This window comes from Borostomias antarcticus (assembly GCF_949987555.1).
Source record: "Borostomias antarcticus genome assembly, contig: scaffold_118, whole genome shotgun sequence".
Taxonomy (NCBI): Eukaryota; Metazoa; Chordata; class Actinopteri; order Stomiiformes; family Stomiidae; genus Borostomias; species Borostomias antarcticus.
In genome coordinates, this window is record NW_028175823.1 from 153,592 (window position 1) to 225,680 (window position 72,089).

Here is a 72,089-nt window from a genome sequence, read left to right on the forward strand (position 1 = left end):
CAACTATGCTACTATCAAACCAATGTGCTAGCTACTGTACATCCCAACTATGCTACTATCAAACCTGTGCTAGCTACTGTACATCCCAACTATGCTACTATCAAACCTATGTGCTAGCTACATCCCAACTATGCTATCGAATCAATGTGCTAGCTACTGTACATCCCAACTATGCTATTGTCAAACCAATGTGCTAGCTACTGTACATCCCAACTATGCTACTATCAAACCTATGTGCTAGCTACTGTCCATCCCAACTATGCTACTATCAAACCTATGTGCTAGCTACATCCCAACTATGCTACTATCAAACCAATGTGCTAGCTACTGTCCATCCCAACTATGCTACTATCAAACCAATGTGCTAGCTACCGTACATCCCAACTATGCTACTATCAAACCAATGTGCTAGCTACTGTCCATCCCAACTATGCTACTATCAAACCAATGTGCTAGCTACTGTACATCCCAACTATGCTACTGTCAAACCAATGTGCTAGCTACTGTACATCCCAACTATGCTACTATCAAACCTATGTGCTAGCTACATCCCAACTATGCTATCGAATCAATGTGCTAGCTACTGTCCATCCCAACTATGCTACTATCAAACCAATGTGCTAGCTACTGTACATCCCAACTATGCTACTGTCAAACCAATGTGCTAGCTACTGTACATCCCAACTATGCTACTATCAAACCTATGTGCTAGCTACATCCCAACTATGCTATCGAATCAATGTGCAAGCTACTGTACATCCCAACTATGCTATTGTCAAACCAATGTGCTAGCTACTGTACATCCCAACTATGCTACTATCAAACCAATGTGCTAGCTACTGTACATCCCAACTATGCTACTATCAAACCAATGTGCTAGCTACTGTCCATCCCAAATATGCTACTATCAAACCAATGTGCTAGCTACTGTACATCCCAACTATGCTACTGTCAAACCAATGTGCTAGCTACTGTACATCCCAACTATGCTACTGTCAAACCAATGTGCTAGCTACTGTACATCCCAACTATGCTACTATCAAACCTATGTGCTAGCTACATCCCAACTATGCTATCGAATCAATGTGCTAGCTATTGTACATCCCAACTATGCTATTGTCAAACCAATGTGCTAGCTACTGTACATCCCAACTATGCTACTATCAAACCAATGTGTTAGCTACTGTACATCCCAACTATGCTACTGTCAAACCAATGTGCTAGCTACTGTACATCCCAACTATGCTACTATCAAACCTATGTGCTAGCTAAATCCCAACTATGCTATCGAATCAATGTGCTAGCTACTGTACATCCCAACTATGCTATTGTCAAACCAATGTGCTAGCTACTGTACATCCCAACTATGCTACTATCAAACCTATGTGCTAGCTACTGTACATCCCAACTATGCTACTATCAAACCTATATGCTAGCTACATCCCAACTATGCTACTATCAAACCAATGTGCTAGCTACTGTCCATCCCAACTATGCTACTATCAAACCAATGTGCTAGCTACTGTACATCCCAACTATGCTACTATCAAACCAATGTGCTAGCTACTGTCCATCCCAACTATGCTACTATCAAACCAATGTGCTAGCTACTGTACATCCCAACTATGCTACTGTCAAACCAATGTGCTAGCTACTGTACATCCCAACTATGCTACTATCAAACCTATGTGCTAGCTACATCCCAACTACAGTATGCTATCGAATCAATGTGCTAGCTACTGTATATCCCAACTATGCTATTGTCAAACCAATGTGCTAGCTACTGTACATCCCAACTATGCTACTATCAAACCAATGTGCTAGCTACAGTACATCCCAACTATGCTACTATCAAACCAATGTGCAAGCTACTGTACCAATGTGCTAGCTACTGTACATCCCAACTATGCTACTATCAAACCTGTGCAAGCTACTGTACATCCCAACTATGCTACTATCAAACCTATGTGCTAGCTACATCCCAACTACAGTATGCTATCGAATCAATGTGCTAGCTACTGTATATCCCAACTATGCTATTGTCAAACCAATGTGCTAGCTACTGTACATCCCAACTATGCTACTATCAAACCAATGTGCTAGCTACTGTACATCCCAACTATGCTACTATAAAACCAATGTGCTAGCTACTGTCCATCCCAACTATGCTACTATCAAACCTATGTGCTAGCTACTGTACATCCCAACTATGCTACTATCAAACCAATGTGCTAGCTACTGTACATCCCAACTATGCTACTATCAAACCAATGTGCTAGCTACTGTCCATCTCAACTTTGCTACTATCAAACCAATGTGCTAGCTACTGTACATCCCAACTATGCTACTATCAAACCAATGTGCTAGTTACTGTACATCCCAACTATGCTACTATCAAACCTATGTGCTAGCTACATCCCAACTATGCTATCGAATCAATGTGCTAGCTACTGTCCATCCCAAATATGCTACTATCAAACCAATGTGCTAGCTACTGTACATCCCAACTATGCTACTGTCAAACCAATGTGCTAGCTACTGTACATCCCAACTATGCTACTATCAAACCTATGTGCTAGCTACATCCCAACTATGCTATCGAATCAATGTGCTAGCTACTGTACATCCCAACTATGCTATTGTCAAACCAATGTGCTAGCTACTCTACATCCCAACTATGCTACTATCAAACCAATGTGCTAGCTACTGTACATCCCAACTATGCTACTATCAAACCAATGTGCTAGCTACTGTCCATCCCAAATATGCTACTATCAAACCAATGTGCTAGCTACTGTACATCCCAACTATGCTACTGTCAAACCAATGTGCTAGCTACTGTACATCCCAACTATGCTACTGTCAAACCAATGCGCTAGCTACTGTACATCCCAACTATGCTACTATCAAACCTATGTGCTAGCTACATCCCAACTATGCTATCGAATCAATGTGCTAGCTATTGTACATCCCAACTAGGCTACTGTCAAACCAATGTGCTAACTACTGTACATCCCAACTATGCTACTATCAAACCTATGTGCTAGCTACATCCCAACTATGCTATCGAATCAATGTGCTAGCTACTGTACATCCCAACTATGATACTATCAAACCTAGGTGCTAGCTACATCCCAAATATGCTACTATCAAATCAATGTGCTAGCTACTGTACATCCCAACTATGCTATCAAACCTATGTGCTAGCTACTGTACATCCCAACTATGCTACTATCAAACCAATGTGCTAGCTACTGTACATCCCAACTATGCTACTATCAAACCTATATGCTAGCTACATCCCAACTATGCTATCGAATCAATGTGCTAGCTACTGTACATCCCAACTATGATACTATCAAACCTAGGTGCTAGCTACATCCCAAATATGCTACTATCAAATCAATGTGCTAGCTACTGTACATCCCAACTATGCTATCAAACCTATGTGCTAGCTACTGTACATCCCAACTATGCTACTATCAAACCAATGTGCTAGCTACTGTACATCCCAACTATGCTACTATCAAACCAATGTGCTAGCTACTGTACATCCCAACTATGCTACTGTCAAACCAATGTGCTAGCTACTGTACATCCCAACTATGCTACTATCAAACCTATGGGCTAGCTACATCCCAACTATGCTATCGAATCAATGTGCTAGCTACTGTACATCCCAACTATGCTACTATCAAACCTATGTGCTAGCTACATCCCAACTATGCTATCGAATCAATGTGCTAGCTACTGTACATCCCAACTATGCTATTGTCAAACCAATGTGCTAGCTACTGTACATCCCAACTATGCTACTATCAAACCAATGTGCTAGCTACTGTCCATCCCAACTTTGCTACTATCAAACCAATGTGCTAGCTACTGTACATCCCAACTATGCTACTATCAAACCAATGTGCTAGTTACTGTACATCCCAACTATGCTACTTTCACACCAATGTGCTAGCTACTGTCCATCCCAACTATGCTACTATCAAACCAATGTGCTAGCTACTGTACATCCCAACTATCCTACTATCAAACCAATGTGCTAGCTACTGTCCATCCCAACTATGCTACTATCAAACCAATGTGTTAGCTACTGTACATCCCAACTATGCTACTGTCAAACCAATATGCAAGCTACTGTACATCCCAACTATGCTACTATCAAACCTGTGCTAGCTACTGTACATCCCAACTATGCTACAATCAAACCTATGTGCTAGCTACATCCCAACTATGCTATCGAATCAATGTGCTAGCTACTGTACATCCCAACTATGCTATTGTCAAACCAATGTGCTAGCTACTGTACATCCCAACTATGCTACTATCAAACCTATGTGCTAGCTACTGTACATCCCAACTATGCTACTATCAAACCTATGTGCTAGCTACATCCCAACTATGCTACTATCAAACCAATGTGCTAGCTACTGTCCATCCCAACTATGCTACTATCAAACCAATGTGCTAGCTACCGCACATCCCAACTATGCTACTATCAAACCAATGTGCTAGCTACTGTCCATCCCAACTATGCTACTATCAAACCAATGTGCTAGCTACTGTCCATCCCAACTATGCTCCTGTCAAACCAATGTGCTAGCTTCCGTACATCCCAACTATGCTACTATCAAACCAATGTGCTAGCTACTGTCCATCCCAACTATGCTACTATCAAACCAATGTGCTAGCTACTGTACATCCCAACTATGCTACTATCAAACCAATGTGCTAGTTACTGTACATCCCAACTATGCTACTATCACACCAATGTGCTAGCTACTGTCCATCCCAACTATGCTACTATCAAACCAATGTGCTAGCTACTGTACATCCCAACTATGCTACTGTCAAACCTGTGCTAGCTACTGTACATCCCAACTATGCTACTATCAAACCTATGTGCTAGCTACATCCCAACTATGCTATCGAATCAATGTGCTAGCTACTGTACATCCCAACTATGCTATTGTCAAACCAATGTGCTAGCTACTGTCCATCCCAACTTTGCTACTATCAAACCAATGTGCTAGCTACTGTACATCCCAACTATGCTACTATCAAACCAATGTGCTAGTTACTGTACATCCCAACTATGCTACTATCAAACCAATGTGCTAGCTACTGTCCATCCCAACTATGCTACTATCAAACCAATGTGCTAGCTACTGTACATCCCAACTATGCTACTGTCAAACCTGTGCTAGCTACTGTACATCCCAACTATGCTACTATCAAACCTATGTGCTAGCTACATCCCAACTATGCTATCGAAGCAATGTGCTAGCTACTGTACATCCCAACTATGCTATTGTCAAACCAATGGGCTAGCTACTGTCCATCCCAACTATGCTACTATCAAACCAATGTGCTAGCTACTGTACATCCCAACTATGCTACTATCAAACCTGTGCTAGCTACTGTACATCCCAACTATGCTACTATCAAACCTATGTGCTAGCTACATCCCAACTATGCTATCGAATCAATGTGCTAGCTACTGTACATCCCAACTATGCTATTGTCAAACCAATGTGCTAGCTACTGTACATCCCAACTATGCTACTATCAAACCTATGTGCTAGCTACTGTCCATCCCAACTATGCTACTATCAAACCTATGTGCTAGCTACATCCCAACTATGCTACTATCAAACCAATGTGCTAGCTACTGTCCATCCCAACTTTGCTACTATCAAACCAATGTGCTAGCTACTGTACATCCCAACTATGCTACTATCAAACCAATGTGCTAGTTACTGTACATCCCAACTATGCTACTTTCACACCAATGTGCTAGCTACTGTCCATCCCAACTATGCTACTATCAAACCAATGTGCTAGCTACTGTACATCCCAACTATCCTACTATCAAACCAATGTGCTAGCTACTGTCCATCCCAACTATGCTACTATCAAACCAATGTGTTAGCTACTGTACATCCCAACTATGCTACTGTCAAACCAATATGCTAGCTACTGTACATCCCAACTATGCTACTATCAAACCTGTGCTAGCTACTGTACATCCCAACTATGCTACAATCAAACCTATGTGCTAGCTACATCCCAACTATGCTATCGAATCAATGTGCTAGCTACTGTACATCCCAACTATGCTATTGTCAAACCAATGTGCTAGCTACTGTACATCCCAACTATGCTACTATCAAACCTATGTGCTAGCTACTGTACATCCCAACTATGCTACTATCAAACCTATGTGCTAGCTACATCCCAACTATGCTACTATCAAACCAATGTGCTAGCTACTGTCCATCCCAACTATGCTACTATCAAACCAATGTGCTAGCTACCGCACATCCCAACTATGCTACTATCAAACCAATGTGCTAGCTACTGTCCATCCCAACTATGCTACTATCAAACCAATGTGCTAGCTACTGTCCATCCCAACTATGCTCCTGTCAAACCAATGTGCTAGCTTCCGTACATCCCAACTATGCTACTATCAAACCAATGTGCTAGCTACTGTCCATCCCAACTATGCTACTATCAAACCAATGTGCTAGCTACTGTACATCCCAACTATGCTACTATCAAACCAATGTGCTAGTTACTGTACATCCCAACTATGCTACTATCACACCAATGTGCTAGCTACTGTCCATCCCAACTATGCTACTATCAAACCAATGTGCTAGCTACTGTACATCCCAACTATGCTACTGTCAAACCTGTGCTAGCTACTGTACATCCCAACTATGCTACTATCAAACCTATGTGCTAGCTACATCCCAACTATGCTATCGAATCAATGTGCTAGCTACTGTACATCCCAACTATGCTATTGTCAAACCAATGTGCTAGCTACTGTCCATCCCAACTTTGCTACTATCAAACCAATGTGCTAGCTACTGTACATCCCAACTATGCTACTATCAAACCAATGTGCTAGTTACTGTACATCCCAACTATGCTACTATCAAACCAATGTGCTAGCTACTGTCCATCCCAACTATGCTACTATCAAACCAATGTGCTAGCTACTGTACATCCCAACTATGCTACTGTCAAACCTGTGCTAGCTACTGTACATCCCAACTATGCTACTATCAAACCTATGTGCTAGCTACATCCCAACTATGCTATCGAATCAATGTGCTAGCTACTGTACATCCCAACTATGCTATTGTCAAACCAATGTGCTAGCTACTGTCCATCCCAACTATGCTACTATCAAACCAATGTGCTAGCTACTGTACATCCCAACTATGCTACTATCAAACCTGTGCTAGCTACTGTACATCCCAACTATGCTACTATCAAACCTATGTGCTAGCTACATCCCAACTATGCTATCGAATCAATGTGCTAGCTACTGTACATCCCAACTATGCTATTGTCAAACCAATGTGCTAGCTACTGTCCATCCCAACTATGCTACTATCAAACCTATGTGCTAGCTACTGTCCATCCCAACTATGCTACTATCAAACCTATGTGCTAGCTACATCCCAACTATGCTACTATCAAACCAATGTGCTAGCTACTGTCCATCCCAACTATGCTACTATCAAACCAATGTGCTAGCTACCGTACATCCCAACTATGCTACTATCAAACCAATGTGCTAGCTACTGTCCATCCCAACTATGCTACTATCAAACCAATGTGCTAGCTACTGTACATCCCAACTATGCTACTGTCAAACCAATGTGCTAGCTACTGTACATCCCAACTATGCTACTATCAAACCAATGTGCTAGCTACTGTACATCCCAACTATGCTACTGTCAAACCTGTGCTAGCTACTGTACATCCCAACTATGATACTATCAAACCTAGGTGCTAGCTACATCCCAAATATGCTACTATCAAATCAATGTGCTAGCTACTGTACATCCCAACTATGCTATCAAACCTATGTGCTAGCTACTGTACATCCCAACTATGCTACTATCAAACCAATGTGCTAGCTACTGTACATCCCAACTATGCTACTATCAAACCAATGTGCTAGCTACTGTACATCCCAACTATGCTACTGTCAAACCAATGTGCTAGCTACTGTACATCCCAACTATGCTACTATCAAACCTATGTGCTAGCTACATCCCAACTATGCTATCGAATCAATGTGCTAGCTACTGTACATCCCAACTATGCTACTATCAAACCTATGTGCTAGCTACATCCCAACTATGCTATCGAATCAATGTGCTAGCTACTGTACATCCCAACTATGCTATTGTCAAACCAATGTGCTAGCTACTGTACATCCCAACTATGCTACTATCAAACCAATGTGCTAGCTACTGTCCATCCCAACTTTGCTACTATCAAACCAATGTGCTAGCTACTGTACATCCCAACTATGCTACTATCAAACCAATGTGCTAGTTACTGTACATCCCAACTATGCTACTTTCACACCAATGTGCTAGCTACTGTCCATCCCAACTATGCTACTATCAAACCAATGTGCTAGCTACTGTACATCCCAACTATCCTACTATCAAACCAATGTGCTAGCTACAGTCCATCCCAACTATGCTACTATCAAACCAATGTGTTAGCTACTGTACATCCCAACTATGCTACTGTCAAACCAATATGCTAGCTACTGTACATCCCAACTATGCTACTATCAAACCTGTGCTAGCTACTGTACATCCCAACTATGCTACTATCAAACCTATGTGCTAGCTACATCCCAACTATGCTATCGAATCAATGTGCTAGCTACTGTACATCCCAACTATGCTATTGTCAAACCAATGTGCTAGCTACTGTACATCCCAACTATGCTACTATCAAACCTATGTGCTAGCTACTGTACATCCCAACTATGCTACTATCAAACCTATGTGCTAGCTACATCCCAACTATGCTACTATCAAACCAATGTGCTAGCTACTGTCCATCCCAACTATGCTACTATCAAACCAATGTGCTAGCTACCGCACATCCCAACTATGCTACTATCAAACCAATGTGCTAGCTACTGTCCATCCCAACTATGCTACTATCAAACCAATGTGCTAGCTACTGTCCATCCCAACTATGCTCCTGTCAAACCAATGTGCTAGCTTCCGTACATCCCAACTATGCTACTATCAAACCAATGTGCTAGCTACTGTCCATCCCAACTATGCTACTATCAAACCAATGTGCTAGCTACTGTACATCCCAACTATGCTACTATCAAACCAATGTGCTAGTTACTGTACATCCCAACTATGCTACTATCACACCAATGTGCTAGCTACTGTCCATCCCAACTATGCTACTATCAAACCAATGTGCTAGCTACTGTACATCCCAACTATGCTACTGTCAAACCTGTGCTAGCTACTGTACATCCCAACTATGCTACTATCAAACCTATGTGCTATCTACATCCCAACTATGCTATCGAATCAATGTGCTAGCTACTGTACATCCCAACTATGCTATTGTCAAACCAATGTGCTAGCTACTGTCCATCCCAACTTTGCTACTATCAAACCAATGTGCTAGCTACTGTACATCCCAACTATGCTATTGTCAAACCAATGTGCTAGCTACTGTCCATCCCAACTTTGCTACTATCAAACCAATGTGCTAGCTACTGTACATCCCAACTATGCTACTATCAAACCAATGTGCTAGTTACTGTACATCCCAACTATGCTACTATCAAACCAATGTGCTAGCTACATCCCAACTATGCTATCGAATCAATGTGCTAGCTACTGTACATCCCAACTATGCTATTGTCAAACCAATGTGCTAGCTACTGTCCATCCCAACTATGCTACTATCAAACCAATGTGCTAGCTACTGTACATCCCAACTATGCTACTATCAAACCTGTGCTAGCTACTGTACATCCCAACTATGCTACTATCAAACCTATGTGCTAGCTACATCCCAACTATGCTATCGAATCAATGTGCTAGCTACTGTACATCCCAACTATGCTATTGTCAAACCAATGTGCTAGCTACTGTACATCCCAACTATGCTACTATCAAACCTATGTGCTAGCTACTGTCCATCCCAACTATGCTACTATCAAACCTATGTGCTAGCTACATCCCAACTATGCTACTATCAAAGCAATGTGCTAGCTACTGTCCATCCCAACTATGCTACTATCAAACCAATGTGCTAGCTACCGTACATCCCAACTATGCTACTATCAAACCAATGTGCTAGCTACTGTCCATCCCAACTATGCTACTATCAAACCAATGTGCTAGCTACTGTACATCCCAACTATGCTACTGTCAAACCAATGTGCTAGCTACTGTACATCCCAACTATGCTACTATCAAACCTATGTGCTAGCTACATCCCAACTATGCTATCGAATCAATGTGCTAGCTACTGTCCATCCCAACTATGCTACTATCAAACCAATGTGCTAGCTACTGTACATCCCAACTATGCTACTGTCAAACCAATGTGCTAGCTACTGTACATCCCAACTATGCTACTATCAAACCTATGTGCTAGCTACATCCCAACTATGCTATCGAATCAATGTGCTAGCTACTGTACATCCCAACTATGCTACTATCAAACCAATGTGCTAGCTACTGTACATCCCAACTATGCTACTATCAAACCAATGTGCTAGCTACTGTACATCCAAACTATGTTATTAAACCAATGTGCTAGCTACTGCACATCCCAACTATGCTACTGTCAAACCAATGTGCTAACTACTGTACATCCCAACTATGCTACTATCAAACCAATGTGCTAGCTACTGTCCATCCCAACTATGCTACTATCAAACCAATGTGCTAGCTACTGTACATCCCAACTCTGTTATTAAACCAATGTGCTAGCTACTGTACATCCCAACTATGCTACTGTCAAACCAATGTGCTAACTACTGTACATCCCAACTATGCTACTATCAAACCTATGTGCTAGCTACATCCCAACTATGCTATCGAATCAATGTGCTAGCTACTGTACATCCCAACTATGATACTATCAAACCTAGGTGCTAGCTACATCCCAAATATGCTACTATCAAATCAATGTGCTAGCTACTGTACATCCCAACTATGCTATCAAACCTATGTGCTAGCTACTGTACATCCCAACTATGCTACTATCAAACCAATGTGCTAGCTACTGTACATCCCAACTATGCTACTATCAAACCTATGTGCTAGCTACTGTACATCCCAACTATGCTACTATCAAACCAATGTGCTAGCTACTGTCCATCCCAACTTTGCTACCATCAAACCAATGTGCTAGCTACTGTACATCCCAACTATGCTACTATCAAACCAATGTGCTAGTTACTGTACATCCCAACTATGCTACTATCAAACCAATGTGCTAGCTACTGTCCATCCCAACTATGCTACTATCAAACCAATGTGCTAGCTACTGTACATCCCAACTATGCTACTATCAAACCAATGTGCTAGTTACTGTACATCCCAACTATGCTACTATCAAACCAATGTGCTAGCTACTGTCCATCCCAACTATGCTACTATCAAACCAATGTGCTAGCTACTGTACATCCCAACTATGCTACTATCAAACCAATGTGCTAGCTACTGTACATCCCAACTATGCTACTGTCAAACCAATGTGCTAGCTACTGTACATCCCAACTATGCTACTATCAAACCTATGTGCTAGCTACATCCCAACTATGCTATCGAATCAATGTGCTAGCTACTGTACATCCCAACTATGCTATTGTCAAACCAATGTGCTAGCTACTGTACATCCCAACTATGCTACTATCAAACCAATGTGCTAGCTACTGTACATCCCAACTATGCTACTATCAAACCAATGTGCTAGCTACTGTCCATCCCAACTTTGCAACTATCAAACCAATGTGCTAGCTACTGTACATCCCAACTATGCTACTATCAAACCTATGTGCTAGCTACATCCCAACTATGCTATCGAATCAATGTGCTAGCTACTGTACATCCCAACTATGATACTATCAAACCTAGGTGCTAGCTACATCCCAAATATGCTACTATCAAATCAATGTGCTAGCTACTGTACATCCCAACTATGCTATCAAACCTATGTGCTAGCTACTGTACATCCCAACTATGCTACTATCAAACCAATGTGCTAGCTACTGTACATCCCAACTATGCTACTATCAAACCTATGTGCTAGCTACTGTACATCCCAACTATGCTACTATCAAACCAATGTGCTAGCTACTGTCCATCCCAACTTTGCTACCATCAAACCAATGTGCTAGCTACTGTACATCCCAACTATGCTACTATCAAACCAATGTGCTAGTTACTGTACATCCCAACTATGCTACTATCAAACCAATGTGCTAGCTACTGTCCATCCCAACTATGCTACTATCAAACCAATGTGCTAGCTACTGTACATCCCAACTATGCTACTATCAAACCAATGTGCTAGTTACTGTACATCCCAACTATGCTACTATCAAACCAATGTGCTAGCTACTGTCCATCCCAACTATGCTACTATCAAACCAATGTGCTAGCTACTGTACATCCCAACTATGCTACTATCAAACCAATGTGCTAGCTACTGTACATCCCAACTATGCTACTGTCAAACCAATGTGCTAGCTACTGTACATCCCAACTATGCTACTATCAAACCTGTGTGCTAGCTACATCCCAACTATGCTATCGAATCAATGTGCTAGCTACTGTACATCCCAACTATGCTATTGTCAAACCAATGTGCTAGCTACTGTACATCCCAACTATGCTACTATCAAACCAATGTGCTAGCTACTGTACATCCCAACTATGCTACTATCAAACCAATGTGCTAGCTACTGTCCATCCCAACTTTGCTACTATCGAACCAATGTGCTAGCTACTGTACATCCCAACTATGCTACTATCAAACCTATGTGCTAGCTACATCCCAACTATGCTATCGAATCAATGTGCTAGCTACTGTACATCCCAACTATGATACTATCAAACCTAGGTGCTAGCTACATCCCAAATATGCTACTATCAAATCAATGTGCTAGCTACTGTACATCCCAACTATGCTATCAAACCTATGTGCTAGCTACTGTACATCCCAACTATGCTACTATCAAACCAATGTGCTAGCTACTGTACATCCCAACTATGCTACTATCAAACCAATGTGCTAGCTACTGTACATCCCAACTATGCTACTGTCAAACCAATGTGCTAGCTACTGTACATCCCAACTATGCTACTATCAAACCTATGTGCTAGCTACATCCCAACTATGCTATCGAATCAATGTGCTAGCTACTGTACATCCCAACTATGCTACTATCAAACCTATGTGCTAGCTACATCCCAACTATGCTATCGAATCAATGTGCTAGCTACTGTACATCCCAACTATGCTATTGTCAAACCAATGTGCTAGCTACTGTACATCCCAACTATGCTACTATCAAACCAATGTGCTAGCTACTGTCCATCCCAACTTTGCTACTATCAAACCAATGTGCTAGCTACTGTACATCCCAACTATGCTACTATCAAACCAATGTGCTAGTTACTGTACATCCCAACTATGCTACTTTCACACCAATGTGCTAGCTACTGTCCATCCCAACTATGCTACTATCAAACCAATGTGCTAGCTACTGTACATCCCAACTATCCTACTATCAAACCAATGTGCTAGCTACTGTCCATCCCAACTATGCTACTATCAAACCAATGTGTTAGCTACTGTACATCCCAACTATGCTACTGTCAAACCAATATGCTAGCTACTGTACATCCCAACTATGCTACTATCAAACCTGTGCTAGCTACTGTACATCCCAACTATGCTACTATCAAACCTATGTGCTAGCTACATCCCAACTATGCTATCGAATCAATGTGCTAGTTACTGTACATCCCAACTATGCTACTATCACACCAATGTGCTAGCTACTGTCCATCCCAACTATGCTACTATCAAACCAATGTGCTAGCTACTGTACATCCCAACTATGCTACTGTCAAACCTGTGCTAGCTACTGTACATCCCAACTATGCTACTATCAAACCTATGTGCTAGCTACATCCCAACTATGCTATCGAATCAATGTGCTAGCTACTGTACATCCCAACTATGCTATTGTCAAACCAATGTGCTAGCTACTGTCCATCCCAACTTTGCTACTATCAAACCAATGTGCTAGCTACTGTACATCCCAACTATGCTACTATCAAACCAATGTGCTAGTTACTGTACATCCCAACTATGCTACTATCAAACCAATGTGCTAGCTACTGTCCATCCCAACTATGCTACTATCAAACCAATGTGCTAGCTACTGTACATCCCAACTATGCTACTGTCAAACCTGTGCTAGCTACTGTACATCCCAACTATGCTACTATCAAACCTATGTGCTAGCTACATCCCAACTATGCTATCGAATCAATGTGCTAGCTACTGTACATCCCAACTATGCTATTGTCAAACCAATGTGCTAGCTACTGTCCATCCCAACTATGCTACTATCAAACCAATGTGCTAGCTACTGTACATCCCAACTATGCTACTATCAAACCTGTGCTAGCTACTGTACATCCCAACTATGCTACTATCAAACCTATGTGCTAGCTACATCCCAACTATGCTATCGAATCAATGTGCTAGCTACTGTACATCCCAACTATGCTATTGTCAAACCAATGTGCTAGCTACTGTACATCCCAACTATGCTACTATCAAACCTATGTGCTAGCTACTGTCCATCCCAACTATGCTACTATCAAACCTATGTGCTAGCTACATCCCAACTATGCTACTATCAAACCAATGTGCTAGCTACTGTCCATCCCAACTATGCTACTATCAAACCAATGTGCTAGCTACCGTACATCCAAACTATGCTACTATCAAACCAATGTGCTAGCTACTGTCCATCCCAACTATGCTACTATCAAACCTATGTGCTAGCTACATCCCAACTATGCTATCGAATCAATGTGCTAGCTACTGTACATCCCAACTATGCTATTGTCAAACCAATGTGCTAGCTACTGTACATCCCAACTATGCTACTATCAAACCTATGTGCTAGCTACTGTCCATCCCAACTATGCTACTATCAAACCTATGTGCTAGCTACATCCCAACTATGCTACTATCAAACCAATGTGCTAGCTACTGTCCATCCCAACTATGCTACTATCAAACCAATGTGCTAGCTACCGTACATCCAAACTATGCTACTATCAAACCAATGTGCTAGCTACTGTCCATCCCAACTATGCTACTATCAAACCAATGTGCTAGCTACTGTACATCCCAACTATGCTACTGTCAAACCAATGTGCTAGCTACTGTACATCCCAACTATGCTACAATCAAACCTATGTGCTAGCTACATCCCAACTATGCTATCGAATCAATGTGCTAGCTACTGTCCATCCCAACTATGCTACTATCAAACCAATGTGCTAGCTACTGTACATCCCAACTATGCTACTGTCAAACCAATGTGCTAGCTACTGTACATCCCAACTATGCTACTATCAAACCTATGTGCTAGCTACATCCCAACTATGCTATCGAATCAATGTGCTAGCTACTGTACATCCCAACTATGCTATTGTCAAACCAATGTGCTAGCTACTGTACATCCCAACTATGCTACTATCAAACCAATGTGCTAGCTACTGTACATCCCAACTATGCTACTATCAAACCAATGTGCTAGCTACTGTCCATCCCAAATATGCTACTATCAAACCAATGTGCTAGCTACTGTACATCCCAACTATGCTACTGTCAAACCAATGTGCTAGCTACTGTACATCCCAACTATGCTACTGTCAAACCAATGTGCTAGCTACTGTACATCCCAACTATGCTACTATCAAACCTATGTGCTAGCTACATCCTAACTATGCTATCGAATCAATGTGCTAGCTATTGTACATCCCAACTATGCTATTGTCAAACCAATGTGCTAGCTACTGTACATCCCAACTATGCTACTATCAAACCAATGTGTTAGCTACTGTACATCCCAACTATGCTACTGTCAAACCAATGTGCTAGCTACTGTACATCCCAACTATGCTACTATCAAACCTATGTGCTAGCTAAATCCCAACTATGCTATCGAATCAATGTGCTAGCTACTGTACATCCCAACTATGCTATTGTCAAACCAATGTGCTAGCTACTGTACATCCCAACTATGCTACTATCAAACCTATGTGCTAGCTACTGTACATCCCAACTATGCTACTATCAAACCTATGTGCTAGCTACATCCCATCCCAACTATGCTACTATCAAACCAATGTGCTAGCTACTGTACATCCCAACTATGCTACTATCAAACCAATGTGCTAGCTACTGTCCATCCCAACTATGCTACTATCAAACCAATGTGCTAGCTACTGTACATCCCAACTATGCTACTGTCAAACCAATGTGCTAGCTACTGTACATCCCAACTATGCTACTATCAAACCTATGTGCTAGCTACATCCCAACTACAGTATGCTATCGAATCAATGTGCTAGCTACTATATATCCCAACTATGCTATTGTCAAACCAATGTGCTAGCTACTGTACATCCCAACTATGCTACTATCAAACCAATGTGCTAGCTACAGTACATCCCAACTATGCTACTATCAAACCAATGTGCAAGCTACTGTACCAATGTGCTAGCTACTGTACATCCCAACTATGCTACTATCAAACCTGTGCAAGCTACTGTACATCCCAACTATGCTACTATCAAACCTATGTGCTAGCTACATCCCAACTACAGTATGCTATCGAATCAATGTGCTAGCTACTGTATATCCCAACTATGCTATTGTCAAACCAATGTGCTAGCTACTGTACATCCCAACTATGCTACTATCAAACCAATGTGCTAGCTACTGTACATCCCAACTATGCTACTATCAAACCAATGTGCTAGCTACTGTCCATCCCAACTATGCTACTATCAAACCTATGTGCTAGCTACTGTACATCCCAACTATGCTACTATCAAACCAATGTGCTAGCTACTGTACATCCCAACTATGCTACTATCAAACCAATGTGCTAGCTACTGTCCATCCCAACTTTGCTACTATCAAACCAATGTGCTAGCTACTGTACATCCCAACTATGCTACTATCAAACCTATGTGCTAGCTACATCCCAACTATGCTATCGAATCAATGTGCTAGCTACTGTCCATCCCAACTATGCTACTATCAAACCAATGTGCTAGCTACTGTACATCCCAACTATGCTACTATCAAACCTATGTGCTAGCTACATCCCAACTATGCTATCGAATCAATGTGCTAGCTACTGTACATCCCAACTATGCTATTGTCAAACCAATGTGCTAGCTACTGTACATCCCAACTATGCTACTATCAAACCAATGTGCTAGCTACTGTACATCCCAACTATGCTACTATCAAACCAATGTGCTAGCTACTGTCCATCCAAAATATGCTACTATCAAACCAATGTGCTAGCTACTGTACATCCCAACTATGCTACTGTCAAACCAATGTGCTAGCTACTGTACATCCCAACTATTCTACTGTCAAACCAATGTGCTAGCTACTGTACATCCCAACTATGCTACTATCAAACCTATGTGCTAGCTACATCCCAACTATGCTATCGAATCAATGTGCTAGCTATTGTACATCCCAACTATGCTATTGTCAAACCAATGTGCTAGCTACTGTACATCCCAACTATGCTACTATCAAACCAATGTGTTAGCTACTGTACATCCCAACTATGCTACTGTCAAACCAATGTGCTAGCTACTGTACATCCCAACTATGCTACTATCAAACCTATGTGCTAGCTAAATCCCAACTATGCTATCGAATCAATGTGCTAGCTACTGTACATCCCAACTATGCTATTGTCAAACCAATGTGCTAGCTACTGTACATCCCAACTATGCTACTATCAAACCTATGTGCTAGCTACTGTACATCCCAACTATGCTACTATCAAACCTATGTGCTAGCTACATCCCAACTATGCTACTATCAAACCAATGTGCTAGCTACTGTCCATCCCAACTATGCTACTATCAAACCAATGTGCTAGCTACTGTACATCCCAACTATGCTACTATCAAACCAATGTGCTAGCTACTGTCCATCCCAACTATGCTACTATCAAACCAATGTGCTAGCTACTGTACATCCCAACTATGCTACTGTCAAACCAATGTGCTAGCTACTGTACATCCCAACTATGCTACTATCAAACCTATGTGCTAGCTACATCCCAACTACAGTATGCTATCGAATCAATGTGCTAGCTACTGTATATCCCAACTATGCTATTGTCAAACCAATGTGCTAGCTACTGTACATCCCAACTATGCTACTATCAAACCAATGTGCTAGCTACAGTACATCCCAACTATGCTACTATCAAACCAATGTGCAAGCTACTGTACCAATGTGCTAGCTACTGTACATCCCAACTATGCTACTATCAAACCTGTGCAAGCTACTGTACATCCCAACTATGCTACTATCAAACCTATGTGCTAGCTACATCCCAACTACAGTATGCTATCGAATCAATGTGCTAGCTACTGTATATCCCAACTATGCTATTGTCAAACCAATGTGCTAGCTACTGTACATCCCAACTATGCTACTATCAAACCAATGTGCTAGCTACTGTCCATCCCAACTATGCTACTATCAAACCTATGTGCTAGCTACTGTACATCCCAACTATGCTACTATCAAACCAATGTGCTAGCTACTGTACATCCCAACTATGCTACTATCAAACCAATGTGCTAGCTACTGTCCATCCCAACTTTGCTACTATCAAACCAATGTGCTAGCTACTGTCCATCCCAACTATGCTACTATCAAACCAATGTGCTAGCTACTGTACATCCCAACTCTGTTATTAAACCAATGTGCTAGCTACTGTACATCCCAACTATGCTACTGTCAAACCAATGTGCTAACTACTGTACATCCCAACTATGCTACTATCAAACCTATGTGCTAGCTACATCCCAACTATGCTATCGAATCAATGTGCTAGCTACTGTCCATCCCAAATATGCTACTATCAAACCAATGTGCTAGCTACTGTACATCCCAACTATGCTACTGTCAAACCAATGTGCTAGCTACTGTACATCCCAACTATGCTACTATCAAACCTATGTGCTAGCTACATCCCAACTATGCTATCGAATCAATGTGCTAGCTACTGTACATCCCAACTATGCTATTGTCAAACCAATGTGCTAGCTACTCTACATCCCAACTATGCTACTATCAAACCAATGTGCTAGCTACTGTACATCCCAACTATGCTACTATCAAACCAATGTGCTAGCTACTGTCCATCCCAAATATGCTACTATCAAACCAATGTGCTAGCTACTGTACATCCCAACTATGCTACTGTCAAACCAATGTGCTAGCTACTGTACATCCCAACTATGCTACTGTCAAACCAATGCGCTAGCTACTGTACATCCCAACTATGCTACTATCAAACCTATGTGCTAGCTACATCCCAACTATGCTATCGAATCAATGTGCTAGCCATTGTACATCCCAACTAGGCTACTGTCAAACCAATGTGCTAACTACTGTACATCCCAACTATGCTACTATCAAACCAATGTGCAAGCTACTGTACCAATGTGCTAGCTACTGTACATCCCAACTATGCTACTATCAAACCTGTGCAAGCTACTGTACATCCCAACTATGCTACTATCAAACCTATGTGCTAGCTACATCCCAACTACAGTATGCTATCGAATCAATGTGCTAGCTACTGTATATCCCAACTATGCTATTGTCAAACCAATGTGCTAGCTACTGTACATCCCAACTATGCTACTATCAAACCAATGTGCTAGCTACTGTACATCCCAACTATGCTACTATCAAACCAATGTGCTAGCTACTGTCCATCCCAACTATGCTACTATCAAACCTATGTGCTAGCTACTGTATATCCCAACTATGCTACTATCAAACCAATGTGCTAGCTACTGTACATCCCAACTATGCTACTATCAAACCAATGTGCTAGCTACTGTCCATCCCAACTTTGCTACTATCAAACCAATGTGCTAGCTACTGTACATCCCAACTATGCTACTATCAAACCAATGTGCTAGTTACTGTACATCCCAACTATGCTACTATCAAACCTATGTGCTAGCTACATCCCAACTATGCTATCGAATCAATGTGCTAGCTACTGTCCATCCCAAATATGCTACTATCAAACCAATGTGCTAGCTACTGTACATCCCAACTATGCTACTGTCAAACCAATGTGCTAGCTACTGTACATCCCAACTATGCTACTATCAAACCTATGTGCTAGCTACATCCCAACTATGCTATCGAATCAATGTGCTAGCTACTGTACATCCCAACTATGCTATTGTCAAACCAATGTGCTAGCTACTCTACATCCCAACTATGCTACTATCAAACCAATGTGCTAGCTACTGTACATCCCAACTATGCTACTATCAAACCAATGTGCTAGCTACTGTCCATCCCAAATATGCTACTATCAAACCAATGTGCTAGCTACTGTACATCCCAACTATGCTACTGTCAAACCAATGTGCTAGCTACTGTACATCCCAACTATGCTACTGTCAAACCAATGCGCTAGCTACTGTACATCCCAACTATGCTACTATCAAACCTATGTGCTAGCTACATCCCAACTATGCTATCGAATCAATGTGCTAGCTATTGTACATCCCAACTAGGCTACTGTCAAACCAATGTGCTAACTACTGTACATCCCAACTATGCTACTATCAAACCTATGTGCTAGCTACATCCCAACTATGCTATCGAATCAATGTGCTAGCTACTGTACATCCCAACTATGATACTATCAAACCTAGGTGCTAGCTACATCCCAAATATGCTACTATCAAATCAATGTGCTAGCTACTGTACATCCCAACTATGCTATCAAACCTATGTGCTAGCTACTGTACATCCCAACTATGCTACTATCAAACCAATGTGCTAGCTACTGTACATCCCAACTATGCTACTATCAAACCTATGTGCTAGCTACATCCCAACTATGCTATCGAATCAATGTGCTAGCTACTGTACATCCCAACTATGATACTATCAAACCTAGGTGCTAGCTACATCCCAAATATGCTACTATCAAATCAATGTGCTAGCTACTGTACATCCCAACTATGCTATCAAACCTATGTGCTAGCTACTGTACATCCCAACTATGCTACTATCAAGCCAATGTGCTAGCTACTGTACATCCCAACTATGCTACTATCAAACCAATGTGCTAGCTACTGTACATCCCAACTATGCTACTGTCAAACCAATGTGCTAGCTACTGTACATCCCAACTATGCTACTATCAAACCTATGTGCTAGCTACATCCCAACTATGCTATCGAATCAATGTGCTAGCTACTGTACATCCCAACTATGCTACTATCAAACCTATGTGCTAGCTACATCCCAACTATGCTATCGAATCAATGTGCTAGCTACTGTACATCCCAACTATGCTATTGTCAAACCAATGTGCTAGCTACTGTACATCCCAACTATGCTACTATCAAACCAATGTGCTAGCTACTGTCCATCCCAACTTTGCTACTATCAAACCAATGTGCTAGCTACTGTACATCCCAACTATGCTACTATCAAACCAATGTGCTAGTTACTGTACATCCCAACTATGCTACTTTCACACCAATGTGCTAGCTACTGTCCATCCCAACTATGCTACTATCAAACCAATGTGCTAGCTACTGTACATCCCAACTATCCTACTATCAAACCAATGTGCTAGCTACTGTCCATCCCAACTATGCTACTATCAAACCAATGTGTTAGCTACTGTACATCCCAACTATGCTACTGTCAAACCAATATGCTAGCTACTGTACATCCCAACTATGCTACTATCAAACCTGTGCTAGCTACTGTACATCCCAACTATGCTACTATCAAACCTATGTGCTAGCTACATCCCAACTATGCTATCGAATCAATGTGCTAGCTACTGTACATCCCAACTATGCTATTGTCAAACCAATGTGCTAGCTACTGTACATCCCAACTATGCTACTATCAAACCTATGTGCTAGCTACTGTACATCCCAACTATGCTACTATCAAACCTATGTGCTAGCTACATCCCAACTATGCTACTATCAAACCAATGTGCTAGCTACTGTCCATCCCAACTATGCTACTATCAAACCAATGTGCTAGCTACCGCACATCCCAACTATGCTACTATCAAACCAATGTGCTAGCTACTGTCCATCCCAACTATGCTACTATCAAACCAATGTGCTAGCTACTGTCCATCCCAACTATGCTCCTGTCAAACCAATGTGCTAGCTTCCGTACATCCCAACTATGCTACTATCAAACCAATGTGCTAGCTACTGTCCATCCCAACTATGCTACTATCAAACCAATGTGCTAGCTACTGTACATCCCAACTATGCTACTATCAAACCAATGTGCTAGCTACTGTACATCCCAACTATGCTACTATCAAACCAATGTGCTAGCTACTGTCCATCCCAACTATGCTACTATCAAACCTATGTGCTAGCTACTGTACATCCCAACTATGCTACTATCAAACCTATGTGCTAGCTACATCCCAACTACAGTATGCTATCAAACCAATGTGCTAGCTACTGTCCATCCCAACTATGCTACTATCAAACCTATGTGCTAGCTACTGTACATCCCAACTATGCTACTATCAAACCAATGTGCTAGCTACTGTACATCCCAACTATGCTACTATCAAACCAATGTGCTAGCTACTGTACATCCAAACTATGTTATTAAACCAATGTGCTAGCTACTGTACATCCAAACTATGTTATTAAACCAATGTGCTAGCTACTGCACATCCCAACTATGCTACTGTCAAACCAATGTGCCAACTACTGTACATCCCAACTATGCTACTATCAAACCTATGTGCTAGCTACATCCCAACTATGCTATCGAATCAATGTGCTAGCTATTGTACATCCCAACTAGGCTACTGTCAAACCAATGTGCTAACTACTGTACATCCCAACTATGCTACTATCAAACCTATGTGCTAGCTACATCCCAACTATGCTATCGAATCAATGTGCTAGCTACTGTACATCCCAACTATGCTATTGTCAAACCAATGTGCTAGCTACTGTACATCCCAACTATGCTACTATCAAACCAATGTGTTAGCTACTGTACATCCCAACTATGCTACTGTCAAACCAATGTGCTAGCTACTGTACATCCCAACTATGCTACTATCAAACCTATGTGCTAGCTAAATCCCAACTATGCTATCGAATCAATGTGCTAGCTACTGTACATCCCAACTATGCTATTGTCAAACCAATGTGCTAGCTACTGTACATCCCAACTATGCTACTATCAAACCTATGTGCTAGCTACTGTACATCCCAACTATGCTACTATCAAACCTATGTGCTAGCTACATCCCATCCCAACTATGCTACTATCAAACCAATGTGCTAGCTACTGTACATCCCAACTATGCTACTATCAAACCAATGTGCTAGCTACTGTCCATCCCAACTATGCTACTATCAAACCAATGTGCTAGCTACTGTACATCCCAACTATGCTACTGTCAAACCAATGTGCTAGCTACTGTACATCCCAACTATGCTACTATCAAACCTATGTGCTAGCTACATCCCAACTACAGTATGCTATCGAATCAATGTGCTAGCTACTATATATCCCAACTATGCTATTGTCAAACCAATGTGCTAGCTACTGTACATCCCAACTATGCTACTATCAAACCAATGTGCTAGCTACAGTACATCCCAACTATGCTACTATCAAACCAATGTGCAAGCTACTGTACCAATGTGCTAGCTACTGTACATCCCAACTATGCTACTATCAAACCTGTGCAAGCTACTGTACATCCCAACTATGCTACTATCAAACCTATGTGCTAGCTACATCCCAACTACAGTATGCTATCGAATCAATGTGCTAGCTACTGTATATCCCAACTATGCTATTGTCAAACCAATGTGCTAGCTACTGTACATCCCAACTATGCTACTATCAAACCAATGTGCTAGCTACTGTACATCCCAACTATGCTACTATCAAACCAATGTGCTAGCTACTGTCCATCCCAACTATGCTACTATCAAACCTATGTGCTAGCTACTGTACATCCCAACTATGCTACTATCAAACCAATGTGCTAGCTACTGTACATCCCAACTATGCTACTATCAAACCAATGTGCTAGCTACTGTCCATCCCAACTTTGCTACTATCAAACCAATGTGCTAGCTACTGTACATCCCAACTATGCTACTATCAAACCTATGTGCTAGCTACATCCCAACTATGCTATCGAATCAATGTGCTAGCTACTGTCCATCCCAACTATGCTACTATCAAACCAATGTGCTAGCTACTGTACATCCCAACTATGCTACTGTCAAACCAATGTGCTAGCTACTGTACATCCCAACTATGCTACTATCAAACCTATGTGCTAGCTACATCCCAACTATGCTATCGAATCAATGTGCTAGCTACTGTACATCCCAACTATGCTATTGTCAAACCAATGTGCTAGCTACTGTACATCCCAACTATGCTACTATCAAACCAATGTGCTAGCTACTGTACATCCCAACTATGCTACTATCAAACCAATGTGCTAGCTACTGTCCATCCCAAATATGCTACTATCAAACCAATGTGCTAGCTACTGTACATCCCAACTATGCTACTGTCAAACCAATGTGCTAGCTACTGTACATCCCAACTATGCTACTGTCAAACCAATGTGCTAGCTACTGTACATCCCAACTATGCTACTATCAAACCTATGTGCTAGCTACATCCCAACTATGCTATCGAATCAATGTGCTAGCTATTGTACATCCCAACTATGCTATTGTCAAACCAATGTGCTAGCTACTGTACATCCCAACTATGCTACTATCAAACCAATGTGTTAGCTACTGTACATCCCAACTATGCTACTGTCAAACCAATGTGCTAGCTACTGTACATCCCAACTATGCTACTATCAAACCTATGTGCTAGCTAAATCCCAACTATGCTATCGAATCAATGTGCTAGCTACTGTACATCCCAACTATGCTATTGTCAAACCAATGTGCTAGCTACTGTACATCCCAACTATGCTACTATCAAACCTATGTGCTAGCTACTGTACATCCCAACTATGCTACTATCAAACCTATGTGCTAGCTACATCCCAACTATGCTACTATCAAACCAATGTGCTAGCTACTGTCCATCCCAACTATGCTACTATCAAACCAATGTGCTAGCTACTGTACATCCCAACTATGCTACTATCAAACCAATGTGCTAGCTACTGTCCATCCCAACTATGCTACTATCAAACCAATGTGCTAGCTACTGTACATCCCAACTATGCTACTGTCAAACCAATGTGCTAGCTACTGTACATCCCAACTATGCTACTATCAAACCTATGTGCTAGCTACATCCCAACTACAGTATGCTATCGAATCAATGTGCTAGCTACTGTATATCCCAACTATGCTATTGTCAAACCAATGTGCTAGCTACTGTACATCCCAACTATGCTACTATCAAACCAATGTGCTAGCTACAGTACATCCCAACTATGCTACTATCAAACCAATGTGCAAGCTACTGTACCAATGTGCTAGCTACTGTACATCCCAACTATGCTACTATCAAACCTGTGCAAGCTACTGTACATCCCAACTATGCTACTATCAAACCTATGTGCTAGCTACATCCCAACTACAGTATGCTATCGAATCAATGTGCTAGCTACTGTATATCCCAACTATGCTATTGTCAAACCAATGTGCTAGCTACTGTACATCCCAACTATGCTACTATCAAACCAATGTGCTAGCTACTGTACATCCCAACTATGCTACTATCAAACCAATGTGCTAGCTACTGTCCATCCCAACTATGCTACTATCAAACCTATGTGCTAGCTACTGTACATCCCAACTATGCTACTATCAAACCAATGTGCTAGCTACTGTACATCCCAACTATGCTACTATCAAACCAATGTGCTAGCTACTGTCCATCCCAACTTTGCTACTATCAAACCAATTTGCTAGCTACTGTACATCCCACCTATGCTACTATCAAACCAATGTGCTAGTTACTGTACATCCCAACTATGCTACTATCAAACCTATGTGCTAGCTACATCCCAACTATGCTATCGAATCAATGTGCTAGCTACTGTCCATCCCAAATATGCTACTATCAAACCAATGTGCTAGCTACTGTACATCCCAACTATGCTACTGTCAAACCAATGTGCTAGCTACTGTACATCCCAACTATGCTACTATCAAACCTATGTGCTAGCTACATCCCAACTATGCTATCGAATCAATGTGCTAGCTACTGTACATCCCAACTATGCTATTGTCAAACCAATGTGCTAGCTACTCTACATCCCAACTATGCTACTATCAAACCAATGTGCTAGCTACTGTACATCCCAACTATGCTACTATCAAACCAATGTGCTAGCTACTGTCCATCCCAAATATGCTACTATCAAACCAATGTGCTAGCTACTGTACATCCCAACTATGCTACTGTCAAACCAATGTGCTAGCTACTGTACATCCCAACTATGCTACTGTCAAACCAATGCGCTAGCTACTGTACATCCCAACTATGCTACTATCAAACCTATGTGCTAGCTACATCCCAACTATGCTATCGAATCAATGTGCTAGCTATTGTACATCCCAAATAGGCTACTGTCAAACCAATGTGCTAACTACTGTACATCCCAACTATGCTACTATCAAACCAATGTGCAAGCTACTGTACCAATGTGCTAGCTACTGTACATCCCAACTATGCTACTATCAAACCTGTGCAAGCTACTGTACATCCCAACTATGCTACTATCAAACCTATGTGCTAGCTACATCCCAACTACAGTATGCTATCGAATCAATGTGCTAGCTACTGTATATCCCAACTATGCTATTGTCAAACCAATGTGCTAGCTACTGTACATCCCAACTATGCTACTATCAAACCAATGTGCTAGCTACTGTACATCCCAACTATGCTACTATCAAACCAATGTGCTAGCTACTGTCCATCCCAACTATGCTACTATCAAACCTATGTGCTAGCTACTGTACATCCCAACTATGCTACTATCAAACCAATGTGCTAGCTACTGTACATCCCAACTATGCTACTATCAAACCAATGTGCTAGCTACTGTCCATCCCAACTTTGCTACTATCAAACCAATGTGCTAGCTACTGTACATCCCAACTATGCTACTATCAAACCAATGTGCTAGGTACTGTACATCCCAACTATGCTACTATCAAACCTATGTGCTAGCTACATCCCAACTATGCTATCGAATCAATGTGCTAGCTACTGTCCATCCCAAATATGCTACTATCAAACCAATGTGCTAGCTACTGTACATCCCAACTATGCTACTGTCAAACCAATGTGCTAGCTACTGTACATCCCAACTATGCTACTATCAAACCTATGTGCTAGCTACATCCCAACTATGCTATCGAATCAATGTGCTAGCTACTGTACATCCCAACTATGCTATTGTCAAACCAATGTGCTAGCTACTCTACATCCCAACTATGCTACTATTAAACCAATGTGCTAGCTACTGTACATCCCAACTATGCTACTATCAAACCAATGTGCTAGCTACTGTCCATCCCAAATATGCTACTATCAAACCAATGTGCTAGCTACTGTACATCCCAACTATGCTACTGTCAAACCAATGTGCTAGCTACTGTACATCCCAACTATGCTACTGTCAAACCAATGCGCTAGCTACTGTACATCCCAACTATGCTACTATCAAACCTATGTGCTAGCTACATCCCAACTATGCTATCGAATCAATGTGCTAGCTATTGTACATCCCAACTAGGCTACTGTCAAACCAATGTGCTAACTACTGTACATCCCAACTATGCTACTATCAAACCTATGTGCTAGCTACATCCCAACTATGCTATCGAATCAATGTGCTAGCTACTGTACATCCCAACTATGATACTATCAAACCTAGGTGCTAGCTACATCCCAAATATGCTACTATCAAATCAATGTGCTAGCTACTGTACATCCCAACTATGCTATCAAACCTATGTGCTAGCTACTGTACATCCCAACTATGCTACTATCAAACCAATGTGCTAGCTACTGTACATCCCAACTATGCTACTATCAAACCTATGTGCTAGCTACATCCCAACTATGCTATCGAATCAATGTGCTAGCTACTGTACATCCCAACTATGATACTATCAAACCTAGGTGCTAGCTACATCCCAAATATGCTACTATCAAATCAATGTGCTAGCTACTGTACATCCCAACTATGCTATCAAACCTATGTGCTAGCTACTGTACATCCCAACTATGCTACTATCAAGCCAATGTGCTAGCTACTGTACATCCCAACTATGCTACTATCAAACCAATGTGCTAGCTACTGTACATCCCAACTATGCTACTGTCAAACCAATGTGCTAGCTACTGTACATCCCAACTATGCTACTATCAAACCTATGTGCTAGCTACATCCCAACTATGCTATCGAATCAATGTGCTAGCTACTGTACATCCCAACTATGCTACTATCAAACCTATGTGCTAGCTACATCCCAACTATGCTATCGAATCAATGTGCTAGCTACTGTACATCCCAACTATGCTATTGTCAAACCAATGTGCTAGCTACTGTACATCCCAACTATGCTACTATCAAACCTATGTGCTAGCTACATCCCAACTATGCTATCGAATCAATGTGCTAGCTACTGTACATCCCAACTATGCTATTGTCAAACCAATGTGCTAGCTACTGTACATCCCAACTATGCTACTATCAAACCAATGTGCTAGCTACTGTACATCCCAACTATGCTACTATCAAACCAATGTGCTAGCTACTGTCCATCCCAAATATGCTACTATCAAACCAATGTGCTAGCTACTGTACATCCCAACTATGCTACTGTCAAACCAATGTGCTAGCTACTGTACATCCCAACTATGCTACTGTCAAACCAATGTGCTAGCTACTGTACATCCCAACTATGCTACTATCAAACCTATGTGCTAGCTACATCCCAACTATGCTATCGAATCAATGTGCTAGCTATTGTACATCCCAACTATGCTATTGTCAAACCAATGTGCTAGCTACTGTACATCCCAACTATGCTACTATCAAACCAATGTGTTAGCTACTGTACATCCCAACTATGCTACTGTCAAACCAATGTGCTAGCTACTGTACATCCCAACTATGCTACTATCAAACCTATGTGCTAGCTAAATCCCAACTATGCTATCGAATCAATGTGCTAGCTACTGTACATCCCAACTATGCTATTGTCAAACCAATGTGCTAGCTACTGTACATCCCAACTATGCTACTATCAAACCAATGTGCTAGCTACTGTCCATCCCAACTTTGCTACTATCAAACCAATGTGCTAGCTACTGTACATCCCAACTATGCTACTATCAAACCAATGTGCTAGTTACTGTACATCCCAACTATGCTACTTTCACACCAATGTGCTAGCTACTGTCCATCCCAACTATGCTACTATCAAACCAATGTGCTAGCTACTGTACATCCCAACTATCCTACTATCAAACCAATGTGCTAGCTACTGTCCATCCCAACTATGCTACTATCAAACCAATGTGTTAGCTACTGTACATCCCAACTATGCTACTGTCAAACCAATATGCTAGCTACTGTACATCCCAACTATGCTACTATCAAACCTGTGCTAGCTACTGTACATCCCAACTATGCTACTATCAAACCTATGTGCTAGCTACATCCCAACTATGCTATCGAATCAATGTGCTAGCTACTGTACATCCCAACTATGCTATTGTCAAACCAATGTGCTAGCTACTCTACATCCCAACTATGCTACTATCAAACCTATGTGCTAGCTACTGTACATCCCAACTATGCTACTATCAAACCTATGTGCTAGCTACATCCCAACTATGCTACTATCAAACCAATGTGCTAGCTACTGTCCATCCCAACTATGCTACTATCAAACCAATGTGCTAGCTACCGCACATCCCAACTATGCTACTATCAAACCAATGTGCTAGCTACTGTCCATCCCAACTATGCTACTATCAAACCAATGTGCTAGCTACTGTCCATCCCAACTATGCTCCTGTCAAACCAATGTGCTAGCTTCCGTACATCCCAACTATGCTACTATCAAACCAATGTGCTAGCTACTGTCCATCCCAACTATGCTACTATCAAACCAATGTGCTAGCTACTGTACATCCCAACTATGCTACTATCAAACCAATGTGCTAGCTACTGTACATCCCAACTATGCTACTATCAAACCAATGTGCTAGCTACTGTCCATCCCAACTATGCTACTATCAAACCTATGTGCTAGCTACTGTACATCCCAACTATGCTACTATCAAACCTATGTGCTAGCTACATCCCAACTACAGTACGCTATCGAATCAATGTGCTAGCTACTGTATATCCCAACTATGCTATTGTCAAACGAATGTGCTAGCTACTGTACTTCCCAACTATGCTACTATCAAACCAATGTGCTAGCTACTGTACATCCCAACTATGCTACTATCAAACCAATGTGCTAGCTACTGTCCATCCCAACTATGCTACTATCAAACCTATGTGCTAGCTACTGTACATCCCAACTATGCTACTATCAAACCAATGTGCTAGCTACTGTACATCCCAACTATGCTACTATCAAACCAATGTGCTAGCTACTGTACATCCAAACTATGTTATTAAACCAATGTGCTAGCTACTGTACATCCAAACTATGTTATTAAACCAATGTGCTAGCTACTGCACATCCCAACTATGCTACTGTCAAACCAATGTGCCAACTACTGTACATCCCAACTATGCTACTATCAAACCTATGTGCTAGCTACATCCCAACTATGCTATCGAATCAATGTGCTAGCTATTGTACATCCCAACTAGGCTACTATCAAACCTAGGTGCTAGCTACATCCCAAATATGCTACTATCAAATCAATGTGCTAGCTACTGTACATCCCAACTATGCTATCAAACCTATGTGCTAGCTACTGTACATCCCAACTATGCTACTATCAAACCAATGTGCTAGCTACTGTACATCCCAACTATGCTACTATCAAACCTATGTGCTAGCTACATCCCAACTATGCTATCGAATCAATGTGCTAGCTATTGTACATCCCAACTAGGCTACTGTCAAACCAATGTGCTAACTACTGTACATCCCAACTATGCTACTATCAAACCTATGTGCTAGCTACATCCCAACTATGCTATCGAATCAATGTGCTAGCTACTGTACATCCCAACTATGATACTATCAAACCTAGGTGCTAGCTACATCCCAAATATGCTACTATCAAATCAATGTGCTAGCTACTGTACATCCCAACTATGCTATCAAACCTATGTGCTAGCTACTGTACATCCCAACTATGCTACTATCAAACCAATGTGCTAGCTACTGTACATCCCAACTATGCTACTATCAAACCTATGTGCTAGCTACATCCCAACTATGCTATCGAATCAATGTGCTAGCTACTGTACATCCCAACTATGATACTATCAAACCTAGGTGCTAGCTACATTCCAAATATGCTACTATCAAATCAATGTGCTAGCTACTGTACATCCCAACTATGCTATCAAACCTATGTGCTAGCTACTGTACATCCCAACTATGCTACTATCAAACCAATGTGCTAGCTACTGTACATCCCAACTATGCTACTATCAAACCAATGTGCTAGCTACTGTACATCCCAACTATGCTACTGTCAAACCAATGTGCTAGCTACTGTACATCCCAACTATGCTACTATCAAACCTATGTGCTAGCTACATCCCAACTATGCTATCGAATCAATGTGCTAGCTACTGTACATCCCAACTATGCTACTATCAAACCTATGTGCTAGCTACATCCCAACTATGCTATCGAATCAATGTGCTAGCTACTGTACATCCCAACTATGCTATTGTCAAACCAATGTGCTAGCTACTGTACATCCCAACTATGCTACTATCAAACCAATGTGCTAGCTACTGTCCATCCCAACTTTGCTACTATCAAACCAATGTGCTAGCTACTGTACATCCCAACTATGCTACTATCAAACCAATGTGCTAGTTACTGTACATCCCAACTATGCTACTTTCACACCAATGTGCTAGCTACTGTCCATCCCAACTATGCTACTATCAAACCAATGTGCTAGCTACTGTACATCCCAACTATCCTACTATCAAACCAATGTGCTAGCTACTGTCCATCCCAACTATGCTACTATCAAACCAATGTGTTAGCTACTGTACATCCCAACTATGCTACTGTCAAACCAATATGCTAGCTACTGTACATCCCAACTATGCTACTATCAAACCTGTGCTAGCTACTGTACATCCCAACTATGCTACTATCAAACCTATGTGCTAGCTACATCCCAACTATGCTATCGAATCAATGTGCTAGCTACTGTACATCCCAACTATGCTATTGTCAAACCAATGTGCTAGCTACTGTACATCCCAACTATGCTACTATCAAACCTATGTGCTAGCTACTGTACATCCCAACTATGCTACTATCAAACCTATGTGCTAGCTACATCCCAACTATGCTACTATCAAACCAATGTGCTAGCTACTGTCCATCCCAACTATGCTACTATCAAACCAATGTGCTAGCTACCGCACATCCCAACTATGCTACTATCAAACCAATGTGCTAGCTACTGTCCATCCCAACTATGCTACTATCAAACCAATGTGCTAGCTACTGTCCATCCCAACTATGCTCCTGTCAAACCAATGTGCTAGCTTCCGTACATCCCAACTATGCTACTATCAAACCAATGTGCTAGCTACTGTCCATCCCAACTATGCTACTATCAAACCAATGTGCTAGCTACTGTACATCCCAACTATGCTACTATCAAACCAATGTGCTAGCTACTGTACATCCCAACTATGCTACTATCAAACCAATGTGCTAGCTACTGTCCATCCCAACTATGCTACTATCAAACCTATGTGCTAGCTACTGTACATCCCAACTATGCTACTATCAAACCTATGTGCTAGCTACATCCCAACTACAGTATGCTATCGAATCAATGTGCTAGCTACTGTATATCCCAACTATGCTATTGTCAAACCAATGTGCTAGCTACTGTACTTCCCAACTATGCTACTATCAAACCAATGTGCTAGCTACTGTACATCCCAACTATGCTACTATCAAACCAATGTGCTAGCTACTGTCCATCCCAACTATGCTACTATCAAACCTATGTGCTAGCTACTGTACATCCCAACTATGCTACTATCAAACCAATGTGCTAGCTACTGTACATCCAAACTATGTTATTAAACCAATGTGCTAGCTACTGCACATCCCAACTATGCTACTGTCAAACCAATGTGCTAACTACTGTACATCCCAACTATGCTACTATCAAACCAATGTGCTAGCTACTGTCCATCCCAACTATGCTACTATCAAACCAATGTGCTAGCTACTGTACATCCCAACTCTGTTATTAAACCAATGTGCTAGCTACTGTACATCCCAACTATGCTACTGTCAAACCAATGTGCTAACTACTGTACATCCCAACTATGCTACTATCAAACCTGTGTGCTAGCTACATCCCAACTATGCTATCGAATCAATGTGCTAGCTACTGTACATCCCAACTATGATACTATCAAACCTAGGTGCTAGCTACATCCCAAATATGCTACTATCAAATCAATGTGCTAGCTACTCTACATCCCAACTATGCTATCAAACCTATGTGCTAGCTACTGTACATCCCAACTATGCTACTATCAAACCAATGTGCTAGCTACTGTACATCCCAACTATGCTACTATCAAACCTATGTGCTAGCTACTGTACATCCCAACTATGCTACTATCAAACCAATGTGCTAGCTACTGTCCATCCCAACTTTGCTACCATCAAACCAATGTGCTAGCTACTGTACATCCCAACTATGCTACTATCAAACCAATGTGCTAGTTACTGTACATCCCAACTATGCTACTATCAAACCAATGTGCTAGCTACTGTCCATCCCAACTATGCTACTATCAAACCAATGTGCTAGCTACTGTACATCCCAACTATGCTATTGTCAAACCAATGTGCTAGCTACTGTCCATCCCAACTTTGCTACTATCAAACCAATGTGCTAGCTACTGTACATCCCAACTATGCTACTATCAAACCAATGTGCTAGTTACTGTACATCCCAACTATGCTACTATCAAACCAATGTGCTAGCTACTGTCCATCCCAACTATGCTACTATCAAACCAATGTGCTAGCTACTGTACATCCCAACTATGCTACTGTCAAACCTGTGCTAGCTACTGTACATCCCAACTATGCTACTATCAAACCTATGTGCTAGCTACATCCCAACTATGCTATCGAATCAATGTGCTAGCTACTGTACATCCCAACTATGCTATTGTCAAACCAATGTGCTAGCTACTGTCCATCCCAACTATGCTACTATCAAACCAATGTGCTAGCTACTGTACATCCCAACTATGCTACTATCAAACCTGTGCTAGCTACTGTACATCCCAACTATGCTACTATCAAACCTATGTGCTAGCTACATCCCAACTATGCTATCGAATCAATGTGCTAGCTACTGTACATCCCAACTATGCTATTGTCAAACCAATGTGCTAGCTACTGTACATCCCAACTATGCTACTATCAAACCTATGTGCTAGCTACTGTCCATCCCAACTATGCTACTATCAAACCTATGTGCTAGCTACATCCCAACTATGCTACTATCAAACCAATGTGCTAGCTACTGTCCATCCCAACTATGCTACTATCAAACCAATGTGCTAGCTACCGTACATCCCAACTATGCTACTATCAAACCAATGTGCTAGCTACTGTCCATCCCAACTATGCTACTATCAAACCAATGTGCTAGCTACTGTACATCCCAACTATGCTACTGTCAAACCAATGTGCTAGCTACTGTCCATCCCAACTATGCTACTATCAAACCAATGTGCTAGCTACTGTACATCCCAACTATGCTACTGTCAAACCTGTGCTAGCTACTGTACATCCCAACTATGCTACTATCAAACCTATGTGCTAGCTACATCCCAACTATGCTATCGAATCAATGTGCTAGCTACTGTACATCCCAACTATGCTATTGTCAAACCAATGTGCTAGCTACTGTCCATCCCAACTATGCTACTATCAAACCAATGTGCTAGCTACTGTACATCCCAACTATGCTACTATCAAACCTGTGCTAGCTACTGTACATCCCAACTATGCTACTATCAAACCTATGTGCTAGCTACATCCCAACTATGCTATCGAATCAATGTGCTAGCTACTGTACATCCCAACTATGCTATTGTCAAACCAATGTGCTAGCTACTGTACATCCCAACTATGCTACTATCAAACCTATGTGCTAGCTACTGTCCATCCCAACTATGCTACTATCAAACCTATGTGCTAGCTACTGTCCATCCCAACTATGCTACTATCAAACCTATGTGCTAGCTACATCCCAACTATGCTACTATCAAACCAATGTGCTAGCTACTGTCCATCCCAACTATGCTACTATCAAACCAATGTGCTAGCTACCGTACATCCCAACTATGCTACTATCAAACCAATGTGCTAGCTACTGTCCATCCCAACTATGCTACTATCAAACCAATGTGCTAGCTACTGTACATCCCAACTATGCTACTGTCAAACCAATGTGCTAGCTACTGTACATCCCAACTATGCTACTATCAAACCTATGTGCTAGCTACATCCCAACTATGCTATCGAATCAATGTGCTAGCTACTGTCCATCCCAACTATGCTACTATCAAACCAATGTGCTAGCTACTGTACATCCCAACTATGCTACTGTCAAACCAATGTGCTAGCTACTGTACATCCCAACTATGCTACTATCAAACCTATGTGCTAGCTACATCCCAACTATGCTATCGAATCAATGTGCTAGCTACTGTACATCCCAACTATGCTATTGTCAAACCAATGTGCTAGCTACTGTACATCCCAACTATGCTACTATCAAACCAATGTGCTAGCTACAGTACATCCCAACTATGCTACTATCAAACCTGTGCTAGCTACTGTACATCCCAACTATGCTACTATCAAACCTATGTGCTAGCTACATCCCAACTATGCTATCGAATCAATGTGCTAGCTACTGTACATCCCAACTATGCTATTGTCAAACCAATGTGCTAGCTACTGTACATCCCAACTATGCTACTATCAAACCTATGTGCTAGCTACTGTCCATCCCAACTATGCTACTATCAAACCTATGTGCTAGCTACATCCCAACTATGCTACTATCAAACCAATGTGCTAGCTACTGTCCATCCCAACTATGCTACTATCAAACCAATGTGCAAGCTACCGTACATCCCAACTATGCTACTATCAAACCAATGTGCTAGCTACTGTCCATCCCAACTATGCTACTATCAAACCAATGTGCTAGCTACTGTACATCCCAACTATGCTACTATCAAACCTATGTGCTAGCTACATCCCAACTATGCTATCGAATCAATGTGCTAGCTATTGTACATCCCAACTATGCTATTGTCAAACCAATGTGCTAGCTACTGTACATCCCAACTATGCTACTATCAAACCTATGTGCTAGCTACATCCCAACTACAGTATGCTATCGAATCAATGTGCTAGCTACTGTATATCCCAACTATGCTATTGTCAAACCAATGTGCTAGCTACTGTACATCCCAACTATGCTACTATCAAACCAATGTGCTAGCTACAGTACATCCCAACTATGCTACAATCAAACCAATGTGCAAGCTACTGTACCAATGTGCTAGCTACTGTACATCCCAACTATGCTACTATCAAACCTGTGCTAGCTACTGTACATCCCAACTATGCTACTATCAAACCTATGTGCTAGCTACATCCCAACTACAGTATGCTATCGAATCAATGTGCTAGCTACTGTATATCCCAACTATGCTATTGTCAAACCAATGTGCTAGCTACTGTACATCCCAACTATGCTACTATCAAACCAATGTGCTAGCTACTGTACATCCCAACTATGCTACTATCAAACCAATGTGCTAGCTACTGTCCATCCCAACTATGCTACTATCAAACCAATGTGCTAGCTACTGTACATCCCAACTATGCTACTATCAAACCAATGTGCTAGCTACTGTCCATCCCAACTATGCTACTATCAAACCAATGTGCTAGCTACTGTACATCCCAACTATGCTACTGTCAAACCAATGTGCTAGCTACTGTACATCCCAACTATGCTACTATCAAACCTATGTGCTAGCTACATCCCAACTACAGTATGCTATCGAATCAATGTGCTAGCTACTGTATATCCCAACTATGCTATTGTCAAACCAATGTGCTAGCTACTGTACATCCCAACTATGCTACTATCAAACCAATGTGCTAGCTACAGTACATCCCAACTATGCTACTATCAAACCAATGTGCAAGCTACTGTACCAATGTGCTAGCTACTGTACATCCCAACTATGCTACTATCAAACCTGTGCTAGCTACTGTACATCCCAACTATGCTACTATCAAACCTATGTGCTAGCTACATCCCAACTACAGTATGCTATCAAACCAATGTGCTAGCTACTGTCCATCCCAACTATGCTACTATCAAACCAATGTGCTAGCTACTGTACATCCCAACTATGCTACTATCAAACCAATGTGCTAGCTACTGTCCATCCCAACTATGCTACTATCAAACCAATGTGCTAGCTACTGTACATCCCAACTATGCTACTGTCAAACCAATGTGCTAGCTACTGTACATCCCAACTTTGCTACTATCAAACCTATGTGCTAGCTACATCCCAACTACAGTATGCTATCGAATCAATGTGCTAGCTACTGTATATCCCAACTATGCTATTGTCAAACCAATGTGCTAGCTACTGTACATCCCAACTATGCTACTATCAAACCAATGTGCTAGCTACAGTACATCCCAACTATGCTACTATCAAACCAATGTGCAAGCTACTGTACCAATGTGCTAGCTACTGTACATCCCAACTATGCTACTATCAAACCTGTGCTAGCTACTGTACATCCCAACTATGCTACTATCAAACCTATGTGCTAGCTACATCCCAACTACAGTATGCTATCGAATCAATGTGCTAGCTACTGTATATCCCAACTATGCTATTGTCAAACCAATGTGCTAGCTACTGTACATCCCAACTATGCTACTATCAAACCAATGTGCTAGCTACTGTACATCCCAACTATGCTACTATCAAACCAATGTGCTAGCTACTGTCCATCCCAACTATGCTACTATCAAACCAATGTGCTAGCTACTGTACATCCCAACTATGCTACTATCAAACCAATGTGCTAGCTACTGTCCATCCCAACTATGCTACTATCAAACCAATGTGCTAGCTACTGTACATCCCAACTATGCTACTGTCAAACCAATGTGCTAGCTACTGTACATCCCAACTATGCTACTATCAAACCTATGTGCTAGCTACATCCCAACTACAGTATGCTATCGAATCAATGTGCTAGCTACTGTATATCCCAACTATGCTATTGTCAAACCAATGTGCTAGCTACTGTACATCCCAACTATGCTACTATCAAACCAATGTGCTAGCTACAGTACATCCCAACTATGCTACTATCAAACCTGTGCTAGCTACTGTACATCCCAACTATGCTACTATCAAACCTATGTGCTAGCTACATCCCAACTATGCTATCGAATCAATGTGCTAGCTACTGTACATCCCAACTATGCTATTGTCAAACCAATGTGCTAGCTACTGTACATCCCAACTATGCTACTATCAAACCTATGTGCTAGCTACTGTCCATCCCAACTATGCTACTATCAAACCTATGTGCTAGCTACATCCCAACTATGCTACTATCAAACCAATGTGCTAGCTACTGTCCATCCCAACTATGCTACTATCAAACCAATGTGCTAGCTACCGTACATCCCAACTATGCTACTATCAAACCAATGTGCTAGCTACTGTCCATCCCAACTATGCTACTATCAAACCAATGTGCTAGCTACTGTACATCCCAACTATGCTACTGTCAAACCAATGTGCTAGCTACTGTCCATCCCAACTATGCTACTATCAAACCAATGTGCTAGCTACTGTACATCCCAACTATGCTACTGTCAAACCTGTGCTAGCTACTGTACATCCCAACTATGCTACTATCAAACCTATGTGCTAGCTACATCCCAACTATGCTATCGAATCAATGTGCTAGCTACTGTACATCCCAACTATGCTATTGTCAAACCAATGTGCTAGCTACTGTCCATCCCAACTATGCTACTATCAAACCAATGTGCTAGCTACTGTACATCCCAACTATGCTACTATCAAACCTGTGCTAGCTACTGTACATCCGAACTATGCTACTATCAAACCTATGTGCTAGCTACATCCCAACTATGCTATCGAATCAATGTGCTAGCTACTGTACATCCCAACTATGCTATTGTCAAACCAATGTGCTAGCTACTGTACATCCCAACTATGCTACTATCAAACCTATGTGCTAGCTACTGTCCATCCCAACTATGCTACTATCAAACCTATGTGCAAGCTACTGTCCATCCCAACTATGCTACTATCAAACCTATGTGCTAGCTACATCCCAACTATGCTACTATCAAACCAATGTGCTAGCTACTGTCCATCCCAACTATGCTACTATCAAACCAATGTGCTAGCTACCGTACATCCCAACTATGCTACTATCAAACCAATGTGCTAGCTACTGTCCATCCCAACTATGCTACTATCAAACCAATGTGCTAGCTACTGTACATCCCAACTATGCTACTGTCAAACCAATGTGCTAGCTACTGTACATCCCAACTATGCTACTATCAAACCTATGTGCTAGCTACAACCCAACTATGCTATCGAATCAATGTGCTAGCTACTGTCCATCCCAACTATGCTACTATCAAACCAATGTGCTAGCTACTGTACATCCCAACTATGCTACTGTCAAACCAATGTGCTAGCTACTGTCCATCCCAACTATGCTACTATCAAACCAATGTGCTAGCTACTGTACATCCCAACTATGCTACTGTCAAACCTGTGCTAGCTACTGTACATCCCAACTATGCTACTATCAAACCTATGTGCTAGCTACATCCCAACTATGCTATCGAATCAATGTGCTAGCTACTGTACATCCCAACTATGCTATTGTCAAACCAATGTGCTAGCTACTGTCCATCCCAACTATGCTACTATCAAACCAATGTGCTAGCTACTGTACATCCCAACTATGCTACTATCAAACCTGTGCTAGCTACTGTACATCCGAACTATGCTACTATCAAACCTATGTGCTAGCTACATCCCAACTATGCTATCGAATCAATGTGCTAGCTACTGTACATCCCAACTATGCTATTGTCAAACCAATGTGCTAGCTACTGTACATCCCAACTATGCTACTATCAAACCTATGTGCTAGCTACTGTCCATCCCAACTATGCTACTATCAAACCTATGTGCAAGCTACTGTCCATCCCAACTATGCTACTATCAAACCTATGTGCTAGCTACATCCCAACTATGCTACTATCAAACCAATGTGCTAGCTACTGTCCATCCCAACTATGCTACTATCAAACCAATGTGCTAGCTACCGTACATCCCAACTATGCTACTATCAAACCAATGTGCTAGCTACTGTCCATCCCAACTATGCTACTATCAAACCAATGTGCTAGCTACTGTACATCCCAACTATGCTACTGTCAAACCAATGTGCTAGCTACTGTACATCCCAACTATGCTACTATCAAACCTATGTGCTAGCTACAACCCAACTATGCTATCGAATCAATGTGCTAGCTACTGTCCATCCCAACTATGCTACTATCAAACCAATGTGCTAGCTACTGTACATCCCAACTATGCTACTGTCAAACCAATGTGCTAGCTACTGTACATCCCAACTATGCTACTATCAAACCTGTGCTAGCTACTGTACATCCCAACTATGCTACTATCAAACCTATGTGCTAGCTACATCCCAACTACAGTATGCTATCGAATCAATGTGCTAGCTACTGTATATCCCAACTATGCTATTGTCAAACCAATGTGCTAGCTACTGTACATCCCAACTATGCTACTATCAAACCAATGTGCTAGCTACTGTACATCCCAACTATGCTACTATCAAACCAATGTGCTAGCTACTGTCCATCCCAACTATGCTACTATCAAACCAATGTGCTAGCTACTGTACATCCCAACTATGCTACTATCAAACCAATGTGCTAGCTACTGTCCATCCCAACTATGCTACTATCAAACCAATGTGCTAGCTACTGTACATCCCAACTATGCTACTGTCAAACCAATGTGCTAGCTACTGTACATCCCAACTATGCTACTATCAAACCTATGTGCTAGCTACATCCCAACTACAGTATGCTATCGAATCAATGTGCTAGCTACTGTATATCCCAACTATGCTATTGTCAAACCAATGTGCTAGCTACTGTACATCCCAACTATGCTACTATCAAACCAATGTGCTAGCTACAGTACATCCCAACTATGCTACTATCAAACCTGTGCTAGCTACTGTACATCCCAACTATGCTACTATCAAACATATGTGCTAGCTACATCCCAACTATGCTATCGAATCAATGTGCTAGCTACTGTACATCCCAACTATGCTATTGTCAAACCAATGTGCTAGCTACTGTACATCCCAACTATGCTACTATCAAACCTATGTGCTAGCTACTGTCCATCCCAACTATGCTACTATCAAACCTATGTGCTAGCTACATCCCAACTATGCTACTATCAAACCAATGTGCTAGCTACTGTCCATCCCAACTATGCTACTATCAAACCAATGTGCTAGCTACCGTACATCCCAACTATGCTACTATCAAACCAATGTGCTAGCTACTGTCCATCCCAACTATGCTACTATCAAACCAATGTGCTAGCTACTGTACATCCCAACTATGCTACTGTCAAACCAATGTGCTAGCTACTGTCCATCCCAACTATGCTACTATCAAACCAATGTGCTAGCTACTGTACATCCCAACTATGCTACTGTCAAACCTGTGCTAGCTACTGTACATCCCAACTATGCTACTATCAAACCTATGTGCTAGCTACATCCCAACTATGCTATCGAATCAATGTGCTAGCTACTGTACATCCCAACTATGCTATTGTCAAACCAATGTGCTAGCTACTGTCCATCCCAACTATGCTACTATCAAACCAATGTGCTAGCTACTGTACATCCCAACTATGCTACTATCAAACCTGTGCTAGCTACTGTACATCCGAACTATGCTACTATCAAACCTATGTGCTAGCTACATCCCAACTATGCTATCGAATCAATGTGCTAGCTACTGTACATCCCAACTATGCTATTGTCAAACCAATGTGCTAGCTACTGTACATCCCAACTATGCTACTATCAAACCTATGTGCTAGCTACTGTCCATCCCAACTATGCTACTATCAAACCTATGTGCTAGCTACTGTCCATCCCAACTATGCTACTATCAAACCTATGTGCTAGCTACATCCCAACTATGCTACTATCAAACCAATGTGCTAGCTACTGTCCATCCCAACTATGCTACTATCAAACCAATGTGCTAGCTACCGTACATCCCAACTATGCTACTATCAAACCAATGTGCTAGCTACTGTCCATCCCAACTATGCTACTATCAAACCAATGTGCTAGCTACTGTACATCCCAACTATGCTACTGTCAAACCAATGTGCTAGCTACTGTACATCCCAACTATGCTACTATCAAACCTATGTGCTAGCTACAACCCAACTATGCTATCGAATCAATGTGCTAGCTACTGTCCATCCCAACTATGCTACTATCAAACCAATGTGCTAGCTACTGTACATCCCAACTATGCTACTGTCAAACCAATGTGCTAGCTACTGTACATCCCAACTATGCTACTATCAAACCTATGTGCTAGCTACATCCCAACTATGCTATCGAATCAATGTGCTAGCTACTGTACATCCCAACTATGCTATTGTCAAACCAATGTGCTAGCTACTGTACATCCCAACTATGCTACTATCAAACCAATGTGCTAGCTACTGTACATCCCAACTATGCTACTATCAAACCAATGTGCTAGCTACTGTCCATCCCAAATATGCTACTATCAAACCAATGTGCTAGCTACTGTACATTCCAACTATGCTACTGTCAAACCAATGTGCTAGCTACTGTACATCCCAACTATGCTACTGTCAAACCAATGTGCTAGCTACTGTACATCCCAACTATGCTATCGAATCAATGTGCTAGCTATTGTACATCCCAACTATGCTATTGTCAAACCAATGTGCTAGCTACTGTACATCCCAACTATGCTACTATAAACCAATGTGTTAGCTACTGTACATCCCAACTATGCTACTGTCAAACCAATGTGCTAGCTACTGTACATCCCAACTATGCTACTATCAAACCTATGTGCTAGCTAAATCCCAACTATGCTATCGAATCAATGTGCTAGCTACTGTACATCCCAACTATGCTATTGTCAAACCAATGTGCTAGCTACTGTACATTCCAACTATGCTACTATCAAACCTATGTGCTAGCTACTGTACATCCCAACTATGCTACTATCAAACCTATGTGCTAGCTACATCCCAACTATGCTACTATCAAACCAATGTGCTAGCTACTGTCCATCCCAACTATGCTACTATCAAACCAATGTGCTAGCTACTGTACATCCCAACTATGCTACTATCAAACCAATGTGCTAGCTACTGTCCATCCCAACTATGCTACTATCAAACCAATGTGCTAGCTACTGTACATCCCAACTATGCTACTATCAAACCTGTGCTAGCTACTGTACATCCCAACTATGCTACTATCAAACCTATGTGCTAGCTACATCCCAACTATGCTATCGAATCAATGTGCTAGCTACTGTACATCCCAACTATGCTATTGTCAAACCAATGTGCTAGCTACTGTACATCCCAACTATGCTACTATCAAACCTATGTGCTAGCTACTGTCCATCCCAACTATGCTACTATCAAACCTATGTGCTAGCTACATCCCAACTATGCTACTATCAAACCAATGTGCTAGCTACTGTCCATCCCAACTATGCTACTATCAAACCAATGTGCTAGCTACCGTACATCCCAACTATGCTACTATCAAACCAATGTGCTAGCTACTGTCCATCCCAACTATGCTACTATCAAACCAATGTGCTAGCTACTGTACATCCCAACTATGCTACTGTCAAACCAATGTGCTAGCTACTGTCCATCCCAACTATGCTACTATCAAACCAATGTGCTAGCTACTGTACATCCCAACTATGCTACTGTCAAACCTGTGCTAGCTACTGTACATCCCAACTATGCTACTATCAAACCTATGTGCTAGCTACATCCCAACTATGCTATCGAATCAATGTGCTAGCTACTGTACATCCCAACTATGCTATTGTCAAACCAATGTGCTAGCTACTGTCCATCCCAACTATGCTACTATCAAACCAATGTGCTAGCTACTGTACATCCCAACTATGCTACTATCAAACCTGTGCTAGCTACTGTACATCCGAACTATGCTACTATCAAACCTATGTGCTAGCTACATCCCAACTATGCTATCGAATCAATGTGCTAGCTACTGTACATCCCAACTATGCTATTGTCAAACCAATGTGCTAGCTACTGTACATCCCAACTATGCTACTATCAAACCTATGTGCTAGCTACTGTCCATCCCAACTATGCTACTATCAAACCTATGTGCTAGCTACTGTCCATCCCAACTATGCTACTATCAAACCTATGTGCTAGCTACATCCCAACTATGCTACTATCAAACCAATGTGCTAGCTACTGTCCATCCCAACTATGCTACTATCAAACCAATGTGCTAGCTACCGTACATCCCAACTATGCTACTATCAAACCAATGTGCTAGCTACTGTACATCCCAACTATGCTACTATCAAACCAATGTGCTAGCTACTGTACATCCCAACTATGCTACTGTCAAACCAATGTGCTAGCTACTGTACATCCCAACTATGCTACTATCAAACCTATGTGCTAGCTACAACCCAACTATGCTATCGAATCAATGTGCTAGCTACTGTCCATCCCAACTATGCTACTATCAAACCAATGTGCTAGCTACTGTACATCCCAACTATGCTACTGTCAAACCAATGTGCTAGCTACTGTACATCCCAACTATGCTACTATCAAACCTGTGCTAGTTACTGTACATCCCAACTATGCTACTATCAAACCTATGTGCTAGCTACATCCCAACTACAGTATGCTATCGAATCAATGTGCTAGCTACTGTATATCCCAACTATGCTATTGTCAAACCAATGTGCTAGCTACTGTACATCCCAACTATGCTACTATCAAACCAATGTGCTAGCTACTGTACATCCCAACTATGCTACTATCAAACCAATGTGCTAGCTACTGTCCATCCCAACTATGCTACTATCAAACCAATGTGCTAGCTACTGTACATCCCAACTATGCTACTATCAAACCAATGTGCTAGCTACTGTCCATCCCAACTATGCTACTATCAAACCAATGTGCTAGCTACTGTACATCCCAACTATGCTACTGTCAAACCAATGTGCTAGCTACTGTACATCCCAACTATGCTACTATCAAACCTATGTGCTAGCTACATCCCAACTACAGTATGCTATCGAATCAATGTGCTAGCTACTGTATATCCCAACTATGCTATTGTCAAAGCAATGTGCTAGCTACTGTACATCCCAACTATGCTACTATCAAACCAATGTGCTAGCTACAGTACATCCCAACTATGCTACTATCAAACCTGTGCTAGCTACTGTACATCCCAACTATGCTACTATCAAACCTATGTGCTAGCTACATCCCAACTATGCTATCGAATCAATGTGCTAGCTACTGTACATCCCAACTATGCTATTGTCAAACCAATGTGCTAGCTACTGTACATCCCAACTATGCTACTATCAAACCTATGTGCTAGCTACTGTCCATCCCAACTATGCTACTATCAAACCTATGTGCTAGCTACATCCCAACTATGCTACTATCAAACCAATGTGCTAGCTACTGTCCATCCCAACTATGCTACTATCAAACCAATGTGCTAGCTACCGTACATCCCAACTATGCTACTATCAAACCAATGTGCTAGCTACTGTCCATCCCAACTATGCTACTATCAAACCAATGTGCTAGCTACTGTACATCCCAACTATGCTACTGTCAAACCAATGTGCTAGCTACTGTCCATCCCAACTATGCTACTATCAAACCAATGTGCTAGCTACTGTACATCCCAACTATGCTACTGTCAAACCTGTGCTAGCTACTGTACATCCCAACTATGCTACTATCAAACCTATGTGCTAGCTACATCCCAACTATGCTATCGAATCAATGTGCTAGCTACTGTACATCCCAACTATGCTATTGTCAAACCAATGTGCTAGCTACTGTCCATCCCAACTATGCTACTATCAAACCAATGTGCTAGCTACTGTACATCCCAACTATGCTACTATCAAACCTGTGCTAGCTACTGTACATCCGAACTATGCTACTATCAAACCTATGTGCTAGCTACATCCCAACTATGCTATCGAATCAATGTGCTAGCTACTGTACATCCCAACTATGCTATTGTCAAACCAATGTGCTAGCTACTGTACATCCCAACTATGCTACTATCAAACCTATGTGCTAGCTACTGTCCATCCCAACTATGCTACTATCAAACCTATGTGCTAGCTACTGTCCATCCCAACTATGCTACTATCAAACCTATGTGCTAGCTACATCCCAACTATGCTACTATCAAACCAATGTGCTAGCTACTGTCCATCCCAACTATGCTACTATCAAACCAATGTGCTAGCTACCGTACATCCCAACTATGCTACTATCAAACCAATGTGCTAGCTACTGTCCATCCCAACTATGCTACTATCAAACCAATGTGCTAGCTACTGTACATCCCAACTATGCTACTGTCAAACCAATGTGCTAGCTACTGTACATCCCAACTATGCTACTATCAAACCTATGTGCTAGCTACAACCCAACTATGCTATCGAATCAATGTGCTAGCTACTGTCCATCCCAACTATGCTACTATCAAACCAATGTGCTAGCTACTGTACATCCCAACTATGCTACTGTCAAACCAATGTGCTAGCTACTGTACATCCCAACTATGCTACTATCAAACCTATGTGCTAGCTACATCCCAACTATGCTATCGAATCAATGTGCTAGCTACTGTACATCCCAACTATGCTATTGTCAAACCAATGTGCTAGCTACTGTACATCCCAACTATGCTACTATCAAACCAATGTGCTAGCTACTGTACATCCCAACTATGCTATTGTCAAAGCAATGTGCTAGCTACTGTACATCCCAACTATGCTACTATCAAACCAATGTGCTAGCTACAGTACATCCCAACTATGCTACTATCAAACCTGTGCTAGCTACTGTACATCCCAACTATGCTACTATCAAACCTATGTGCTAGCTACATCCCAACTATGCTATCGAATCAATGTGCTAGCTACTGTACATCCCAACTATGCTATTGTCAAACCAATGTGCTAGCTACTGTACATCCCAACTATGCTACTATCAAACCTATGTGCTAGCTACTGTCCATCCCAACTATGCTACTATCAAACCTATGTGCTAGCTACATCCCAACTATGCTACTATCAAACCAATGTGCTAGCTACTGTCCATCCCAACTATGCTACTATCAAACCAATGTGCTAGCTACCGTACATCCCAACTATGCTACTATCAAACCAATGTGCTAGCTACTGTCCATCCCAACTATGCTACTATCAAACCAATGTGCTAGCTACTGTACATCCCAACTATGCTACTGTCAAACCAATGTGCTAGCTACTGTCCATCCCAACTATGCTACTATCAAACCAATGTGCTAGCTACTGTACATCCCAACTATGCTACTGTCAAACCTGTGCTAGCTACTGTACATCCCAACTATGCTACTATCAAACCTATGTGCTAGCTACATCCCAACTATGCTATCGAATCAATGTGCTAGCTACTGTACATCCCAACTATGCTATTGTCAAACCAATGTGCTAGCTACTGTCCATCCCAACTATGCTACTATCAAACCAATGTGCTAGCTACTGTACATCCCAACTATGCTACTATCAAACCTGTGCTAGCTACTGTACATCCGAACTATGCTACTATCAAACCTATGTGCTAGCTACATCCCAACTATGCTATCGAATCAATGTGCTAGCTACTGTACATCCCAACTATGCTATTGTCAAACCAATGTGCTAGCTACTGTACATCCCAACTATGCTACTATCAAACCTATGTGCTAGCTACTGTCCATCCCAACTATGCTACTATCAAACCTATGTGCTAGCTACTGTCCATCCCAACTATGCTACTATCAAACCTATGTGCTAGCTACATCCCAACTATGCTACTATCAAACCAATGTGCTAGCTACTGTCCATCCCAACTATGCTACTATCAAACCAATGTGCTAGCTACCGTACATCCCAACTATGCTACTATCAAACCAATGTGCTAGCTACTGTCCATCCCAACTATGCTACTATCAAACCAATGTGCTAGCTACTGTACATCCCAACTATGCTACTGTCAAACCAATGTGCTAGCTACTGTACATCCCAACTATGCTACTATCAAACCTATGTGCTAGCTACAACCCAACTATGCTATCGAATCAATGTGCTAGCTACTGTCCATCCCAACTATGCTACTATCAAACCAATGTGCTAGCTACTGTACATCCCAACTATGCTACTGTCAAACCAATGTGCTAGCTACTGTACATCCCAACTATGCTACTATCAAACCTATGTGCTAGCTACATCCCAACTATGCTATCGAATCAATGTGCTAGCTACTGTACATCCCAACTATGCTATTGTCAAACCAATGTGCTAGCTACTGTACATCCCAACTATGCTACTATCAAACCAATGTGCTAGCTACTGTACATCCCAACTATGCTACTATCAAACCAATGTGCTAGCTACTGTCCATCCCAAATATGCTACTATCAAACCAATGTGCTAGCTACTGTACATCCCAACTATGCTACTGTCAAACCAATGTGCTAGCTACTGTACATCCCAACTATGCTACTGTCAAACCAATGTGCTAGCTACTGTACATCCCAACTATGCTACTATCAAACCTATGTGCTAGCTACATCCCAACTATGCTATCGAATCAATGTGCTAGCTATTGTACATCCCAACTATGCTATTGTCAAACCAATGTGCTAGCTACTGTACATCCCAACTATGCTACTATAAACCAATGTGTTAGCTACTGTACATCCCAACTATGCTACTGTCAAACCAATGTGCTAGCTACTGTACATCCCAACTATGCTACTATCAAACCTATGTGCTAGCTAAATCCCAACTATGCTATCGAATCAATGTGCTAGCTACTGTACATCCCAACTATGCTATTGTCAAACCAATGTGCTAGCTACTGTACATCCCAACTATGCTACTATCAAACCTATGTGCTAGCTACTGTACATCCCAACTATGCTACTATCAAACCTATGTGCTAGCTACATCCCAACTATGCTACTATCAAACCAATGTGCTAGCTACTGTCCATCCCAACTATGCTACTATCAAACCAATGTGCTAGCTACTGTACATCCCAACTATGCTAATATCAAACCAATGTGCTAGCTACTGTCCATCCCAACTATGCTACTATCAAACCAATGTGCTAGCTACTGTACATCCCAACTATGCTACTGTCAAACCAATGTGCTAGCTACTGTACATCCCAACTATGCTACTATCAAACCTATGTGCTAGCTACATCCCAACTACAGTATGCTATCGAATCAATGTGCTAGCTACTGTATATCCCAACTATGCTATTGTCAAACCAATGTGCTAGCTACTGTACATCCCAACTATGCTACTATCAAACCAATGTGCTAGCTACAGTACATCCCAACTATGCTACTATCAAACCAATGTGCAAGCTACTGTACCAATGTGCTAGCTACTGTACATCCCAACTATGCTACTATCAAACCTGTGCTAGCTACTGTACATCCCAACTATGCTACTATCAAACCTATGTGCTAGCTACATCCCAACTACAGTATGCTATCGAATCAATGTGCTAGCTACTGTATATCCCAACTATGCTATTGTCAAACCAATGTGCTAGCTACTGTACATCCCAACTATGCTACTATCAAACCAATGTGCTAGCTACTGTACATCCCAACTATGCTACTATCAAACCAATGTGCTAGCTACTGTCCATCCCAACTATGCTACTATCAAACCAATGTGCTAGCTACTGTACATCCCAACTATGCTACTATCAAACCAATGTGCTAGCTACTGTCCATCCCAACTATGCTACTATCAAACCAATGTGCTAGCTACTGTACATCCCAACTATGCTACTGTCAAACCAATGTGCTAGCTACTGTACATCCCAACTATGCTACTATCAAACCTATGTGCTAGCTACATCCCAACTACAGTATGCTATCGAATCAATGTGCTAGCTACTGTATATCCCAACTATGCTATTGTCAAACCAATGTGCTAGCTACTGTACATCCCAACTATGCTACTATCAAACCAATGTGCTAGCTACAGTACATCCCAACTATGCTACTATCAAACCTGTGCTAGCTACTGTACATCCCAACTATGCTACTATCAAACCTATGTGCTAGCTACATCCCAACTATGCTATCGAATCAATGTGCTAGCTACTGTACATCCCAACTATGCTATTGTCAAACCAATGTGCTAGCTACTGTACATCCCAACTATGCTACTATCAAACCTATGTGCTAGCTACTGTCCATCCCAACTATGCTACTATCAAACCTATGTGCTAGCTACATCCCAACTATGCTACTATCAAACCAATGTGCTAGCTACTGTCCATCCCAACTATGCTACTATCAAACCAATGTGCTAGCTACCGTACATCCCAACTATGCTACTATCAAACCAATGTGCTAGCTACTGTCCATCCCAACTATGCTACTATCAAACCAATGTGCTAGCTACTGTACATCCCAACTATGCTACTGTCAAACCAATGTGCTAGCTACTGTCCATCCCAACTATGCTACTATCAAACCAATGTGCTAGCTACTGTACATCCCAACTATGCTACTGTCAAACCTGTGCTAGCTACTGTACATCCCAACTATGCTACTATCAAACCTATGTGCTAGCTACATCCCAACTATGCTATCGAATCAATGTGCTAGCTACTGTACATCCCAACTATGCTATTGTCAAACCAATGTGCTAGCTACTGTCCATCCCAACTATGCTACTATCAAACCAATGTGCTAGCTACTGTACATCCCAACTATGCTACTATCAAACCTGTGCTAGCTACTGTACATCCGAACTATGCTACTATCAAACCTATGTGCTAGCTACATCCCAACTATGCTATCGAATCAATGTGCTAGCTACTGTACATCCCAACTATGCTATTGTCAAACCAATGTGCTAGCTACTGTACATCCCAACTATGCTACTATCAAACCTATGTGCTAGCTACTGTCCATCCCAACTATGCTACTATCAAACCTATGTGCTAGCTACTGTCCATCCCAACTATGCTACTATCAAACCTATGTGCTAGCTACATCCCAACTATGCTACTATCAAACCAATGTGCTAGCTACTGTCCATCCCAACTATGCTACTATCAAACCAATGTGCTAGCTACCGTACATCCCAACTATGCTACTATCAAACCAATGTGCTAGCTACTGTCCATCCCAACTATGCTACTATCAAACCAATGTGCTAGCTACTGTACATCCCAACTATGCTACTGTCAAACCAATGTGCTAGCTACTGTACATCCCAACTATGCTACTATCAAACCTATGTGCTAGCTACATCCCAACTATGCTATCGAATCAATGTGCTAGCTATTGTACATCCCAACTATGCTATTGTCAAACCAATGTGCTAGCTACTGTACATCCCAACTATGCTACTATAAACCAATGTGTTAGCTACTGTACATCCCAACTATGCTACTGTCAAACCAATGTGCTAGCTACTGTACATCCCAACTATGCTACTATCAAACCTATGTGCTAGCTAAATCCCAACTATGCTATCGAATCAATGTGCTAGCTACTGTACATCCCAACTATGCTATTGTCAAACCAATGTGCTAGCTACTGTACATCCCAACTATGCTACTATCAAACCTATGTGCTAGCTACTGTACATCCCAACTATGCTACTATCAAACCTATGTGCTAGCTACATCCCAACTATGCTACTATCAAACCAATGTGCTAGCTACTGTCCATCCCAACTATGCTACTATCAAACCAATGTGCTAGCTACTGTACATCCCAACTATGCTAATATCAAACCAATGTGCTAGCTACTGTCCATCCCAACTATGCTACTATCAAACCAATGTGCTAGCTACTGTACATCCCAACTATGCTACTGTCAAACCAATGTGCTAGCTACTGTACATCCCAACTATGCTACTATCAAACCTATGTGCTAGCTACATCCCAACTACAGTATGCTATCGAATCAATGTGCTAGCTACTGTATATCCCAACTATGCTATTGTCAAACCAATGTGCTAGCTACTGTACATCCCAACTATGCTACTATCAAACCAATGTGCTAGCTACAGTACATCCCAACTATGCTACTATCAAACCAATGTGCAAGCTACTGTACCAATGTGCTAGCTACTGTACATCCCAACTATGCTACTATCAAACCTGTGCTAGCTACTGTACATCCCAACTATGCTACTATCAAACCTATGTGCTAGCTACATCCCAACTACAGTATGCTATCGAATCAATGTGCTAGCTACTGTATATCCCAACTATGCTATTGTCAAACCAATGTGCTAGCTACTGTACATCCCAACTATGCTACTATCAAACCAATGTGCTAGCTACTGTACATCCCAACTATGCTACTATCAAACCAATGTGCTAGCTACTGTCCATCCCAACTATGCTACTATCAAACCAATGTGCTAGCTACTGTACATCCCAACTATGCTACTATCAAACCAATGTGCTAGCTACTGTCCATCCCAACTATGCTACTATCAAACCAATGTGCTAGCTACTGTACATCCCAACTATGCTACTGTCAAACCAATGTGCTAGCTACTGTACATCCCAACTATGCTACTATCAAACCTATGTGCTAGCTACATCCCAACTACAGTATGCTATCGAATCAATGTGCTAGCTACTGTATATCCCAACTATGCTATTGTCAAACCAATGTGCTAGCTACTGTACATCCCAACTATGCTACTATCAAACCAATGTGCTAGCTACAGTACATCCCAACTATGCTACTATCAAACCTGTGCTAGCTACTGTACATCCCAACTATGCTACTATCAAACCTATGTGCTAGCTACATCCCAACTATGCTATCGAATCAATGTGCTAGCTACTGTACATCCCAACTATGCTATTGTCAAACCAATGTGCTAGCTACTGTACATCCCAACTATGCTACTATCAAACCTATGTGCTAGCTACTGTCCATCCCAACTATGCTACTATCAAACCTATGTGCTAGCTACATCCCAACTATGCTACTATCAAACCAATGTGCTAGCTACTGTCCATCCCAACTATGCTACTATCAAACCAATGTGCTAGCTACCGTACATCCCAACTATGCTACTATCAAACCAATGTTCTAGCTACTGTCCATCCCAACTATGCTACTATCAAACCAATGTGCTAGCTACTGTACATCCCAACTATGCTACTGTCAAACCAATGTGCTAGCTACTGTCCATCCCAACTATGCTACTATCAAACCAATGTGCTAGCTACTGTACATCCCAACTATGCTACTGTCAAACCTGTGCTAGCTACTGTACATCCCAACTATGCTACTATCAAACCTATGTGCTAGCTACATCCCAACTATGCTATCGAATCAATGTGCTAGCTACTGTACATCCCAACTATGCTATTGTCAAACCAATGTGCTAGCTACTGTCCATCCCAACTATGCTACTATCAAACCAATGTGCTAGCTACTGTACATCCCAACTATGCTACTATCAAACCTGTGCTAGCTACTGTACATCCGAACTATGCTACTATCAAACCTATGTGCTAGCTACATCCCAACTATGCTATCGAATCAATGTGCTAGCTACAGTACATCCCAACTATGCTATTGTCAAACCAATGTGCTAGCTACTGTACATCCCAACTATGCTACTATCAAACCTATGTGCTAGCTACTGTCCATCCCAACTATGCTACTATCAAACCTATGTGCTAGCTACTGTCCATCCCAACTATGCTACTATCAAACCTATGTGCTAGCTACATCCCAACTATGCTACTATCAAACCAATGTGCTAGCTACTGTCCATCCCAACTATGCTACTATCAAACCAATGTGCTAGCTACCGTACATCCCAACTATGCTACTATCAAACCAATGTGCTAGCTACTGTCCATCCCAACTATGCTACTATCAAACCAATGTGCTAGCTACTGTACATCCCAACTATGCTACTGTCAAACCAATGTGCTAGCTACTGTACATCCCAACTATGCTACTATCAAACCTATGTGCTAGCTACATCCCAACTATGCTATCGAATCAATGTGCTAGCTACTGTCCATCCCAACTATGCTACTATCAAACCAATGTTCTAGCTACTGTACATCCCAACTATGCTACTGTCAAACCAATGTCCTAGCTACTGTACATCCCAACTATGCTACTATCAAACCTATGTGCTAGCTACATCCCAACTATGCTATCGAATCAATGTGCTAGCTACTGTACATCCCAACTATGCTATTGTCAAACCAATGTGCTAGCTACTGTACATCCCAACTATGCTACTATCAAACCAATGTGCTAGCTACTGTACATCCCAACTATGCTACTATCAAACCAATGTGCTAGCTACTGTCCATCCCAAATATGCTACTATCAAACCAATGTGCTAGCTACTGTACATCCCAACTATGCTACTGTCAAACCAATGTGCTAGCTACTGTACATCCCAACTATGCTACTGTCAAACCAATGTGCTAGCTACTGTACATCCCAACTATGCTACTATCAAACCTATGTGCTAGCTACATCCCAACTATGCTATCGAATCAATGTGCTAGCTATTGTACATCCCAACTATGCTATTGTCAAACCAATGTGCTAGCTACTGTACATCCCAACTATGCTACTATAAACCAATGTGTTAGCTACTGTACATCCCAACTATGCTACTGTCAAACCAATGTGCTAGCTACTGTACATCCCAACTATGCTACTATCAAACCTATGTGCTAGCTAAATCCCAACTATGCTATCGAATCAATGTGCTAGCTACTGTACATCCCAACTATGCTATTGTCAAACCAATGTGCTAGCTACTGTACATCCCAACTATGCTACTATCAAACCTATGTGCTAGCTACTGTACATCCCAACTATGCTACTATCAAACCTATGTGCTAGCTACATCCCAACTATGCTACTATCAAACCAATGTGCTAGCTACTGTCCATCCCAACTATGCTACTATCAAACCAATGTGCTAGCTACTGTACATCCCAACTATGCTACTATCAAACCAATGTGCTAGCTACTGTCCATCCCAACTATGCTACTATCAAACCAATGTGCTAGCTACTGTACACCCCAACTATGCTACTGTCAAACCAATGTGCTAGCTACTGTACATCCCAACTATGCTACTATCAAACCTATGTGCTAGCTACATCCCAACTACAGTATGCTATCGAATCAATGTGCTAGCTACTGTATATCCCAACTATGCTATTGTCAAACCAATGTGCTAGCTACTGTACATCCCAACTATGCTACTATCAAACCAATGTGCTAGCTACAGTACATCCCAACTATGCTACTATCAAACCAATGTGCAAGCTACTGTACCAATGTGCTAGCTACTGTACATCCCAACTATGCTACTATCAAACCTGTGCTAGCTACTGTACATCCCAACTATGCTACTATCAAACCTATGTGCTAGCTACATCCCAACTACAGTATGCTATCGAATCAATGTGCTAGCTACTGTATATCCCAACTATGCTATTGTCAAACCAATGTGCTCGCTACTGTACATCCCAACTATGCTACTATCAAACCAATGTGCTAGCTACTGTACATCCCAACTATGCTACTATCAAACCAATGTGCTAGCTACTGTACAACCCAACTATGCTACTATCAAACCAATGTGCTAGCTACTGTCCATCCCAACTATGCTACTATCAAACCAATGTGCTAGCTACTGTACATCCCAACTATGCTACTGTCAAACCAATGTGCTAGCTACTGTACATCCCAACTATGCTACTATCAAACCTATGTGCTAGCTACATCCCAACTACAGTATGCTATCGAATCAATGTGCTAGCTACTGTATATCCCAACTATGCTATTGTCAAACCAATGTGCTAGCTACTGTACATCCCAACTATGCTACTATCAAACCAATGTGCTAGCTACAGTACATCCCAACTATGCTACTATCAAAACAATGTGCAAGCTACTGTACCAATGTGCTAGCTACTGTACATCCCAACTATGCTACTATCAAACCTGTGCTAGCTACTGTACATCCCAACTATGCTACTATCAAACCTATGTGCTAGCTACATCCCAACTACAGTATGCTATCAAACCAATGTGCTAGCTACTGTCCATCCCAACTATGCTACTATCAAACCAATGTGCTAGCTACTGTACATCCCAACTATGCTACTATCAAACCAATGTGCTAGCTACTGTCCATCCCAACTATGCTACTATCAAACCAATGTGCTAGCTACTGTACATCCCAACTATGCTACTGTCAAACCAATGTGCTAGCTACTGTACATCCCAACTATGCTACTATCAAACCTATGTGCTAGCTACATCCCAACTACAGTATGCTATCGAATCAATGTGCTAGCTACTGTATATCCCAACTATGCTATTGTCAAACCAATGTGCTAGCTACTGTACATCCCAACTATGCTACTATCAAACCAATGTGCTAGCTACAGTACATCCCAACTATGCTACTATCAAACCAATGTGCAAGCTACTGTACCAATGTGCTAGCTACTGTACATCCCAACTATGCTACTATCAAACCTGTGCTAGCTACTGTACATCCCAACTATGCTACTATCAAACCTATGTGCTAGCTACATCCCAACTACAGTATGCTATCGAATCAATGTGCTAGCTACTGTATATCCCAACTATGCTATTGTCAAACCAATGTGCTAGCTACTGTACATCCCAACTATGCTACTATCAAACCAATGTGCTAGCTACTGTACATCCCAACTATGCTACTATCAAACCAATGTGCTAGCTACTGTCCATCCCAACTATGCTACTATCAAACCAATGTGCTAGCTACTGTACATCCCAACTATGCTACTATCAAACCAATGTGCTAGCTACTGTCCATCCCAACTATGCTACTATCAAACCAATGTGCTAGCTACTGTACATCCCAACTATGCTACTGTCAAACCAATGTGCTAGCTACTGTACATCCCAACTATGCTACTATCAAACCTATGTGCTAGCTACATCCCAACTACAGTATGCTATCGAATCAATGTGCTAGCTACTGTATATCCCAACTATGCTATTGTCAAACCAATGTGCTAGCTACTGTACATCCCAACTATGCTACTATCAAACCAATGTGCTAGCTACAGTACATCCCAACTATGCTACTATCAAACCAATGTGCAAGCTACTGTACCAATGTGCTAGCTACTGTACATCCCAACTATGCTACTATCAAACCTGTGCTAGCTACTGTACATCCCAACTATGCTACTATCAAACCTATGTGCTAGCTACATCCCAACTACAGTATGCTATCGAATCAATGTGCTAGCTACTGTATATCCCAACTATGCTATTGTCAAACCAATGTGCTAGCTACTGTACATCCCAACTATGCTACTATCAAACCAATGTGCTAGCTACTGTACATCCCAACTATGCTACTATCAAACCAATGTGCTAGCTACTGTCCATCCCAAATATGCTACTATCAAACCTATGTGCTAGCTACTGTACATCCCAACTATGCTACTATCAAACCAATGTGCTAGCTACTGTACATCCCAACTATGCTACTATCAAACCAATGTGCTAGCTACTGTCCATCCCAACTTTGCTACTATCAAACCAATGTGCTAGCTACTGTACATCCCAACTATGCTACTATCAAACCAATGTGCTAGTTACTGTACATCCCAACTATGCTACTATCAAACCTATGTGCTAGCTACATCCCAACTATGCTATCGAATCAATGTGCTAGCTACTGTCCATCCCAAATATGCTACTATCAAACCAATGTGCTAGCTACATCCCAACTATGCTATCGAATCAATGTGCTAGCTACTGTACATCCCAACTATGCTATTGTCAAACCAATGTGCTAGCTACTGTACATCCCAACTATGCTACTATCAAACCAATGTGCTAGCTACTGTACATCCCAACTATGCTACTATCAAACCAATGTGCTAGCTACTGTCCATCCCAAATATGCTACTATCAAACCAATGTGCTAGCTACTGTACATCCCAACTATGCTACTGTCAAACCAATGTGCTAGCTACTGTACATCCCAACTATGCTACTGTCAAACCAATGCGCTAGCTACTGTACATCCCAACTATGCTACTATCAAACCTATGTGCTAGCTACATCCCAACTATGCTATCGAATCAATGTGCTAGCTATTGTACATCCCAACTAGGCTACTGTCAAACCAATGTGCTAACTACTGTACATCCCAACTATGCTACTATCAAACCTATGTGCTAGCTACATCCCAACTATGCTATCGAATCAATGTGCTAGCTACTGTACATCCCAACTATGATACTATCAAACCTAGGTGCTAGCTACATCCCAAATATGCTACTATCAAATCAATGTGCTAGCTACTGTACATCCCAACTATGCTATCAAACCTATGTGCTAGCTACTGTACATCCCAACTATGCTACTATCAAACCAATGTGCTAGCTACTGTACATCCCAACTATGCTACTATCAAACCTATGTGCTAGCTACTGTACATCCCAACTATGCTACTATCAAACCAATGTGCTAGCTACTGTCCATCCCAACTTTGCTACTATCAAACCAATGTGCTAGCTACTGTACATCCCAACTATGCTACTATCAAACCAATGTGCTAGTTACTGTACATCCCAACTATGCTACTATCAAACCAATGTGCTAGCTACTGTCCATCCCAACTATGCTACTATCAAACCAATGTGCTAGCTACTGTACATCCCAACTATGCTATTGTCAAACCAATGTGCTAGCTACTGTACATCCCAACTATGCTACTATCAAACCAATGTGCTAGCTACTGTACATCCAAACTATGCTACTATCAAACCAATGTGCTAGCTACTGTCCATCCCAAATATGCTACTATCAAACCAATGTGCTAGCTACTGTACATCCCAACTATGCTACTGTCAAACCAATGTGCTAGCTACTGTACATCCCAACTATGCTACTGTCAAACCAATGCGCTAGCTACTGTACATCCCAACTATGCTACTATCAAACCTATGTGCTAGCTACATCCCAACTATGCTATCGAATCAATGTGCTAGCTATTGTACATCCCAACTAGGCTACTGTCAAACCAATGTGCTAACTACTGTACATCCCAACTATGCTACTATCAAACCTATGTGCTAGCTACATCCCAACTATGCTATCGAATCAATGTGCTAGCTACTGTACATCCCAACTATGATACTATCAAACCTAGGTGCTAGCTACATCCCAAATATGCTACTATCAAATCAATGTGCTAGCTACTGTACATCCCAACTATGCTATCAAACCTATGTGCTAGCTACTGTACATCCCAACTATGCTACTATCAAACCAATGTGCTAGCTACTGTACATCCCAACTATGCTACTATCAAACCTATGTGCTAGCTACTGTACATCCCAACTATGCTACTATCAAACCAATGTGCTAGCTACTGTCCATCCCAACTTTGCTACTATCAAACCAATGTGCTAGCTACTGTACATCCCAACTATGCTACTATCAAACCAATGTGCTAGTTACTGTACATCCCAACTATGCTACTATCAAACCAATGTGCTAGCTACTGTCCATCCCAACTATGCTACTATCAAACCAATGTGCTAGCTACTGTACATCCCAACTATGCTACTATCAAACCAATGTGCTAGCTACTGTACATCCCAACTATGCTACTGTCAAACCAATGTGCTAGCTACTGTACATCCCAACTATGCTACTATCAAACCTATGTGCTAGCTACATCCCAACTATGCTATCGAATCAATGTGCTAGCTACTGTACATCCCAACTATGCTACTATCAAACCTATGTGCTAGCTACATCCCAACTATGCTATCGAATCAATGTGCTAGCTACTGTACATCCCAACTATGCTATTGTCAAACCAATGTGCTAGCTACTGTACATCCCAACTATGCTACTATCAAACCAATGTGCTAGCTAATGTCCATCCCAACTTTGCTACTATCAAACCAATGTGCTAGCTACTGTACATCCCAACTATGCTACTATCAAACCAATGTGCTAGTTACTGTACATCCCAACTATGCTACTTTCACACCAATGTGCTAGCTACTGTCCATCCCAACTATGCTACTATCAAACCAATGTGCTAGCTACTGTACATCCCAACTATGCTACTATCAAACCAAGGTGCTAGCTACTGTCCATCCCAACTATGCTACTATCAAACCAATGTGCTAGCTACTGTACATCCCAACTATGCTACTGTCAAACCAATATGCTAGCTACTGTACATCCCAACTATGCTACTATCAAACCTGTGCTAGCTACTGTACATCCCAACTATGCTACTATCAAACCTATGTGCTAGCTACATCCCAACTATGCTATCGAATCAATGTGCTAGCTACTGTACATCCCAACTATGCTATTGTCAAACCAATGTGCTAGCTACTGTACATCCCAACTATGCTACTATCAAACCTATGTGCTAGCTACTGTACATCCCAACTATGCTACTATCAAACCAATGTGCTAGCTACTGTCCATCCCAACTATGCTCCTGTCAAACCAATGTGCTAGCTACCGTACATCCCAACTATGCTACTATCAAACCAATGTGCTAGCTACTGTCCATCCCAACTATGCTACTATCAAACCAATGTGCTAGCTACTGTACATCCCAACTATGCTACTATCAAACCAATGTGCTAGCTACTGTACATCCCAACTATGCTACTATCAAACCAATGTGCTAGCTACTGTCCATCCCAACTATGCTACTATCAAACCTATGTGCTAGCTACTGTACATCCCAACTATGCTACTATCAAACCTATGTGCTAGCTACATCCCAACTACAGTATGCTATCGAATCAATGTGCTAGCTACTGTATATCCCAACTATGCTATTGTCAAACCAATGTGCTAGCTACTGTACATCCCAACTATGCTACTATCAAACCAATGTGCTAGCTACTGTACATCCCAACTATGCTACTATCAAACCAATGTGCTAGCTACTGTCCATCCCAACTATGCTACTATCAAACCTATGTGCTAGCTACTGTACATCCCAACTATGCTACTATCAAACCAATGTGCTAGCTACTGTACATCCCAACTATGCTACTATCAAACCAATGTGCTAGCTACTGTCCATCCCAACTTTGCTACTATCAAACCAATGTGCTAGCTACTGTACATCCCAACTATGCTACTATCAAACCAATGTGCTAGTTACTGTACATCCCAACTATGCTACTATCAAACCAATGTGCTAGCTACTGTACATCCCAACTATGCTATCGAATCAATGTGCTAGCTACTGTCCATCCCAAATATGCTACTATCAAACCAATGTGCTAGCTACTGTACATCCCAACTATGCTACTGTCAAACCAATGTGCTAGCTACTGTACATCCCAACTATGCTACTATCAAACCTATGTGCTAGCTACATCCCAACTATGCTATCGAATCAATGTGCTAGCTACTGTACATCCCAACTATGCTATTGTCAAACCAATGTGCTAGCTACTGTACATCCCAACTATGCTACTATCAAACCAATGTGCTAGCTACTGTACATCCCAACTATGCTACTATCAAACCAATGTGCTAGCTACTGTCCATCCCAAATATGCTACTATCAAACCAATGTGCTAGCTACTGTACATCCCAACTATGCTACTGTCAAACCAATGTGCTAGCTACTGTACATCCCAACTATGCTACTGTCAAACCAATGCGCTAGCTACTGTACATCCCAACTATGCTACTATCAAACCTATGTGCTAGCTACATCCCAACTATGCTATCGAATCAATGTGCTAGCTACTGTACATCCCAACTATGCTACTATCAAACCAATGTGCTAGCTACTGTACATCCCAACTATGCTACTATCAAACCAATGTGCTAGTTACTGTACATCCCAACTATGCTACTTTCACACCAATGTGCTAGCTACTGTCCATCCCAACTATGCTACTATCAAACCAATGTGCTAGCTACTGTACATCCCAACTATGCTACTATCAAACCAAGGTGCTAGCTACTGTCCATCCCAACTATGCTACTATCAAACCAATGTGCTAGCTACTGTACATCCCAACTATGCTACTGTCAAACCAATATGCTAGCTACTGTACATCCCAACTATGCTACTATCAAACCTGTGCTAGCTACTGTACATCCCAACTATGCTACTATCAAACCTATGTGCTAGCTACATCCCAACTATGCTATCGAATCAATGTGCTAGCTACTGTACATCCCAACTATGCTATTGTCAAACCAATGTGCTAGCTACTGTACATCCCAACTATGCTACTATCAAACCTATGTGCTAGCTACTGTACATCCCAACTATGCTACTATCAAACCAATGTGCTAGCTACTGTCCATCCCAACTATGCTCCTGTCAAACCAATGTGCTAGCTACCGTACATCCCAACTATGCTACTATCAAACCAATGTGCTAGCTACTGTCCATCCCAACTATGCTACTATCAAACCAATGTGCTAGCTACTGTACATCCCAACTATGCTACTATCAAACCAATGTGCTAGCTACTGTACATCCCAACTATGCTACTATCAAACCAATGTGCTAGCTACTGTCCATCCCAACTATGCTACTATCAAACCTATGTGCTAGCTACTGTACATCCCAACTATGCTACTATCAAACCTATGTGCTAGCTACATCCCAACTACAGTATGCTATCGAATCAATGTGCTAGCTACTGTATATCCCAACTATGCTATTGTCAAACCAATGTGCTAGCTACTGTACATCCCAACTATGCTACTATCAAACCAATGTGCTAGCTACTGTACATCCCAACTATGCTACTATAAACCCATGTGCTAGCTACTGTCCATCCCAACTATGCTACTATCAAACCTATGTGCTAGCTACTGTACATCCCAACTATGCTACTATCAAACCAATGTGCTAGCTACTGTACATCCCAACTATGCTACTATCAAACCAATGTGCTAGCTACTGTCCATCCCAACTTTGCTACTATCAAACCAATGTGCTAGCTACTGTACATCCCAACTATGCTACTATCAAACCAATGTGCTAGTTACTGTACATCCCAACTATGCTACTATCAAACCAATGTGCTAGCTACTGTACATCCCAACTATGCTATCGAATCAATGTGCTAGCTACTGTCCATCCCAAATATGCTACTATCAAACCAATGTGCTAGCTACTGTACATCCCAACTATGCTACTGTCAAACCAATGTGCTAGCTACTGTACATCCCAACTATGCTACTATCAAACCTATGTGCTAGCTACATCCCAACTATGCTATCGAATCAATGTGCTAGCTACTGTACATCCCAACTATGCTATTGTCAAACCAATGTGCTAGCTACTGTACATCCCAACTATGCTACTATCAAACCAATGTGCTAGCTACTGTACATCCCAACTATGCTACTATCAAACCAATGTGCTAGCTACTGTCCATCCCAAATATGCTACTATCAAACCAATGTGCTAGCTACTGTACATCCCAACTATGCTACTGTCAAACCAATGTGCTAGCTACTGTACATCCCAACTATGCTACTGTCAAACCAATGCGCTAGCTACTGTACATCCCAACTATGCTACTATCAAACCTATGTGCTAGCTACATCCCAACTATGCTATCGAATCAATGTGCTAGCTATTGTACATCCCAACTAGGCTACTGTCAAACCAATGTGCTAACTACTGTACATCCCAACTATGCTACTATCAAACCTATGTGCTAGCTACATCCCAACTATGCTATCGAATCAATGTGCTAGCTACTGTACATCCCAACTATGATACTATCAAACCTAGGTGCTAGCTACATCCCAAATATGCTACTATCAAATCAATGTGCTAGCTACTGTACATCCCAACTATGCTATCAAACCTATGTGCTAGCTACTGTACATCCCAACTATGCTACTATCAAACCAATGTGCTAGCTACTGTACATCCCAACTATGCTACTATCAAACCTATGTGCTAGCTACTGTACATCCCAACTATGCTACTATCAAACCAATGTGCTAGCTACTGTCCATCCCAACTTTGCTACTATCAAACCAATGTGCTAGCTACTGTACATCCCAACTATGCTACTATCAAACCAATGTGCTAGTTACTGTACATCCCAACTATGCTACTATCAAACCAATGTGCTAGCTACTGTCCATCCCAACTATGCTACTATCAAACCAATGTGCTAGCTACTGTACATCCCAACTATGCTACTATCAAACCAATGTGCTAGCTACTGTACATCCCAACTATGCTACTGTCAAACCAATGTGCTAGCTACTGTACATCCCAACTATGCTACTATCAAACCTATGTGCTAGCTACATCCCAACTATGCTATCGAATCAATGTGCTAGCTACTGTACATCCCAACTATGCTACTATCAAACCTATGTGCTAGCTACATCCCAACTATGCTATCGAATCAATGTGCTAGCTACTGTACATCCCAACTATGCTATTGTCAAACCAATGTGCTAGCTACTGTACATCCCAACTATGCTACTATCAAACCAATGTGCTAGCTACTGTCCATCCCAACTTTGCTACTATCAAACCAATGTGCTAGCTACTGTACATCCCAACTATGCTACTATCAAACCAATGTGCTAGTTACTGTACATCCCAACTATGCTACTTTCACACCAATGTGCTTGCTACTGTCCATCCCAACTATGCTACTATCAAACCAATGTGCTAGCTACTGTACATCCCAACTATGCTACTATCAAACCAATGTGCTAGCTACTGTCCATCCCAACTATGCTACTATCAAACCAATGTGCTAGCTACTGTACATCCCAACTATGCTACTGTCAAACCAATATGCTAGCTACTGTACATCCCAACTATGCTACTATCAAACCTGTGCTAGCTACTGTACATCCCAACTATGCTACTATCAAACCTATGTGCTAGCTACATCCCAACTATGCTATCGAATCAATGTGCTAGCTACTGTACATCCCAACTATGCTATTGTCAAACCAATGTGCTAGCTACTGTACATCCCAACTATGCTACTATCAAACCTATGTGCTAGCTACTGTACATCCCAACTATGCTACTATCAAACCTATGTGCTAGCTACATCCCAACTATGCTACTATCAAACCAATGTGCTAGCTACTGTCCATCCCAACTATGCTACTATCAAACCAATGTGCTAGCTACCGCACATCCCAACTATGCTACTATCAAACCAATGTGCTAGCTACTGTCCATCCCAACTATGCTACTATCAAACCAATGTGCTAGCTACTGTACATCCCAACTATGCTCCTGTCAAACCAATGTGCTAGCTACCGTACATCCCAACTATGCTACTATCAAACCAATGTGCTAGCTACTGTCCATCCCAACTATGCTACTATCAAACCAATGTGCTAGCTACTGTCCATCCCAACTATGCTACTATCAAACCTATGTGCTAGCTACATCCCAACTACAGTATGCTATCGAATCAATGTGCTAGCTACTGTATATCCCAACTATGCTATTGTCAAACCAATGTGCTAGCTACTGTACATCCCAACTATGCTACTATCAAACCAATGTGCTAGCTACTGTACATCCCAACTATGCTACTATCAAACCAATGTGCTAGCTACTGTCCATCCCAACTATGCTACTATCAAACCTATGTGCTAGCTACTGTACATCCCAACTATGCTACTATCAAACCAATGTGCTAGCTACTGTACATCCCAACTATGCTACTATCAAACCTATGTGCTAGCTACATCCCAACTATGCTATCGAATCAATGTGCTAGCTACTGTCCATCCCAAATATGCTACTATCAAACCAATGTGCTAGCTACTGTACATCCCAACTATGCTACTGTCAAACCAATGTGCTAGCTACTGTACATCCCAACTATGCTACTATCAAACCTATGTGCTAGCTACATCCCAACTATGCTATCGAATCAATGTGCTAGCTACTGTACATCCCAACTATGCTACTGTCAAACCAATGCGCTAGCTACTGTACATCCCAACTATGCTACTATCAAACCTATGTGCTAGCTACATCCCAACTATGCTATCGAATCAATGTGCTAGCTATTGTACATCCCAACTAGGCTACTGTCAAACCAATGTGCTAACTACTGTACATCCCAACTATGCTACTATCAAACCTATGTGCTAGCTACATCCCAACTATGCTATCGAATCAATGTGCTAGCTACTGTACATCCCAACTATGATACTATCAAACCTAGGTGCTAGCTACATCCCAAATATGCTACTATCAAATCAATGTGCTAGCTACTGTACATCCCAACTATGCTATCAAACCTATGTGCTAGTTACTGTACATCCCAACTATGCTACTATCAAACCAATGTGCTAGCTACTGTACATCCCAACTATGCTACTATCAAACCTATGTGCTAGCTACATCCCAACTACAGTATGCTATCGAATCAATGTGCTAGCTACTGTATATCCCAACTATGCTATTGTCAAACCAATGTGCTAGCTACTGTACATCCCAACTATGCTACTATCAAACCAATGTGCTAGCTACTGTACATCCCAACTATGCTACTATCAAACCAATGTGCTAGCTACTGTCCATCCCAACTATGCTACTATCAAACCTATGTGCTAGCTACTGTACATCCCAACTATGCTACTATCAAACCAATGTGCTAGCTACTGTACATCCCAACTATGCTACTATCAAACCTATGTGCTAGCTACATCCCAACTATGCTATCGAATCAATGTGCTAGCTACTGTCCATCCCAAATATGCTACTATCAAACCAATGTGCTAGCTACTGTACATCCCAACTATGCTACTGTCAAACCAATGTGCTAGCTACTGTACATCCCAACTATGCTACTATCAAACCTATGTGCTAGCTACATCCCAACTATGCTATCGAATCAATGTGCTAGCTACTGTACATCCCAACTATGCTATTGTCAAACCAATGTGCTAGCTACTGTACATCCCAACTATGCTACTATCAAACCAATGTGCTAGCTACTGTACATCCCAACTATGCTACTATCAAACCAATGTGCTAGCTACTGTCCATCCCAAATATGCTACTATCAAACCAATGTGCTAGCTACTGTACATCCCAACTATGCTACTGTCAAACCAATGTGCTAGCTACTGTACATCCCAACTATGCTACTGTCAAACCAATGCGCTAGCTACTGTACATCCCAACTATGCTACTATCAAACCTATGTGCTAGCTACATCCCAACTATGCTATCGAATCAATGTGCTAGCTATTGTACATCCCAACTAGGCTACTGTCAAACCAATGTGCTAACTACTGTACATCCCAACTATGCTACTATCAAACCTATGTGCTAGCTACATCCCAACTATGCTATCGAATCAATGTGCTAGCTACTGTACATCCCAACTATGATACTATCAAACCTAGGTGCTAGCTACATCCCAAATATGCTACTATCAAATCAATGTGCTAGCTACTGTACATCCCAACTATGCTATCAAACCTATGTGCTAGTTACTGTACATCCCAACTATGCTACTATCAAACCAATGTGCTAGCTACTGTACATCCCAACTATGCTACTATCAAACCTATGTGCTAGCTACTGTACATCCCAACTATGCTACTATCAAACCAATGTGCTAGCTACTGTCCATCCCAACTTTGCTACTATCAAACCAATGTGCTAGCTACTGTACATCCCAACTATGCTACTATCAAACCAATGTGCTAGTTACTGTACATCCCAACTATGCTACTATCAAACCAATGTGCTAGCTACTGTCCATCCCAACTATGCTACTATCAAACCAATGTGCTAGCTACTGTACATCCCAACTATGCTACTATCAAACCAATGTGCTAGCTACTGTACATCCCAACTATGCTACTGTCAAACCAATGTGCTAGCTACTGTACATCCCAACTATGCTACTATCAAACCTATGTGCTAGCTACATCCCAACTATGATATCGAATCAATGTGCTAGCTACTGTACATCCCAACTATGCTACTATCAAACCTATGTGCTAGCTACATCCCAACTATGCTATCGAATCAATGTGCTAGCTACTGTACATCCCAACTATGCTATTGTCAAACCAATGTGCTAGCTACTGTACATCCCAACTATGCTACTATCAAACCAATGTGCTAGCTACTGTCCATCCCAACTTAGCTACTATCAAACCAATGTGCTAGCTACTGTACATCCCAACTATGCTACTATCAAACCAATGTGCTAGTTACTGTACATCCCAACTATGCTACTTTCACACCAATGTGCTAGCTACTGTCCATCCCAACTATGCTACTATCAAACCAATGTGCTAGCTACTGTACATCCCAACTATGCTACTATCAAACCAATGTGCTAGCTACTGTCCATCCCAACTATGCTACTATCAAACCAATGTGCTAGCTACTGTACATCCCAACTATGCTCCTGTCAAACCAATGTGCTAGCTACCGTACATCCCAACTATGCTACTATCAAACCAATGTGCTAGCTACTGTCCATTCCAACTATGCTACTATCAAACCAATGTGCTAGCTACTGTACATCCCAACTATGCTACTATCAAACCAATGTGCTAGCTACTGTACATCCCAACTATGCTACTGTCAAACCAATGTGCTAGCTACTGTACATCCCAACTATGCTACTATCAAACCTATGTGCTAGCTACATCCCAACTATGCTATCGAATCAATGTGCTAGCTACTGTACATCCCAACTATGCTATTGTCAAACCAATGTGCTAGCTACTGTACATCCCAACTATGCTACTATCAAACCAATGTGCTAGCTACTGTACATCCCAACTATGCTACTATCAAACCAATGTGCTAGCTACTGTCCATCCCAAATATGCTACTATCAAACCAATGTGCTAGCTACTGTACATCCCAACTATGCTACTGTCAAACCAATGTGCTAGCTACTGTACATCCCAACTATGCTACTGTCAAACCAATGCGCTAGCTACTGTACATCCCAACTATGCTACTATCAAACCTATGTGCTAGCTACATCCCAACTATGCTATCGAATCAATGTGCTAGCTATTGTACATCCCAACTAGGCTACTGTCAAACCAATGTGCTAACTACTGTACATCCCAACTATGCTACAATCAAACCTATGTGCTAGCTACATCCCAACTATGCTATCGAATCAATGTGCTAGCTACTGTACATCCCAACTATGATACTATCAAACCTAGGTGCTAGCTACATCCCAAATATGCTACTATCAAATCAATGTGCTAGCTACTGTACATCCCAACTATGCTATCAAACCTATGTGCTAGCTACTGTACATCCCAACTATGCTACTATCAAACCAATGTGCTAGCTACTGTACATCCCAACTATGCTACTATCAAACCTATGTGCAAGCTACTGTACATCCCAACTATGCTACTATCAAACCAATGTGCTAGCTACTGTCCATCCCAACTTTGCTACTATCAAACCAATGTGCTAGCTGCTGTACATCCCAACTATGCTACTATCAAACCAATGTGCTAGTTACTGTACATCCCAACTATGCTACTATCAAACCAATGTGCTAGCTACTGTCCATCCCAACTATGCTACTATCAAACCAATGTGCTAGCTACTGTACATCCCAACTATGCTACTATCAAACCAATGTGCTAGCTACTGTACATCCCAACTATGCTACTATCAAACCAATGTGCTAGCTACCGCACATCCCAACTATGCTACTATCAAACCAATGTGCTAGCTACTGTCCATCCCAACTATGCTACTATCAAACCAATGTGCTAGCTACTGTCCATCCCAACTATGCTACTATCAAACCAATGTGCTAGCTACTGTACATCCCAACTATGCTACTATCAAACCAATGTGCTAGCTACTGTACATCCCAACTATGCTACTATCAAACCAATGTGCTAGCTACTGTCCATCCCAACTATGCTACTATCAAACCTATGTGCTAGCTACTGTACATCCCAACTATGCTACTATCAAACCTATGTGCTAGCTACATCCCAACTACAGTATGCTATCGAATCAATGTGCTAGCTACTGTATATCCCAACTATGCTATTGTCAAACCAATGTGCTAGCTACTATACTTCCCAACTATGCTACTATCAAACCAATGTGCTAGCTACTGTACATCCCAACTATGCTACTATCAAACCAATGTGCTAGCTACTGTCCATCCCAACTATGCTACTATCAAACCTATGTGCTAGCTACTGTACATCCCAACTATGCTACTATCAAACCAATGTGCTAGCTACTGTACATCCCAACTATGCTACTATCAAACCAATGTGCTAGCTACTGTACATCCAAACTATGTTATTAAACCAATGTGCTAGCTACTGTACATCCAAACTATGTTATTAAACCAATGTGCTAGCTACTGCACATCCCAACTATGCTACTGTCAAACCAATGTGCTAACTACTGTACATCCCAACTATGCTACTATCAAACCAATGTGCTAGCTACTGTCCATCCCAACTATGCTACTATCAAACCAATGTGCTAGCTACTGTACATCCCAACTCTGTTATTAAACCAATGTGCTAGCTACTGTACATCCCAACTATGCTACTGTCAAACCAATGTGCTAACTACTGTACATCCCAACTATGCTACTATCAAACCTATGTGCTAGCTACATCCCAACTATGCTATCGAATCAATGTGCTAGCTACTGTACATCCCAACTATGATACTATCAAACCTAGGTGCTAGCTACATCCCAAATATGCTACTATCAAATCAATGTGCTAGCTACTGTACATCCCAACTATGCTATCAAACCTATGTGCTAGCTACTGTACATCCCAACTATGCTACTATCAAACCAATGTGCTAGCTACTGTACATCCCAACTATGCTACTATCAAACCTATGTGCTAGCTACTGTACATCCCAACTATGCTACTATCAAACCAATGTGCTAGCTACTGTCCATCCCAACTTTGCTACCATCAAACCAATGTGCTAGCTACTGTACATCCCAACTATGCTACTA